We start from the raw sequence: 72,089 nt of genomic DNA, 5'->3' as shown, positions 1-72,089 counted from the left end.
AAGCCAACAAAGTTCTAGCTAAATTTTCAAAAATTAAATTCTCTGAGCCAACAGTACTGCCTCAGTGTTTAATCAGAAGGTTAGATGAGTAACTGAACAAAAAGGTCATGTCTAAAAGTCACCAGGAAATACCAACACAGTGGTTCTTCCCCTCAACCCCCACATGTCAAAACCAGAAGTTATTTGCAGAGCATGTCTACAACACACTGGCAGGACCAGATTCCTCACAAAAAAACAGTCCTGTTTCTTATAGAAATGCTGTTGGAAATGCTCTTTTTTATTGTAATTGCTGCGGACATAATTCCTTGTCAGAGAGATTTCCCACACCCTGGGAATAGGCTCATCACTGCTCTGTCTTATATAAGAAGGAGGCAACACCAAAACAGGTTTTTTAGTAAAAGGGTGAACACTTCTTGTGTTCTGAAAGAAAAGATACTTTCAAAAGAAGGTCCAAAAAGCATAGGGGCTCCAAGGTGCTTGCCCATCCCTATTACTTCAAAAACTAGAACTATGAAGGCAGTATGTAGACTGCATCTGAGACACAGAAGATATCTCATTAATGGTTAAGGGGCCTGGGAACCAAAGGACAAGTGATCAGAAAATTAGGCAGAAAAACTAGAAGTGAAAGTGGGTCCCTACCCATTTCAGGTTAGGGATTAGAGAGGCAGGGACAGCAAGTAGAGGTAGAGTTTAGGACTCAAACAACAAGCCCAGGATAGATGAAAAATCTGATGAACGAAGACCAAAAATGGCTTGGTAAGACAGTCCAGTGTGGAAAAATAGCTTCTGCTATGGGTCAGAATGGATTAAGTTTGCAGGCCATGGGCTGAAAGCATGTATTTGATGGAACATGTTCCCCTCAAAAGCCTAAAATGGAGCTCACATTTTCACTATCCCTCTACTTCTAGGTATCTTATATCTATTAAGACATATGGCTACAGGTAATAATGGTTTTAAGGTTAAAACATTAACATTTCTATTTTACAACTGTGCTGAAGCCATAGAAATGCACTTAGAACTTAAGAGTATATGTAGAGCTGAACTGACTCCAATCCAAGGCCCTTTTGTCCAGTTTCCAGTCTCTGTCAGTAACTAGTAGCTTGGTGAGGAATATCAGAAAAGGGCAAGCATGGGATAATCCATGCCTTTGTTCCTCAACATGTATTCCAAGCCTTGGCTGAAACATTGAGACTGTGCTTATAAAGTGATCTTGACCCACTCTCAAATTCTGAAAAGCAATCAGATGTGCTTTGGGGGCTCACATAAGGTCTCACAAAGGTCAACCAAACAAAAAACATGAAGAAAGAGATACTTTTCTTCTTTTTACAAGATTTGAAGGGGTTGAAGTAGCAAAAATACAATCCAGACACTTAATAAAAACAGGAGGGGGGAAATGCAGAAAAAGATAACATACCATTTTCCCATAGGATTACTTCTCACATAGTTAAAGATCACATCATCATATGTATCCACACAAAGACAAATAAAATTTCCACATACAAATTATTAGCCATCATTTTCTAGCTTTTACATGTTTGGCTATGTAAACTTAATGATGTTCCTTAATAACAACATTTAGTTTCTGACCTGAAGTTAATACAAAAAAGCATGAAATGGTACAAAAATAAAGAAATTTATAGGTTTAAGACAATATGTTCTTCTTTGGTAATTTGCAATGGTTGTATAATTAAAATAAATTTTAGCAGAATATTTAATAGCAGTTTAAAATGCAATCCTGATTCCAGTCTATTCATCAGTTGTAGTTTTGAAATGGACAGATAACAGAATTCACTTTGAATCACATGAGGAATAAAAAAATCTGATTCTTTCTCTAAATCTTTGTCTAGGTCCTGTAAGAGGATATAATGCAACATTTCTGCTGACTTCCACAAACCCCAGGTGAGTATTTGATCCATTTTCTCTATGTGACAATATACATATAACACATTTATTGAACCCTACTGTGATACAGAGGTCTGTGTCAGAGGTCTGATAAGTCTATAGTTCCATTTTTGTTGGTCTGCTTTCTTTTATTGTGAATCTAAGGCAGAGCCTTAACACTGAATGTTGTCTTTTTAATGATTTAATAACACATACAGATCTCCTTTTTAATACAGAGAAAAGATGCCTCCTTCATGTACAAAGGTCAACTATGCCTTGAAGGCTTGTAGAAATCAATGTAACAGCGATAATGAAAGGTTACGATTTAGATGAAGCCTAGCTATACGATAAGTTAAAATCCAATATGAAAACTTGAGATAAACCCAACAGTTATAACTCTAACTAATAAAAAAGTCTTTCCAAGTAGGTCCTTCAACATTAAAAAAATTAATATAAATTTTGCATTTGAGATAAATTCTTAAGTCTGCTCAGAGAGATAACCAAATTACAAACTTATTAAAAGGCCATCTGAGCCTCATACCCATGCATGACTGCATATTTTAACTGGAATTAAAAATGGTCACCTGATCTCCTTCTCAGTAAATAAGTTGAAAGTCATTTTCCTGGTTAAAGTGGTGCCCACTAATGTTACTACAGATAAGGGTCTGTCAGCATTTTCATTATGCAGTCCTATTTTTAGAGATTTAATGCAAGTTGGCTGTCAAATCCAGCTCATGGCTGAAATAAGAATCACAGTGACTCAGACCAGTGAATGTGCCTTAATATGAAAAAAGAACAGAAAAGAAAATTTGTGTTATGCAGCATTTAGGTTATAGAAATGAAAACTAAATGTTTTTCAAGCAAAGGTTAAGTAAGAGCAAACATTTAAACCTAAATAGCTTTACAGGACACTGAAGTCAAGTTATGCCCTAATTTAATAAGAACTATCTCTTATGGCAGCAGTTTTGTATGCTATTAGATCCCATTTAGTAAAGATCTAAAATGCATGAATACTCCTTGCATGCTTAAGGCAACTCATATGTATAAACAATTTGTTGGATCAGAACAAGAACCTACAAGACACTTTGGATCACAGATACCAAGGATGGTAAACATGGAAAAAAGATCCTTAAAACAGCTTGAAGAAGGATCTGCGTACACTTAAGGAGTGAGATGCTTGACTACAGTGTCTGACTCTCTTAACATCTTCTTCTAGTTGGGATCCTGAACGGTAGATTCTCCTCTTCCAAATATGTCCTCCAAAGACTGCAAGACAGAGAGTCCCTTCAGCAGTCAGCAAGCTCATGCACTTCCCTGGGAGTGTGTTCAAATCTTCTCTCTGAATCAAGTGGAGAGCTTGAGCTCAAATCTTTCTATTTGGAACTGTTCTGCTTGATATAATGATAACAATGTTCATTGGGCTACAGTCAGAGCTAAATATAGAAGGGAAGTTGGAGAGGCTTATTTACTTTCCATCCCCCTCTACATCACTTTGTTCACTTTTTGTCATGTACAAAGAGACTTTGCAAGCAGGATATGCACCAGGTCAAGTATAAAGAAGTATAAAGCAAAGAGGTAACTTATTGGTTAATACACATAAAAAATATCTAGGATTAATGAGCTCATCACCTCAAAGAGCCTTTGCTGGCCAGGCAGGCACAGGCCAGGTGGAGAAGACCTGACTTCCACTGGTCTCTGGGGCAGTTCCTCAATGTTACTAACTTGCTATCTTCCAACTCCCAATCTCTTTCCTTCAGGATTATATATCTTTCCATGTTGAAGTTTCTCCTCCTAAATCCTTGATCTCAACAATCTTACATCTCTCTGCAGTTTTACCTTTTTTTATCTTGCATGGCTCAGCCCTGTGGCTTTTCTTACAGTTATTTCTCACTTTGTGGTTTCCTCAGACTGCTGAGCCGAGGTTGTGCAGATCAACCATATCGGAGCTGGGCCTTGGATTCTTGGTCACAGCTGCATTCCAAGGTAAGAATAAGGCTACAGTCCCCCTAGGGCTGTGGGATAACCAAGTTCAGCTTCCTTGCTGATAAATATGTAATTTTTAAAGTGGAAGTGTTATAGCAAGAGAGGATGAGAAAGCACTGTCCTGGAATAAGGAATAACTGATGGCCTGATGGTTACGCATCCTCTTAGACTAGAAAAGCCAACAGTCTTAGAGCCAAAGCAGGCTGAATAAGGATGTGAACCACCATGCTGTGATTCCGATCCCCTTTGCTTTTGTCCTCTTGACTACCTGCTTTCATACTCATGAAAGGGGCATGGCCAATACTAGCTAATGTGGAGAGATTACCCTGTTTAGTGGCCATGTGTCTGCCCAAAAATAAGATTTAGACACATACAGAGGTATACAGGATGTACAGCAGAAGTTTTGCAGACATCGGTAACACTAACATATTGGTTTTAAGCAAGTAGGTATGCAAAGAGATGAGAGAATTAAACCAGACTTGTCCTGTCTCAGTGGTGAGGCTGGTGCTGCTCACGCTTCACAGAATAGCTGCTCCCTGTGAGGACTCTCTTTGAATCTGGGAGGTCTGAGTGCCTCATCAGTTGGCCCCTCAAATGCCTTAAACTGCTATGGGCTACCAGCAACCGTTGGGAAAAGAACTCCTCCACTCCTCCTCCCATTGAAATCATTCTATGGTGTGAAACATAATGAAAGATTTGTTAAGGGAGAAGGGACTGAGCATGATTCTGTTGATTGTGGCTGAGGGGCTTGAGGTCCACTCCCAGCCTTCCATAGTACCTCTACAGTCCCTGTTAAACAGTCTTCAGATAAAATGTATTAGAAGTTCTGGGACCTGGAAGAACACTTAAGTCTGAAAGTTTCTCACTTTTAGGGGAAGCGCCTTAAGCATGAGTTTATTACATAAAAGATATCCAGCACCATAATTCTCTTTCTTTTGTATGAGCTTGCTCCTGTACATATATTTATCTGTTAATTGTATTGAGAATGCCTGACAGAGACCTTTGGGAACTCTGGTGGAAGAAACCATTTTCTATGTCTTTGCCAGGTGCTAAGAGATTCAGTTTCAAAAAGGTGAGGTCAGTTTTGGGCCTGTCAAGAAGCTTAACTATAGTTCCTGGAATGTAATGAAATTAAAATGATAGTGTCTGTGGAGGCAGAGAGGTGACTGTAGGATCTGTAGAACTGTAGAATAAGGATTAAAGTTAGAAATGTAGACATATACACTATATCTTAAACTCCTCCTTAGATACCTATCACCAGCTCTTTTAGTATATCCAGTCCTTTCACAGAATCACAGAATCACTGAGGTTGGAAGGGACCTCTGGAGATCATCTAGTCCAACTCCCCTGCTCAAGAGTTTATCTACAGAGTTGTCAAGTGATAAAATCAATGCAGTGGATATAAACGGATCCTTCATTTTCAGTATTCATGTTGCATTCCTTGGTAATGATTTAGATCCAAATTCTATTTAAAGCTAATGAAAATATCCTTTATAAAGAAGTCATTGCAAATTTTGGCAATTTTTGCATCTAGGAATTATTCACAGTCCTTTATTAAGCCAGCTCTATAAATTGCTAAACAATATCATATGAATAACATTCATTGCAGATTTTTGCATTTTTTCAATGAAAAATTATCTATTTTGGCATTTTCCACTTGCTCAAACAGCCTTTATCTGCAGACATGTAGGTACACCACTGCTAATATTACATCTGGAATAAGCTGAAAGTCAAGTCATAAGTATCCAAGACTATATTTTCAAATGTAGTCATAGCAATATGTAGACATTATAGTGTGCACTTCCTATTAGGTTTAATAAAAACTGAGCTGTTGTTAAATCCACATATTTGAATGATCTCTCAGGGTATAGAAGAGAGAGGAATCCATTGTAGTGAATCCAGTGTTAATCTTCACTCTTGCTCTTTTTCACAGTGAAATCTCAGTAATTTCTCTTAGCTCCCTAATTTATAGGCTGGCTTGAATAGCTTGTGTTTAATGTCATCACCACATAGAGTCCCCATAAATCCTCCTACTGGACTAGATAGCTATGAAATGTGCTGTGGGCTATATTACATTCCCTGTTTTGAGAATTTAGGGGTGAATGCTTAAAGAATGCTGTGATTAAGTTGGGTATTTTGACTACCAATAAGCTGGAGCACACTAGTGCCATGATTTACAGTACTTCAAGGAGTGCTGAGACTGAACTGGATATTTCTAAAATGAAGAGAGATATGTTATAACATCAGCCAGTTTTTCATTTGCCAGGAGAGAAATGCAAGTCCCGGAAGCATTGTCCTTTACAGACTATTGCCAGGTACTTGGCATAATAATTAAAATGAGCACATATCTAAAAACAGGTGGTAAAGCTCAGTTTCCATAAAAAGCATTAATCACAACACTGTTAAGCATTAAGGAGTCATGTTTTTTTTTTTTTAATATGTAGGGCAGAAGCCTTTGCAGAATTTCCTTCTGCCTACTTTGTCTTTGCAAGAGCACTGGTATGTCCTTGTTTGCTGCTGCTGAAGGAGTAGTCAGTGTATGTGGGGCAGCAGTGATGGCCCATGAACTACCTTCCATTCTCCTTGAATAAAGCTGATCAGCAGCTCTGATCTTCCGGTGCCCTTCACCGAGAACCTCATCCCATTGTGCCATGCCTTCCCCGACCTGGCCTTGGATCATCATCTTTCAGACACCAAAATTCAGTTTTGCTCATTGTCCTCATAAGTCTTCAAAAGATTTTACTTAGAGGAGCCTTAAAATAGAAGGGAATCAAGCTTGACACATTTTTAGCTGTATAACTAAACAGTGTTGTATTCAGCAGAGAGAGGTTATTTTTACTGGATTCATAGATTGATTTCCACGGGAATTCTGTACCCAGGAGGTGAAGTTCTCCTCTTAGCAGAGATGCAGAATAAAGGCTGCATGCCGTTTATGCCACATCTTGCTGGTGGTGTTTTGTATCTGTTTAGATATATTTGTAAGCATTCGCAAACGGGTGAATTTCAGTCAAAGTTAGCTTAGGATCATGTTCTAAAAATAACAGAGATAGTTACTTGTTACAGGTCTGCAACAGAAGCAATAGCTTGGTATTTTAATGACCATGTTGCTCATAAACAAAATTAAATGTAAACCCTATTATGCTTAATTTGAATCAGAAATCTGACACAAGCTTACAGAATAGAAATGGGGGTGGGAGCAGACACAGGGAGTACACTTGAATACAACCCTTTTCTCTCATTTTATTTATCTTTAAAGTTTTCCTGCTTTAAACATTATAATTAAATCCACACAAGAACCTTAACGTGTACACAATTTCTGAGGCATAAAAAAGTTTCCATTTCAAGTATTCCAGTCTATTGGATTAGACTGCATTTGAGCAGTCTTAATCCTACGTCTTATGCATTGGAGATTGGCTAGGCCTCATGGCACTCAGCTGCGGGGGGCCATGGAGGAGGCCCTGTGTGGGTTGGTTATTTATATTCTTCTTAAAAATATATATATATGCACCTGGTGCCCAGTGCATTTGCACTTTGTGTAGCACTATCTATGCAAAATCAAGTCATTGCCAGGCTGTCTGGCCTTCTATTTTGTACACATTGAAGTGACTAGGCAGGCTGCAATAGAATAGAGAGTTATGATGATTTTTTTAATACGTGAAACTTAGAACTTCCCCTCTTTAATTAAGATGTTTGAAACAGGTCATAGGAATGCAAGGGAAATTCTAATTTCAAATTCTGTGGCCTCCCATGGAGTCATATTAAACAAAAAAAGATAGCGATGACTTTTCAGAACTTAGATACTAGATAAGACATAGCTTGCATACTATTTTTATACTTCACATATGTAATTACATTAAAAGTACTATTTTCAAAAATTTTTTTGAGGTGTTCTGCACTGTTTTAGAATCACCACAAAAAACTGGTGAAAACTGCCCCTTTCCTGAGACTTTCTATCCTTCATGTTAGTCTTCAGATATAAAAACAAACCATTCTGTTTGGGCTCAATAGCCAATAGCCATGTTTCACAGAGCACTGATTGATCAGATAACACTGATCTTCATTTTCTTGTCAGAAATACCATGTTTATATCAATTTCACAGTAAAATCAAAATGTCTGTCAAGCTCAGAAATAGGAGTAAAAACTGTTAAATGGTTCTTAAAATATGAGGGAGTACATTTTTACTAAAACTGCCACAAATTTAAAAGTTAAGATCCTCACCAACTGGCTAGAGGCTGACTTGACACAGGAGCTCTTGGCGTATGCAATGAACACTGAAATCAGCTTGTGACTGGAGTGCTAAAATATCCTGTGGGACCAACTCCTTCCCTTTGAGTGATCCATGCTCAGCAGTCTTCATGCCTGTGGCATCAGCCTACTAGTAACAGTCATTGTTTTTTTCCTGATATTTTGCATAGACTCTCATAATTACTGGTTTTGAAATCTAGCATGGGGATGTGAGGGTGTCAGTAATCCTCAATCGCCAGACAAAATTATCCCCCATCTACTTAACTGTGCTCTGTGATTTGTTTATTTGATGCAAATATCTCTTTGATTATTCTAGTTTTGTTATTCTCAATGTCTGAAATAAGTAATTTTCAAGAAGAAAAATTAGGAGATTCCCAAAACTATGTGACAAGTAGGAAGCTTGGACCATTTCATATGGATACAGTCTATTTGTTCTCTAGAACTTTACTTGCAGTGGTCAGAATATGGATCTTTGCAAAGGGACATTCAAGGAAGTGTTGTCCAGAACCTGAACACTTGAAACTTGGAGTGCCAAAATAGGTTAATTCAATCTGTTTTAATAAAGATCTTAGTGAAGTAACCATTTTTTAATATTATATTGCAACAAGGCTTTTATCTGTCGCTATGACATAGAAACTAGAGAAGGATTTTAAGAGATCATCTAGTCCTTCCACAATGCAGGATCAACCACAGCTATATAACTGTGTCCATTCACAAATTAGGAACCGAGGTTAGTATATTAAACGGTGTTAGTGCCCATACCATCAAACTGTTAGCACAGTTCCAGGAACGATTATGCCTCCCAAGCAATTTTTGACATGGTTTGGAGTCAAAACACGCCACAGACTAACAACAGACACTTTCAGGTTGGAGGCTGAGAGGCCACTAGCAGAAACATGTCTCTTCTGTGCCTGTTGGTCGTGGTGCCCCAGGGCATCCCACCATGCTCAGTTTGCCCACACAGTCATAGCCTAAGTGTTCCAGTGTCTCATCCCAAGGTCTTCCAGAACCATTCCCAACAGATGCAGTTCCTCTATTCTGTCCTGAACTTGTTTTATATCAAGAAACTAGGAAACATTAAGTCATTTTTCAACATGTCTACATATAAAGAGGGAAGTGTATAACATACCATCTTTATTGAAAAACATCTTTAATGTGAGGTGGTCAGACACTGAAACAGATTGCCTGGAGAGACTGTGGTGTCTGCAGCCTTGGAGATATTCAAAACTCGACTGGACATTGCCCTCAGCGATGCTGAGCAACCTCAGCTAGTCTGCAATGCTGTGATACAGTTAGAACTGTTCAGGAAGTAGTAACAGTGGTGTCATAGATATTAAAGATGTTGTCTTTCTTTTGACTAAGAATATTTTAAAATGTTTTACAGTAAAGTAACTCTGCCAGTGTTGCTGCTAGAAAGGAGCACAGAATACTCTGGGTAGATGGACTATAGCAGTCCATAAATAAATATATTATTATGTTATATATGTTTATGTTAATATGTTCTATTCAATAATTTATATTCTATTGATATGCCAATAACAATTCTATAATTTTAGAAAATTACAAAAGAGAAAACTATAAAGTCCTTTCTTATTCTATCATGGTTATAAATTAACTCATGGACTTCTGAACATAAATAAATATCTTCTTATGGTTAATAAGCCCCCTCCTTTTAATTATCAAAATAAGACAACTGCAGAAGTTCACAACCACTGGAAAGTAAATAACTCAGCAACTAACTGCATTAAAATTTCTTCTTTTTTTCATTATTAATTAATCTGTGGCTTACAGGTCAATTCAATTTAACCAGTGTCAAATATTGTTTAGGCCTAACTGATTTATGTCATATTTTATGAACTCATTTTACTGGGAAAACAGCTTTCACAGAGTGGCAATTTTGCTTTAAAAAGCACTGGAAATATTTAGGAAATATCAGTATCAGAAAAACGTTATTTAATAAAACTCTTATGTCAGGCACAGCCTATCTTTTCCTGCAGGAAAAGATATTTCACATATTAGTATAGTTGGTTTATATAACGTGGTGGTATAGGAGTAAAATTTGTGCTCTGAGAATGAAAATGTCATACTACCTGCCCATATCTAATTTATATAAAATTTTAAAAGCACACATAGAACAGTATTGTGATTTTCATTAAAGCCAAGAACTGCTAGTCACACAGCATTTTTTAATAACCAAGTTGCCTGCAACACTGACATGTCAGATTAATGTTCATCACTTAAAACATACTGGCCTTAAAGTGTTTGGGCTTGACCTTATTTTGCCAATATTCCCATCAATGTAAGCATTAAGTGTTAGACAACAAGATTAGACTCAAATAAGGAAACACAGCATTAGAAAGAATATGCACTTAATTTTTTTTTGCCTGGTTTCTGATGATGAATGTTCTTGATTTACTCAGAAAACCCCAGAGGCTGTTCTCCTGAAAATTCATTTCTAAAGCAGGTAAGCTAAATTGCTTATCAACAGGTTGTCTCTCATCATTTTGCTCCAAACTATTATTACCAGCTGGAATGCATCAAAAACGTTTATCAAATGGATTTGTTGGAAACAAACCTTGTTATAAAACTATTTCATTAGAAAACAAAAAGGAGAGAAACAATTTAAGGTAGAAGGGAATATAAAAGCTTTTAAGTCAGCATCTTGCTTAATTTTATATGTAGGTATTTAATTGTATTAATGCAAATTAATTGTATAAATTTTATATATATATATGTTTCAGAAATGTATGAAAATATAGTAAAATAATGTACAAATACAGATTACTTTTCAGACATTTTAATTACATTAAATGTAATTAAAATAAAAGTTTTTTTTTTAAACTACTGCATGGAAATCTGAAAATATTTTTGATGATTCATGAAAATGATTTCAAAATATCAAAACTTTTCACAAGTCATCATTGCAGAGTTATAACTACTTCTTCTTTCAGATTGATAGGCCCAACATGGAGAAAAAGGAGACCATTTATTAAATTCTTCAGTCAGCCAATGAAGATTAGAAAACGAAGCAAACGGTAAATGTGTAACTTATGTCTCTGTTCTTCATAGGCAAAGCAGCTGCAAGGAGAAATGAAAAGGTTTGCTGAGCTTCCTGTAACTTGCTATTGTTCTGTTAAAACTCCCATCAATGAATATTAGACATTTTCTCTTGGTTCTTGGTCCACACATTTTGCTGGGCAAGAGGGGGTGACTTGAGACTTGCTTTGCAATTAAACTATCCTATTTGTTTACAGTGAGAAAGAAAAGGGACAACATCTAACATTTTAGATCCAGACAGCCAGGAAGTTTTTCTGTCTGTAGCCTCTGCTCATTTTGTGAAAACTTTTCTTTAGGTATCGTTGAACACATGTGAAACACCCTTTCTCTGCCTCCATTTTCTCACTTTAATAGTCTATCCATGCAAATAAAGTTAAGCAGATAGTCATATGCTCTCCTGAACTCAAGTCTCAAATAAAAACCATCAAAAAATATATGGCTTAAGAATATTTATAGTTTTACTGCATCCATGGAAACATGATGGGTGGAGATAGTTCCAATACATTACTGATTCCCCAGATGTATTAGCACACGTTTTCTAGAAACATATCTCCTTTGGTCTTTTTTGCCAAGGTTTCTAATCATTGTACCTTCCAGGGCAGACACCTTCAACACAAAATGTGATCATAATTTTTTCTTCTGTGTTTATGGCACCTTCCATTTCAATATCATCTTCAGGCTACCTAAATGCAGTTGGTCATTTCTTTACATTAGTTATGGAATTATTAAATAAATTAGTATAAATGTCAACCTAACCAGCCCCCACCTTAACAACTTCCTTCATTTCAATCTGGTAGGAAAGAAAGTATTTATCATTATTATTTTTAAAAATTCAGATGAACAATATAAATGAGAAAAACACATTAGCAGGTAAGGGAATGCAGAAATTCATCTGTGCTCAGAGTCATATGCTTTCTACTCATTTACTCACTGTGTTATTAATAGATAGAGGTTCTATTTTTGTTAAATCTGCTCAAGTCATTTATTCTTTTCACTACAATGCTCAGGAGCATTATAAGATGTTCAGGAACAGGGTTAGAATAATAGGAAAACAACACAAAAGTGTATTCTACTGAGTCTTTATTTGTCATCATACAGTGCTAGAAAAGCAAAAAAAAAAAGGAAGGAATGTTTTTTAGAGAATTGTCTCCTGCCCCGAGACACTCTCACAGCACAAATATCGATCTCATACTATTTCCACACATGAAACATCTTATTAACAAGAACTACAAACACAGAGCTGGCAGCCATTAAAACATTTTCAAGTTATATCTTCAAAAGCAGTTAGATTTCTTGCCCTCAATATGCTTACTAGAAAACTGTTCTGACCACCCACCCTTCCTGTGATCAGAAACCATTTGGTAATTTCTGTCCAAAATATACTCATGGCAAACCAAATCCTACTCATTCTTGAGGCTACTTTGTCCTGTAAGTTAAAGAACCTTTCTTCACCTCTGGTGTCTACTTCCTTTGCATATATACAGACACAATCCTGTCTCTTTTCATCTTTTGCTTGGTCAGACAGAGCAAACTAGCTTATTTTAGGGCATGACTACTTGAACAAGAACTCATGCCTTTATATAGCTCATTATCAACTTCGTGGTAAGTGCCATAATCTTTTCCCCTGATAAGGTCCAGGCAGCTTGTCTTTTAACGAGAACAAACTAAAACTACCTTGCACTTACCATGAGGCAGGAGTAGGTAGGCAAGAACTTAGCAGAGACTACTTCATGATAAACTGTAAACCTACCCAAATCTGCAGTAACTCATTCACACATCCACATCCTGACACTCCTATTTCAAGGTAGCCCATCCCAGCATCTATTCAAATTTAAATTTTAGGTTTTTTTTCATGCACATACTTGAACATATTTAAAGAGTTCTTTCCTACTTTTTCAATAATGTTTTTGTCCATTTCTATCATTGCTGGAAATACTTTTCATATCCTTTTTTGACAGACATGTCCCGTAAGTGGCTCACAGGGATTCTGTGGTTGACTTAAACATGAAAACTTGCCCCTCTGTCATTTGCAACTGCTGAGTTCCCACTTTATGGCAGTCATTCTTCTTATTAGTCCCTAAGTGCATGACCTTACACTTGGTGCTACTGTTTTATTCTGTTTCTCTTACTCCCGTCCTCAAGGTCATCCAGTTCTTCCTGTGTGATGTTTTGGTGCTCCTCTTTATTGATTACTGCTCCCAGCTTCATGGCATCAGAAGATTTCATCAGCTACTGCTGCTGCTACTCTTTGTGCCAAGGTCACCAATAAAAACATTAAATATGATTGGCCTCAAGACCTAGCCTTGAGGAATTATACCAGCTATCTCCCTCTAGCAACATTGTCCCCTTTTTAGCAGTCTCCCTGTTAGCCAGTTTTTTTCCTGGTTTGCCATTCTTGTGTTGCGCTCCATCATCCCCATTTAGACTGTATTTAAGGCCAGATGGATCTATCCTTTAAGATTTGGCTCTTTTCCTTGCCCATAATGCTTGCTATGCTAACAAAGGCAGATATCAGATTGGTCTGGCATGATCTATCATAAATAATCCCCTGTTGCCTTTTATCTTGTTTTATATCTGCCTCTTTGTCTTTAGCATTTCCTTCAAATGTTGTTTTAAAGCTTTACAGACTATTCAAATCAGACTGTCTGGTATAGAGTAGAAGAGACATATTTGACTATGAGCCAGCTTGGAAATAATTATCAAAAGCAAACTCAAATTATTTCCACAGGACATAGCAGAAAACACATGCACAACCACCTAATGTTGTTATTAAAATAAGGCCCTAAGGTCAGGGCTTAGGTCTCTTACATCTTCTTAAATAATCTTGCTACCAGTCTAGTGGTTAAAAAGACATCAGGACTTGCTCTTCCAGTTGCCTGTTGAAAATAAATAACTTCATTTTGTTGTTGTGAAAGAGACGCCTGTCCCTGGCTGAGAGAGGCTAACTGTCTGTGATGGGCAGGATGAAAACACTTTCTGTTCTCCTTTGTATTTCTGCTTTAATGAAACCCATTTTAGGCTTCCAGCTTTCTCCAGTGTCTCACAAGACAGCATGAGTCCCTAAGTTGGGATTGCGAATTGCATTAGGTGCCAAGAAACCCGAAATTACATATAATTTCATATGTAAATATGTATATATATGTAAATACATATATTTCCCTTTAAGAATCCAGCCCAATGTAATCTAGTTTCTAGATCATATTAGTTTCTAGATCATATTATTCAAAATAGAACAGAGTGTTTAACAGAAAGAGTTTACTGTATCGTTATTTATTTTTTCCTACTTGTAATGAAAGAGAATTAGATAGGAAATATCTCCTCAAGGTTGCAAACCTTTCAGAGCAAGTGTAAAACTCTGTGTTTGACACAATCTCAGTTCCGATATACTTTACAAAGCTGATTTTCTGTTGTTTTTGCACAGAATACCAAGAGGTTCACCTCATCTGAATAGTATTTTACTCCATGTGTATTTTTAAGGGATTTCAAAGACACCTACTACAGTAAAACAGGCTTTAATGTTCACGGATCTTTTTCTCTGCTTTTCTGTTCTTGCATCATGTACTCAGGAACAGGCTAATCCCTTCCCCTAGAATTAGCTGTAAAGCAGTGTATGATACTAAGGTGGCATTACTATATGCATTATGGGCTTCCTCTAGTGCTTTTCTAAAGTTTGCTGGGTTATTTTGGTTGCTTGGCCCTTCAGGAAAGCTCTCACCCATTGATCAATTGCAGCATTATGATCTTTTTGCATGTTCTCAAAAGGAAAATCATTTTAAAACTTCAAACCTTCTTACTTCTAGACAGAGCAAAAAATAAAACTCATTAATCATGTCCTGCAGAATGTCACTATTATAAATGCTGTGGAGAGTTGCCACAGTGGCAGTAAAATATTCCTATTTTCAGAAAACCAATTACAAGGTACAGTAAATCACTTAAACATGTTATTGGTGATATTCAGAAAGCAGTGAGAATTTCTTCCTGTACACATAATTACCTGAGGCAACCACTTCTTTTCATGGTCAATGAGGGTAAAATGATAGCTGATGGTGAAAAGAGACACTTCTGTTTGCAGAGACACTTTCTGGCATAAAAAAGTCACCATTTTTCACCCTTGACTTCGATGGGACCTGAATGTACTCTTCACCTCAGTGGTTAGCAGAAAACAGAAGCTGTGAAGATCCTTTTTAAAATCTAGCCAATAGCCTTTTGAAAATAGAATTACTTACCCTGACAACTTCTGTAGTACCCCCGACTGTTTCATATGCACTTCCTGCAGAGAAGAACTAGACTAATGAGGTCTTTCCTAGTATTGTAAAAAGACTTCTTTATTTTGCTTTGTTTCTGATAATGGTCCATATGCTCACCAGTATTCCTCAACTTCCACCATGAATATAAGCTTTTGAAAAAAAGTCTAGGTCATCATTCCTCATGCTCTCGTCTTTACATGTTCTAAATCCCTCTCTTAAAGCTTTTTTACCAGGATGCTCTCTCAAAACTTTTTCCCACGATGCTGACAGGTCACTGGCATTGACTTGGGGGGTGCTGGATGTCATCTGTGACTTCTGTGACCACTATACATGTATGTGAACAAACCCCGGGTTACTGGCACCTTAGCCCCTCCCTTAGATCCTCCCTCCTCATGCATCTACACAGCCATTGCATCTTATTATAATTCCAGATGGCAAGTTCTCTGGTTTGGAGAACAGCCTTTTCCTACTGTTTCATATATTTTCTAGCTAGGAACTCTATCATGGTACAATGAAATAACAATAGGAAAGAAAAAAACACCGGCCTTGTATTTTTTAACTGATTTCTGCATGAAACTGAACAATACTGGGTGTGTGGCAGTGTAATTGTTGAGCAATGACTGCAGATATTTTCTTTGCCTGGATTGTGCTAATGGTTACTATGGAAATGTAAATTAAATAATTGGTGATGTGTTGGACTATAAATACACCTGTAGATGTCGGCTGCAGTGCCCACTTTTTAAAGCGGAAGAGGTTTGCATTAGATGTAAATACAAGAAATGTTTGTCTAACAGAGCAGAAGACCTCCTGTCAACATGACTGAACCGCTTTATCTAGGGACAGTGCTTCCAGGTTTGAGTAAGTGAGAAGATACGTTGATTTTGGCAGAAAAGACAAAATGTTTCTCTCTTTCCTTCCTAAACCTCCTCCTGTTTTATTTTTTTCCGTTCTTATTTCTCCTCCTTCATTTTTTTTCTTTTTTATCTTTTTTCTTTATTTTTCTGCTGGGTAGTTTCTTTTGTTCTCTTCATCCTCTTTTTTCTCAAATATCTTTCTTTTACTCCTGTCCCAGAAATTTTGTGGAGCTAACCTGCAAAGTTAGTAAGAGGGAGAATTATTTCTAAGCACACTTGCCTGAGTTTAATTGCTTTTGCTTGGCAGTTCTTCTAAATCAGCTTCCTATTCTAGACCTTCTTTTTTGCCATTATTGGCTTGATCTTCATAACTTTCTTCTCTTAGCCTGCCAGTTCCCCCAGAAAAAATGGATACTTCAAGGTACCACTGACCTTTGGCTAAGAACCGAGTATATTGTGCTTTCCAGAAGAACATGTGTCACCCAGGATGCCAACAGAAGGTAACCTTTAGTTAAAACCAGGGTGATTCTCTTGTATTTACACTGACATAAATTGTAAGTAATCCCACCGATGTTGGTGAGTCAACTCTGTGTGTTGGTGCATATCTGAAATGAGAATCAGACCCCATATATTTTTACCTCCATATATTCTTACAAGCTTCCAAAGGACCCACTGCAGTACAAATTCTACACACAGCAGATTTAATACTTTACGGTCACAGTACTTAAAAAAGTTAACAGGAGTTAAGTGGCTAAACAAGGGCAGGTTCTTTGAAGATCAGATACAGATTTCTTTTGCTCCACTTTTCTAATAACTATTACAAAGAAATACTGTGAATGCTATTGGTTGTAAAAAGGTACATGATTTTGCTTTTATAGATGAGGCACTCAAAACAGGGTTGATGTTTAGCAGCACTCTGACCATTTCAGTTTCCTACGGCAGAAGTTTGTGGTATATTTATAACACATTAACCCTCTACACACACAGAAATGTAACACATTCTGTTTGTATTCACACTATTCATATATACATATTCAGCTTTCCATATATACAGCATATATCAGCATACAGCTGACAGCGTTTTACATCAGCCTGCAAGACAAACTTTTCCTCTTCCCCTCAATATGGCAGAATTTTGTCAAGAGTCCAACACTCTCTGACCAGGTTCTTTTAGATATTCCATACATGGACAGTGTAGTGTTTAATATCAAAATTTACTTCTTTGAAGTTATTTGATGTTACGCAGGATTTTTGATTTAGCAGAGTGATACAGCAATATACTGAAATCCCAGTACAAGCGTAGGTTACACTTAGCAGAATATAGCAGTTGCAATATACAGTTCAGTCACAAAACCAATGTGATTCCCATCACTGGTCTCCATAATATGCTCACCTTCATGACACTGGGCATCCCCAGGCACCGGGAAGGAATACGTGGGTTGAAGCCAGCTCAGGCCGATTGCTCTCTTTGAAATTCTTCTGTTAGTTGCTCAGTTTTTACAGTCTATGTTGGACTGAACCACGTATACACTCCCCTCATGCTGGTCTGGCTAACTCAAGGAGACATTCACACTCTTTTTATGACCTCTCTTTTTATGTTTAAGAAACATGTACACCTGTTGATCCACTCAACTCATACGGCTGTTTATCTAAAAGCTTCAGACTATTACCCACTGCTGCTCTTTCATGTGGGTACTAATGACACCAAGGGCAAACTGGCGACCATCAAGCAGGATTTCAGAGCTCTGGGGATGGTGGTCAAGGGTCTGGGAGCCCAGGTCATCTTCTCCTCAATCCCGCCAGTGAGGGGGATGGAGGAGAGGAGGAGGAGACGGACTTTCCAAGTTAACGACTGGCTGCACCGCTGGTGTTGGCGACAGGGTTTTGGTTTCTACAACCATGGGACCCTGTCTGAAGATCGACAACTGATGGCAAGAGATGGGATCCACCTCACGAGGCGGGGCACGCAGGTCTTTGCCAACAGGTTGGCCAACCTGGTAAGGAGGGCTTTAAACTAGGAAAGACGGGGGAAGGGGAGACTTATAGTGCCAGGGTAGTTGGCAAAAGACAGCTCAAGTCAGGACGCCTCCAGCAGGTGAATGCAGCCAGGGAAGGATGCATGGGATGTGGCTATGGAGGATCCTCTTGTATCCCTCCTGGGAAACCTGCATGCTCGATCACCTCTCTGAAATGCCTGTACACCAATGCACGCAGCATGGGGAACAAACAGGAAGAACTAGAGATATGTGTGCGGTCGCAGGGCCATGATCTCATTGCCATTACAGAGACATGGTGGGATAGCTCGCATGACTGGAGTGCTGTCATGGATGGCCATGTGCTTTTTAGGAAAGACAGGCCAGGAAAGCGAGGTGGTGGAGTTGCTCTTTATGTGAGAGAGCAACTGGAATGTATTGAGCTGTGCCTAGGGGTGGATGAAGAGCGAGTCGAGAGCTTATGGGTAAGGATCAAAGGGCAGGCTAGCATGGGTGACACTGTTGTGGGTGTTTACTACAGGCCACCTGATCAGGAAGAGGAAGTCGATGAGGCCTTCTACAGACAGCTGGAAGTAGCCTCACGATCCCAGGCCCTGGTTCTCATGGGGGACTTCAACCACCCCTATATCTGCTGGAAAGACAACACAGCTAGGCACAAACAATCCCGGAGGGTCTTGCAGAGCATTGGTGACAACTTCTTGACACAGGTGGTGGAGGAGCCAACAAGGAGAGGTGTGCTGCTGGACCTCGTACTAACAAACAAAGAAGGACTGGTGGAAGATGTGAAGGTCGGGGGCAGCCTTGGCTGCAGTGACCATGAGATGGTGGAGTTCAGGATCCTGCGAGGAGGAGGCAGGGCACTAAGTAGGATCGCAACCCTGGACTTCAGGAGAGCAAACTTTGGCCTCTTCAGGGACCTACTTGGAGGAATCCCACGGGTTAGGGCCCTAGAAGGAAGGGGCGTTCAAGAGAGCTGGTTAATATTCAAACATCACTTCCTCCAGGCTCAAGAGCGTTGCGTCCCTATGAGTAGGAAGTCAAGCAAAGGAGGTAGGAGACCTGCATGGATGAGCAAGGAGCTTCTGGCAAAACTCAACCAGAAGAAGGAAGTCTACAGAAAGTGGAAAGGGGGACAGGCCACTTGGGAGGAATGTAGGAACGCTGTCAGAGTATGCAGGGATGCGACGAGGAAGGCTAAGGCCCGTTTGGAATTAAATCTGGCTAGAGATGTCAAGGACAGCAAGAAGGGCTTCTTCAAATACATCAGTAGCAAGAGGAAGACTAGGGAAAATGTGGGACCGCTGCTGAACGGGGTGGGTGCCCTGGTGACAAAGGATGCAGAGAAGGCAGAGTTACTGAATGCCTTCTTTGCTTCAGTCTTTACTGCTCAGGCCAGCCCTCAGGAACCCCAGACCCTGGAGGCAAGAGAGAAAGTCTGGAGAGAGGAAGACTTTCCCTTGGTGGAGGAGGATCGGGTTAGAGATCATTTAGGCAAACCTGACACCCACAAATCCATGGGCCCCGATGGGATGCACCCACGAGTGCTGAGGGAGCTGGCGGACGTTATTGCTAAGCCACTCTCCATCATCTTTGAAAGGTCATGGAGAACAGGAGAGGTGCCTGAAGACTGGAAGAAAGCCAGCATCACCCCAGTCTTCAAAAAGGGCAAGAAGGAGGACCCAGGGAACTACAGGCCAGTCAGCCTCACCTGCATCCCTGGAAAGGTGATGGAGCAGCTCATCCTGGAGGCCATCTCCAAGCATGTGGAGGACAAGAAGGTGATCAGGAGTAGTCAGCATGGCTTCACCAAGGGGAAATCATGCCTAACCAATCTGATAGCCTTCTGTGATGGAATGACTGGCTGGGTAGATGAGGGGAGAGCAGTGGATGTTGTCTACCTTGACTTCAGCAAGGCTTTTGACACTGTCTCCCAGAACATCCTCATAGGCAAGCTCAGGAAGTGTGGGTTAGACGAGTGGACAGTGAGGTGGATTGAGAACTGGCTGAATGGCAGAGCTCAGAGGGTTGTGATCAGTGGCACAGAGTCTAGTTGGAGGCCTGTAGCTAGCGGTGTCCCCCAGGGGTCAGTACTGGGTCCAGTCTTGTTCAACTTCTTCATCAGTGACCTGGATGAAGGGACAGAGTGCACCCTCAGCAAGTTTGCCAACGATACAAAACTGGGAGGAGTGGCGGATACACTGGAGGGCTGTGCTGCCATTCAGAGAGACCTGGCCAGGCTGGAGAGGTGGGCGGAGAGGAACCTCCTGAAGTTCAACAAAGGCAAGTGCAGGGTCCTGCACCTAGGCAGGAATAACCCCATGCACCAGTACAGGTTGGGGGTTGACCTGCTGGAAAGCAGCTCTGCGGAGAAGGACCTGGGAGTGCTGGTGGACACCAAGTTAAGCATGAGGCAGCAATGTGCCCTTGTGGCCAAGAAGGCCAATGGTATCCTGGGCTGCATCAGGAAGAGTGTTGCCAGCAGGTCGAGGGAGGTGATCCTCCCCCTCTACTCAGCCCTGGTGAGGCCACCTCTGGAGTACTGCGTCCAGTGCTGGGCTCCCCAGTACAAGAGGGATGTGGCACTACTGGAGCAAGTCCAGCGAAGGGCTACAAAGATGATTAGGGGACTGGAGCATCTCTCTTATGAGGAAAGGCTGAGAGAGCTGGGCCTGTTTAGCTTGGAGAAGAGAAGGCTGAGAGGAGATCTTATCAACGTGTACAAGTATCTGAAGGGAGGGTGTCAAGAGGATGGGACCAGACTCTTTTCAGTGGTGCCCAGCGACAGGACGCGAGGCAACGGGCACAAACTGAAACACAGACAGTTCCATCTGAACATGAGGAAAAACTTCTTCACTGTGAGGGTGACAGAGCACTGGATCAGGTTGCCCAGAGAGGTTGTGGAGTCTCCTTCTCTGGAGATATTCAAAACCCGCCTGGAGGCGATCCTGTGCAACATGTTCTAGGTGACCCTGCTTGAGCAGGGGGGTTGGACTAGATGATCTCCGGAGGTCCCTTCCAACCTCCACCATTCTGTGATTCTGTGATTCTGTAAAACAAGGACCAACCTCTGGTCCCCTTTGTGTCAGCTTTCGGTGCAACAGCTGTGGTCAGTCACAGCCTACCTTATTCCTGAGCTTCATGGGCACCTTGCCCTTGCCCATCTCCTCTGAGCCTTCTTCCTTTGTAAGGGCTTATTGGTCATTCACAAACTTCTACATCCAAATAACCGCATTACTGCTTAACATGCGTAATAACTTACTTTTATTCTACCTTCACCCCTATCAGCAGCTTTATTGCACTTGCTACCATGTAACTTTGTTTGAATCTTTGTGTTTAAAGGAGACAGAATAGTACATGAGATTGTATGTTATGTAGACATTGGTAACTATTTCATAGCTACGATGTGTGCTTCATAGCTTCAATTTGTGCTGAGATTTGCAAGATTAAAATGTCACTATTTTTCACTTCAAGGACTGGAGTTAGTGTCCAGACTTAACAGTCTAATTCTTCAGAGGACAATTAAATTGCTATACTTTTTTTGAATTTGATATTCACTGACTGCTGCAGCAGAAACAATTAAAATGAGCCTGTTGGAGCAATTAAACATCAACAAATGAACTGTAATACCTAAAATCTCCAAACATCAAACATGCATGTATTGTTAAAACATCTCACAGAATATTTATCAATGTTTCTACATAAATAAAAGCTACTTCCAAAATTTGTCATAAAATGTCATTTACAGTCAGAACCTTTCATAATCATATATAAATAGACATCCTTAAATCCTACCTTTTAATTTTAAGGTATTAAGAATTTTTTCTAGAGTTTAAAAATCAAAATCAGTCTGTCAGTAAAGTTTGTTAAGACTCCATGTAATCTGAATTATGGCTATAAAATGGATATGCTTGTTCTAGTTACACTATGGAGATGCAAGTAAATTCCTATGGAAGTGAGAAGCATGTGGGTACATTTGGGTATATTTCAGTACAAGCATTTACTGGACAGGAATTCATAGGGACAGTAATTGACCCGTGTAGCAACACTGTGATGCATAGCGCCATCTGCTAAAGGCAGTGAACACAGTTAGGAAATACCCTGAATTACAGTCTTAACTGTAAGTAGTCCTTAGTGTTCCAGGTGTTAATATACAGTGTTCCAAGTAATCCAAGAGCTTGCGTGTAAAATAGGAATCAGTTAAAGTCAATATTAAACTAACTGTACATTTTCAGTGACAAAAGAATGCAGTCTGTGGTAGAATGAACACTGGTAAATTTACCTGTCACTATTTGAGTTTTTTGAAAGAGTCAAAATGAAGTTATCACAATGACAGACTACAGCTTTTCTCTGAAATTCTGGTAATTGTGGGAAAATCTGTGGAACTGTGATATGAGGGGGAAATTCAAGTTACAGCTGTGGTGTAGCTGGATACAAGGGCTGTGCTGCGTGCATGCCCAGCCTGCTCAGCCCTCATTTGCCAGCGTGGTCCAGGAACCCTGCAGCTCGTCTCTGCATGGGTGAGACAAATCCCCCAACTGAGACAAAGGACCTATTTGAGGCAGGTGATCGACTGAACTCCTCCTTGTCCCCTGCACAACAAAGCATGTGACTAACTGTGACAGGACCTCTCCAGGTGGGAATTTTGGACAGTCCCTTAAATACCCCCAGGCAGCTCCTGCTGTGCTTAGATCAATTAATAGACACTATTTTATGGTTAAGATGTACTGACTGAGTCCCTGGGTGGAGAATCTGGCAATCCAGGGATTTCCCCAGGTAGTTTCTGTTGTAGAATTGACCAAACTGTATATAGATTATTTTAAATAGTCAGTAGCAGCTGTTTCTGTGGATGCAGAAGTGGTCACATAGGACAGTCTTTTGTACTTCGTTAAGATGGGGTATGTTTTATACATAATTCAATATACCAATGGCAATGGATCATGCACATGCTGGCGTAGTCACACAGGACTGTTAGCCAGCTAAATTATAAGAATTCACTGAAACAGTTCAAGGAGCTAAATTTGCCATTGCAAGGGACATTTGTAACAAAGACTCCTGTCACCTTCTGGACAATGATTGACCATTCTGTTATGAGAGATCTGATTGCACAAGTGAGCCTTATGCAAAAGATTTTAGGATTAGGATTTTTAAGAAATGCTCTGTCCATGAGTGTCTGTACAGCATAATATATGAATTAATCAGTACACTCTTTTCCATAAGCCCGGTAGATACTGCATATACTTTAAGGATTTTATTCTAAATTAAGGTGTGAACTAACCTACCATCTGAGCTGGTACTTGTAGTGCTTAAAATCACCTTTGCTTACCTTCAACATTGCATTTTGTGTGCTGTGTTTTCAGAAGATGCCACACAGAGTCAGATCTCAATGTATCTGCTTACAAATTCTGTAATAACTTTCCATGGCTAAGAATATATATGCATAAATAACTCTTGGCAAAAGGAAGGATGAGCAGCAGTCTTCAAAGGAGTTTAAAACTCCAGTAACATTAGAGCCTTGCAGATACACTTAAAATATCAGAAAGTGTTGTTTAAAATTAGCAAGGGGAAGCACTTTAAGAAAAAATAGTGACTATGGGGCTGCAGTGCCAGGAAGGCAAACAGCATGACATCTTGAAGTTTGCTGCAAACACCAGTAATGAAAAATTACTTTCTAAAACCTGTATTCTTTTCCATGACACGTATTTATCAGGATAGTAGGTGCAGAGTGTGGAAGAGCAGACTTTGGAATGGGAGTTGACAGAGATTACATGAGTTCCCATTTTTAAACAGAACAGAAGGGAATTCTGAGCCAAAGAAGAAATGACTTGGTTTAAGGAAGGGAGAGAAAACTCTTGTGGAGAAGTCTGAACCTGAGGTTCCAAAAGCATCATCATAATAGCCAAAGAGCACAACTCATACATCTATCAATACTGGGGAAATAACAGTAAAATTAAGGAAACTTTGCAATTATTTCAGTTCCAAAGTGCTGTGGACCTCCGGCTGGCAATAGTTTCTGTGTTCATTTTACTGCAGCCATAATGTTATTTTATTTACTTGAGACATTATTACTGACTTTGTGTTGCCATTTTACACACCAAGATCTCACAGAAGGTACAAATGATTAATCATAGAAATGCCTACAACTTCTGATTCCATATTTAATTTAAAAACAAACAATGATCTTCAAGAATATTTAAGTAAGGTTCTTGCCAACAGCAGAAATAAAAATATGAGAAAAGAAAGGGAAGAATATAATTTCATTAGAAAACAGCAAAGTAATTATTTGAGTGCATTCCATTATCTTCTTTCATTACCAGTGATTGTTCCATTCAACTGGTTCACCTAACTGTCTGTTTTAATCATTCATTTCATCAAATTTAATTTATTTAGACATAATCATGTAAATTATAAGCAGTAAATCAAGTAACAAGTAATAATGACAGATAATGCAGTTACTTTATTTTATTCTCTTTGCAATAAAATGACATGGCTTTATCAGAGAACAAAAACAGAAACATTACCTGATTTCTCAGTGTCTGGTTATACATGCAACAAAGCAAGAAACCTGGTTTTAGGTCACAGATTTGATTGCTCCTATACAGACCAGTGGCGTCTGGAAGAATTGACTTCAGAATCCTGAAATGTGAAACAGAGATTAGCCTTAACCAACATCTGTAATCAAGAATCGAGGCCTGTTTAGTTACCTGAGAGTCATTTGTTCTAGGGAACTACAATAACTGGTTACCCTGAACTCCTTCACCCTAGCAAGCAATAGGTGGTGCTCAGTCCATGGCTGCCCACCTGCAAAAGGTCAGGAGAATGACTGTAAGATTGCATTTCTGTGTGTGCGTGTGCATGCATGGGTACACACATATGTAACCAGAAAAAAAGTCCTGTGAGTGTTAAGATGTTACCTTAACTTGGTGTTTGTTTGTTTTACTATTTTGTCCTCGATCAGATAACCCAAAAGGATTTCATCTAGCTACTTTAGCAATCCCAGTGACTGGACTTTAGTAAGGGACCTGAGGATGATGTACTCCCACAATATTAGCCTGCATCCTGTTCTATATATATGTACCTCCCCACTTTCGAATACTCAGGCATGTGATGAAATGAACTCTTTCCAAGAGCATCCTATGCATTGAAACTCAAGAATTTTACTGAAAACAAATACAAAAGGAAGACAGGCAGGCCCAAAGCAAATGCATTTTTAGGTCTGAGGAACAACTGTGTAGGCAATATTTTTTAAAAAATTTGCAGAATTTGTGCATCTGTGATACCTACATTTTGTATTACACAGCGGAGTTGTACACAGTGATCCATTCACACCCATCTGTTTCTGTTTTACAGCCACGTGATGATATACAACAGTTGCATGAGGCATAAAAATGTCACTTCTGAATAAATGTTTTTAGAAAACAAGCAGTGAAAATAGTGAAAGAAAATTATTGTGACAGTGCAAAAGAAAACCTGTAGTACAATCTAGAAAACAATGCTGGTAATTATCCACTTTAAGAGAGCATTATATTTAACTGAAATAGCAGTCTCTTAGTCTTAGCATTACATTCAGTTCACACAGGCACAGTACGTAAGAGTATCTATTTGAACAATGAAAAAGGTTAGCTACAAGTTTTTAGAACAAAATGTTTTCACTTTTATTACACAGAATCTAGTCAAGCATATTTGAACTTTTTCAGTTAAACTGTTCACCAAACTTTATAAAAAAACCTTCAACCATGACTAATCCTGCTTTGTTTTGTGAATTAAATTTGTTTTGAATACATAGCACTTTAAAATTTACTTCTATATTTAGAATGCCATCCAAGAACAAATAAAATAATTTTAAGTTTCCAAAAATAAGCACAAGTTTGTAGTCACTTTTCATTTTTCTACACCCAGCCAGATATTATATTTTCCTCATTACTTCCTCAGTGTAATCTCATAGCATATTTTTCTAAACATAAATTTTCATGTCAATTCTGTAAAAATATCCACGTGAAGCCCCCAGTTTAAGAGCTTGAGACTATTTTGTCAAAACAGGCTAAAAAGCTTCTCTACCACAGAAGTCCTGATACACCTCAACAATGACAAGAAAATCAATCTGCTAGGGAGATTCCCGGAGACTTTACTGCACATAGCAGAGAGAGGTCTTTTGGGTCTGTAGGAAACATTCGCTTCAGCATAGTATTTCTGGCCTGTTCTTAAAATCATTTAATCTCTGTGATTCTCAGTCTCTGTTGCTGAGAAAAATCTGTAGCTGCCTTGGTAAGGCTTTAATAACACTACTCCTCTGATGGTGAAAAAGCGGAACGGGATTCCTGGGCCGATGCAGCCTTCCTGGCTGCTCACTCGCTGCAGGACTGGCAGTCCCTGTGCTCCTTTTTTGCAGCTGTTTCCATGAACGAAAGAGGTGTATTTCAAGGTCAGCTCCAGCAAGTAACTACAGAGTCCTCAGACAACACAGCTTTTGTTCCTACCGTCTGTTACTGCCTCAGGTGTGTAAATGCTAACTTAACTGTCAACATGTTTTTTTCTGGTCACTTCACTGAAGGCTTGTTCAATTAATACATCTTGTGCTAAGATGCCAGTGTGTGATGAAATTCAGGGAAGGCTGTTTAAACCAGTAATTCTTAAAAACAGTAAGTTGTCACAGTAATATCATGTATGTTGCTAAAAGCTGACTTAACTAGAAAGCAGCACATCTGAGTAAATACTCTATGTTTTCTTTGCACCACTCACTGAAGTAAATGCAAAGGTTTTTATTTATGTCAGTAGCCTTTGGACTAGGCCTCAGACCCCGACAAACTGTACGAGCCCTGGATGAACATTCACCATTGATCTCTCTCCAGTATGTTCCTTCTAAATCATTTTGGATAATCCCACCTTTTCATCTCCTACTCATAACCATAAAGAGAGCACTGTCCTTGACCCAGATGTTTCTTTGGGCCTCATGACAGGGCTACATCTAAATATTTCTTTCCACATAAAGACATTCAATGCAGACTGTCTCATTCAAACACCTAGTTGAAACTCTTGCCCAAGCTCTCATCATTCCATATTTCTGCCATTACAGCAGCTGTTTCTTTGATCTTGACAAACGCAGTTCTGTCTGCTCATGTTCACACAGATTAGCTGCAAAGATTGAATTTTAGCCTATTGTTTCCACCCTTTCACCCCTCTATTTCATCGTTGGTATGTTCTTCTCTTCAGGCTTAAGCATAAGTTAGTCATCTTCACTTTCAAGGTCATTCTCCACCTCACTCTCTCGACACTATTAAATCGCACTCACTGTGTTACTGGTGACTCATCACTAACCAGCCACTCAGTCACAGCTGCCTCTTAGCTTTTACATCCAGGATCTTTCTTCCTTATTGCTCCTCATACTTGAGAAGAGCTTCCAACAAATGTCTCCAAATCTACTTAATTATGGTCCCTCAAATCCCATTTAAATCCTCCTGCCCCATAACATTTAGAAGGACCTGACCAGTTAGGCCTGTTTAATACCTTCAAGTCATGCAAGCCACTACTGTCTCAGCATTTCATATATTCTCCTTTTCTCTGTATCGTATGTTGTCATTTGTTTTCACTTCAGACTGCAAACACTCTGGGACAGATCTATTTTTGTTCTGTGACTTCCCAGTTCTTAGGACAATGCCATCCTGTCCATGACTGTGAGCTACAGTAATACAGGTAAAAAAGTATGTTGAATACAGAATTGTCAGTTGCTGCATACAATACGTATTATATCTAAAGCATTGCATATAACTAAAAGCTTTCTTTTCACATTCCTAATTCATGTCTCTCCTTTCTGTACTTTCTGTAACTTCTCTCCATAGATTTTCTTTTTCATGTTTTTTTTCTCCTTTCATTTAGGTAGATCTCCTCTTTTTCTGTCTCTGCCACCATTATTTCCTTGTGCTTCTTTCCTCATCTATCTCAAACTATTCTTAATTTGTGTCTCTGTTTCATCCTTCTTTTTACTCTCCATACAATGCTCTCCTCTTGTCTTTCTTTTCCAGTTTTTTCTCTAAGAATCCACAGCTGCATTTGGATAAATGGAAATAAATGGAAGTCATCCTTAACTTTAATACAAACATGGACATTCCAGATATAATTAAGCTGTTTTTACAATGTCTGTTTCAGTAGTGCTCTGCAGTTTGGTACTGTCTTCTAGTTTCTGTGCCCACCTCACCAGATCAAAACGCAGACTGTCTCATCTTAGAGCTTTTGGTCTCCAAAGAGTCAAGTATGAAAAAACAGGAACAACTGCATGTTGGTAGGTAAGCAATAAAACAGACTTCTGAGGAGGGGACCAATTGCTCCAAGCCTATTTCTTTTTGCAGGTGTGAAGTGTGTTACAGTGGTATTACAAGAGGTTCAGAACTGTATTTTTATATGAGTTAGTGTATTTAGATGGCAGTAGTATACTTCCTGAAACCCATTCCTTTCCCTTCTATCTTCCTAGTTTTGTGTCAAGTGAAATCTATTTATTTCAGAAGAGGTAAACTGGGTAGAGCTAGTTAGAAAAGTTTCTATCTGGAAAAAATGTATTTTTTTCCATCAAAGAGAGATGGTTTTTTGTACAGTCTTTTTAACAATAAACTAGAAGCTTCCACTGTTTTGCCAAGATAGGGTTTAGATGATCATAGGATGCTTCTTTCCACTGAAAATGCTCAGAGCTGAATAGATTTCTGACACTTTAAATTTCATTTAATTAAAAACACCATTTCTGTGGAAAAAGCTGCTTCAACAGACTTTCTTTAAATCTAATAATGATGTCAAGCTATCAGGTCAGATAAAGAAGCAGGCTAAATGATGTTTTTCTTGCTCATGGATTTTTCTTTCAGTTTTATCCGAATTCTATGTCATAATTTGTAATCACAGTTATAATACGTGATCAGTAGGACGATTATAATGCATAATTTTGAAAGAAACAAACCTCATACATTAAACAGAGCTAGTTAAGCATGTTTTGTCTGTCAAAATTTCTGACTGACTTTGCCTCGTCAAGCATTTTTCTTGAGGAGGTAAAGTTTATGTGGTAGCCCATCTGCCATCAGTCATTTGCTAATCCCCTCCCCACAATAGCTTTTTAGCCCATTGATCAAATTCACAGAAGGGCAGAGGTCTCAAAGTTTTAGGTAGGAGATGGGTGGAGGATAGAGAATCAGGTGAATGCTTCCCTTGAGGGGAAGGTAATCATAACTCCATCTCCATTTTGAAAGGCAGAACCCGACTGACATATCCACATCTGTGTACTGCCCAGCCAAGTAGTGTGCATGCAGCTCTGAACTTATGTCACTTGTACAGCCAGTCTGGTAGGGGCCAGGAAGGACATAGGGGGTTGGGGTTGGATACTGAGGGTTGAGAGACTGGCGCTGGAGCATGGGAAGTAGCTAAGAGTGGTAGTGGCAGAGCATTTAATGGACACAACAAAATAAATCTGTAGAAAATCAAGCTTTTTTAGCTCTGCTGCTCACGGAAGAGCTTTTCTTTCTGTAATACCATCTACACTGGTCTGTAGATGGCTTGAGCCCTAAAAGATGACTGCTGGTAATTCTCGCATGGTGGTTTAAAATGTTGTCCACCTCAGCTGCTTGTTTCCTTGTTTCTGTTGAAAGCTATTGCTCCCATAGCAAAGTCTGTATAGAAAAACCTGTTCCTGCACCTCCGCTGCTCCAGGTCACAGGCCAGTCTAACAGCTTAAACTGCCTCTGAAAGGACACTGAAACACTGGATAGTAAACTGGCCAAATAAGGCAAGCTGGCTGCTTCCTGTCTGCCAATTCTGCCAGCGTGACAATAACATCCGGCAGAAGGCTATTCCCCTCCTCTGGGGGATCGTCATGTCCTGAACCACTACAATTCTTTGCTCAGTGAACATGAACCAGAGCCTTTAGACCATATCCATCACAACAAAAATTGTTCTGTGGTCAAGGTCTTTGTTACACCAGTTGCTGTATATTTTGTCACAGCTGCATTCTCACATAAAATAGTACGAAATAAAAAAAGAGAAGGGACATGAAATGTGCTAGACAAGATTCTCAGTGCACCTTTGCTGTGTAAATTGGGACTATGATTATAGTAGTAAAGGGAATCATGAGAACATAATCCAGTGTATGGTCACCGTGATAATCATGCTGCCTGTTCTTTAATTGCTCTGCTTGATGTTGATTCAGAAAGTGGTTTAACTGGATCCTTTAGCTTCATCATAAACTTTTGCAAAGTGATTTGAATTTCTATTAAATCAATTAATATAGCTGCAACACTATCTCCATGGAGAGAGTTCTAGTGCATACCCTAATATCTTACAGGGTGCCAGAGAGCTGTTAGTGCCACCAAGAGCCACTAGAAGACATCTCTGCTTTCTTTGACCCTTGTGGTGCCAGCTCTCTGTATTGCCTGTGCAGTTCCTTCTGGTATCCCCTGGATACAGCAGAAGATGTGCAGGGGAACTGGGCACCTGCGAAGATGTTCCAGATGAACCAGGGTCCTGGTTGACAGATTTGCCACACTTTTGGGTAAGCAATGTTTTGTCATTATGTAGCTACCTTAGAAACACCTGCCTCCAAGCAGGTTAAGGCAACCACAACTCCATATAATTTCCAAGGCAATTTACCTGAAGAAAAGAAACGACACCTCCTGCATTATTTGATCTGAACAGCACAAACATAAAAGCTCTTGAATGCTAAAAAGGCTTTCACAACATTTTAAAGAACTGCAGATCTGAAAAGCAAGTTTAGAAAACTTTTTCCTACAAAATAAAGACTTTCCATCCACAGCATGCTGACGGTGAGCTTCCTTTCATGGAAGTTTATTGTTAGTGGCCCTAATGACTGCTGATCAACCAACCCAAATGCACAACACATTTCTCATCCTAAGTAACAGCCACATGAAAGTTTGGCTCTTGTATGAATTTTTATGGTAAACAGAAAAAAAAAACAGAACTATTATGTCTGTTTTATATCCTGTTTCAGTAAAATCCAATATACCAAAAAATGTAAGCAATATCCAGTGATGGATATTAATTAATATCCAGAGCTAATTTAAAGGGAGTTAATTTTTTCCATGTTATTTTAAGTGAAATGACTATGAAGAAAATAGCTTACCGATCAAATAACACTTTCTGTCACTCCAATGAGAATTAAAAATTGTCTTAATCTCTACTCCATTTGTTGTGAAGATGAAAATACTTGCCCTTTAATCCACTAGGTTCTTTTGTAGCTTACGGGTGAATATCTGCATGACAACATACCTTATTTTTGAAGGAACATGACCGCTCCTTCTTTCAGCTCTGGGAATCCCATATTCCGTCATGTGTCCTCTGCTCTGCTACAAGTCCAAGACTGCAGTACACCTACCCTGCTGACACAGTGATAAGGTTGCAGCCATGGATGTCCATTCTCCTACCATGGTCCAACAGCCAATGCAGCAGCCCAGCTTGATCCTGCTGCACTCAAGATGTGCACACAGAAACCCTTGAGGGTCTTTCCAAAACCATATAACAAACGCAACGGGAAAGGGAAGGGAAGGGAAGGGAAGGGAAGGGAAGGGAAATGTCCATTATTTGTAGGTGCTCATTTTTCTTCTTTGATCATTACAGTAAGTAATACTGTAATATTTTGATTACACTCTTTGCATCACAGGACATCAAATCATTTAATGCATATGAATAGCTGATGAAGAAATGATGAAGAAAATATGTATTCAAAAAGGAACAGAACACACTTTTCCTAACTGAAAACCTGTATCACATGCTTCAGACACAAAAAATGTGTCACACTATCCCTACTTTTAGTTACTGTGTCAAAAAGCAGAAGCTTTGAATGTAATCTACCACTTATCAAGAAAAAAAAAAAAAATCAGTCACCCCAGATGACTGGGGGAGTAAAATTTTGAAAAGCAGGCTTTAATCTAGAGGCAATCCCTTTTTCTCTTTTGACTACTCCATGTTGTCCTAGTTTATGTTGCCCCAGGCCTCCAGTCCATCTGGCCTATAGGTGAATCTATCACTGCCATCTGTCATTTGTGACAATTTTTTAAAAGTTGTGGTATATATGGAAAAACAGATTTAAGTATATTCTAGCTCATCCTTTCTTACTGAGTCTGGAGAATCAAGAATAACTTTATTACTGACTCTCTTGCTTTCTGTAAAGAATAAAGGGAAAGAAATCAGAAAAATTAATTGTCTTGTTCTGCAGAGATACATCCTTGAGCATAGGAAATTAATTGTTAAAACACCAGCTTGGAACATGAAACAAAAGTAGCACTTGCAGTATTTAATTAATTATTTTCTTGGATTGACCTTGTCAGCAGCAGGAACTCTTGTTTGGTGTTTGTGCAATTTTACTTTTTCTCTTGTGTATTTTTCTGCTAGGAGTCTTTTCCAGACATCAATGAGGAGTGACTTAAAATGCATAAATCTAAAATAAAAAAGAAGAAAAGCTGCCACTTCAGTCCCCAGACTCCTCACTTGATATTCTCTAGCCCCCTCTAAGCTGGCCATCAATGCCACTAGCAGTGAAAGTGAGAAGCACAATGTTGCTGATGCTAGCACCTCTGTGTCAATTGTTGTAATACCAAGTGCCCTCGGGACCAGAAAATTTCTCCAAGCAGCAAACCATTAATGCCAGTGTTAAGTGTCCTCCTCCAAAAGCAATTGACAGAAAAAGGGAGAGCTCCTCTTATACCCAATAAAAATAAAATCTGGGATATGAAAAATCCAAGTAATCACAAGAATACAAAGATACTAGAACAATACAATTTTACCCTTTTGGCATAAAACTAATGTGCAGTACTTGTAAAGAAAAGCAGTAACTGGGATACCTCAGAAAAGTTCATCTGAGTTCGTGTAATTTCAAAGCGCTGGTCAAAAACATTGTACAGAAATGAGCACATCTGAGCTTCTGTTTAGATATACTCTCCAAAATATATAAATGCATAGTCTGAAAATTATATAGGAATGGATGTTCTAAGGAGATTTCTAAGTTTCATGGTCTTAACTGAGATGGCCACAGCTTCTCTTTTAGCATACTGGTAATGCAACCCAACATCTTGTTCAGAATCAAAAACAATATAAAAAATAGAAGAATGAGGAAACATCAACCATTTTTTTCTGAGATTAAAAAGTCACTTATTTTGGAACCAGAGCCCAGATCACTTTATTTTACCTGATACATGTATGATTCATCCTAGTTAGAGCTGGTTTAAAATCCTATAACATTTTAATATGTGAAATAAATGCAAGTTTAACACTCTGAAGCACAGTTAAAAATGTGGAAGTTTGGCTGTGAGAATTCCAAACAATAAGCTTGCCTCAAGCATTCATCTACAAAGTGAATACTTAAATGCTATACTGCCTAACATCCCAAAATACTGGTGCTGTAAACTGCTTCTTTGATAAGAACTAACCTATGATGTCTTCCTGTAATAATCCTCTTCATTTTCAAAATCACCACAACCTACCAAAATACCTTGGAAAAATTTGGCTTAAGGGCAGAATAGACATGCTGATATCTTTAGAATACCTGTAGATACTCTAAGGCTAGCATAGTCTCAGGTCATCTCCTTTCACAGGAAAAGCTTCAGGATCGAGTGGTGGAAGAGGTCTCGAAGAGAATCCTCACGTTGCAGGTGCGAAGCATTTGGAGTTTGCTTTACCCTTCTTCTCTGAGATTTAAGTGTACTTGTTGCATGCTAATGCACAGCAACTCCTTATGTCACACTACACTGACCATGGGAAAGTCTGAATTTGAAACTGCTTGTTTAAAAAAACTGCAAACTTGTATCTGTGTTCCCCTGGCAATGTAAGAAGCTTACTGGTGTGGTAAATTGCTCATGAGTCTGAGCCTTCTCTTAAATCAGTTAGTAGCCATTTCAGTTACTTTAAACATTGCTATAAATTTAACTGGCTTAGTTTTTAACTACAGCCAGTGCTACAGACAAAATGCTGATAAGCACATTACAAAATCTAGGTTGAATAACACTGATTCCTTGCTCCCGCTCTCAGTCTTCTTTCAGAAAAGAAGACTCAGCCTTGGTTACTGTACCAAAAATAGCATTTACAAAGAAGGTATATTAAGAAAGCCTTTGTAAGAATATAACTATGATTTATTAAAAAAGGTTTGCTTTGATCTTGAATACTGAATAATAATTTACAAACACAGGAATTTGTCATTAATGAAATGTACATATTAGAAATTAATGAAGAGTGTGATTATATAGTGTAATATGAAGTTACAAAAAGACATTACTTGAGGGATAAATATTAAATTAAATTGAGGGATAAATTGCATGATGAATTTTAAATTAAAGCACCTAAACAAAGGAAATTAAAATCCGTCATGAACTGAACACAGTTTTAAGCAAATTTCAAAAGAAGATTTATTCTGGACATTGAAGAAAAAATTTTTTGTGTTGTTGATTATGTTAATGAGAGATTCCTTGTAAAGAGCTTTCAGGAAAAAAAATTATGAAGCTAACATGGTAACTTGTGGATCCAGATTCTACTTTTGAAACAAAGCTACTGGAAATACGTTTTTCTCCTCCACAAACTGTCTTTAAACTATTCATTTTTATGAAAAAACTTTTGTTTGGATGTGCTGCAATTTTCTTCTTCAAGGTTGCTTGCACGTTCCTTTGAAGCAGTTAGAATAGCCCATTACTGGAGGCAAGAAACAAGTCTTGATAACCTCCTAGCCTGATCCTTTGCTGAAAGGTGATATTATCTGTACTTTATCAGTACCACCAGCATATAGGATAGCTTTAGGAAGTGTGGAATGAACGGAGGATGTATTTCTTACTGATGCTACATCCATATCCTACGACCAGTCAGCAAAACTGCCCCTGCAGCTGCCTGTAACACATACCTTGCTTCTGTATCTTTTGAAATCATGATTATGTATGGCTAATGGGATGTAGTCGAACTAAAACCTCATGGAAAAACCTCTCACAGCGAGTGGGAGAATGAAAACAAAATGCAGATATGAGTCTGAAATTTGTGGTTTGGGCCCATCTCTGGTTATCTTACATACTCAAGAATTTTTGGATGACTGGAAAGCAACAGATGTGTAAAATTCTATGATCAATAACAAATCAGGGAAAAAGACTCCTAAATGGGAATAATCACAGTACTGAAATCTATAAGAAAGAAAAGTTAACAATTAGACATACTTAAGATATGAATAAACTGTTGCAGTGTTGTTCAAGATAACTATTTACTTTTCCAGAATGTTACAAGCTGAAATTCTCCTCTTTTAAAATTAACTAAAACTTTCAAAATCAATTATTACCCACTTACTGGTTTGCAAGCCAGTTGCCTTGGGGAAACTGAAACATCCGTGCTGCTCTGATAAATCAGGCAATAAGTGCAGGAATGACAGATCTGATGGAAGCCATCATGATTAGCCTCATCTATATTTTTTTGTTTATTACAGCCATTTTCTATTTCAAGAAAATATTCCCATCTGCCTGCAGCATAGCTAAGAGCTAGAGTGAAAAAAAAAAAATCTGTTTTTCTCACTATATACAACCAAACTCAAGAATTTTTACACATAACATATACGGAGAAATGAAACTCAAAATGTTACATCAACAATGTCACATTCTCAGTTTCTAAAAGTCACTTTAAACCAAACTTCTGCACACATTAAAAATATCCATTGTATAGCATTTAGGGGGCTTATGTCACCCTTTTAAACTACGCCCTAGTAGTTGCTATTTATTTCTAACCTATCAATAACTGGATAGCTCAGTTATTGCAGTGCCAAGGTATGACAACAAACATTCACTGTGTTTTTCCATTTAGGTACCTCAGGCCAGACTACTAACAAAATTCATGGGCGGGAGGAAGAGGAGACTTCTGAAGATAACTTCTTAAGTCATCATCAGGAGGGTGTGTGGTAGGCGATGCTTCTTATCCGTTCAAGTCCTGTGCATCTTTGTGGATTTGCAAGCATCATGGGGAATCAGCAAGAGACCACAGTTAGCTTTGTAAGGACCCTGCCTCCTTGGCAGTGCCAGGACTTCTGACCTTCTTGCAGTCCACTTTTTCCTCCTCTACAGCTCACAGCAGCATGGCTCCAAGACAGGCCTGCTACTAAGGCACATTACCTCCCTCAAAGGCCCTGCTTTCCCTGCCTTCTGTGGTACATCCTCAGTCCTACAGCACTCCCATTTACTAACTCCTTCACCTCCTATGATCCACCAACAGTGACTGTATCTGTTCTGTATTTGCATTGAGCCATATCCAAACCCTTGACCTTCTGTTCTGATATCCAAAAGATACCTTCACACACATTTAATAATTCCCTTCCAATTATTTACATATAATTAGCTTTTCAACACCGCTAGCTAAGACTGATTTTTTGGTTATGTCTATAGCCATATATCTCTGTAGTCAAATTTTTGCCAGATGTACTTTATCATACTACTCCCTTCTATTCAAAATTTTTTTGGCTAAAATGATGTCCCTTTCTTACTGTTCTAAATATTTCAGCTACAGTTGAATTCAGTTTGTTAATTTAGGAACCAATATGCTTAGATGAACACTTTATACTTGTGCTTAGTCACACCTGTGTATTCTTTTTGATCAATTTCCAGCCTTACTGAGTCTAAGAAAACAGAGAAAAGGGGTAAAGAGAAAGGGTTAGATCTCCTTCCCTGAGCAAAAAGCTGAACACTCCTCCCCAGCCAAGCTCTACACCTGTATCTGCAACCTCAGCCCTCCAAAAACTCCTAGGCTCCTGCTCAATTCTTTTTTTCCATAAAACACCTTCTACTGGTTCCTAACTCTAGCTTTGGTTTCAAGATGTCATATTTTAAATGTTAGAAGATACTCCATTCATTGTTTTATTTAATTCAATAGCTGGAAGTAGCTAGCATTTTTATGACCAAATTTTCTATCTATTAATAATATTTCAAAAGAGCTTTTGCATAGATTTGTATTTTAGGAAGACTGAAAACTCCTAACCATTCACCAGAAATATATGAAGCATTTCCCTGAATATGAAAGATGACTCATTTTTAAACATTGTTTTGTTCTGTAACATGATTTGGGAAGTAATCAGCCAACACAAATGTATACTGACTGTCACAGTCTAGTGTCTGCTGGAGTGACTTTCAGTGATTTTGAATAACCCTGGTTCCTACTGAAGCCAAATGGAGCTTCAAAGTGTTCAAATCCTTGAAAAATCAGGCCACATCAAAGTACAGGGTATTCTTTTTTCTTTGCTTGATGCTTTAATTCATACAGGGTACAGCAACATCTTTAAACATATATGGTATCTTTTCTAGTGATTACTTCCCTGATCACAGTGTTTCCTCAACTTCTATGTCAACCACTGACTAGATCTGACATGACAGTACAAGGGTTGCAAGTAATAGGAGTACATGGCAATGTTTGACATCTGTGAAAAACAATTTAACATTAGTAGCTCGAAAGTGTGGAAAGATTTGTTAAATAACGTAAAGATTTCTCAGATATTAGGTACAGGACAGCCTTCCGCCAAAAAAGTTTAACCCCAGGACTGAACATTATAGTTGTTTATAATAAATACAAAGCCAGAAAGTGTTCGGGCAAGTCCAGGGCTTCTGGAATTGTCTTGCAATTCCACATGGGAAATGATAGAATAAATTAACTAATACTCATTTTTAATAAAATGTTACTGGAAATTTGCTATCCTGACTTCTTTTCTTGATGTATTGTACTGCTGTCATGGTATCATGTGGGGAAAAAAACTGTCCAATATACCTTCCAAACTTTTATTCAAAATTAGAGCAAAATACTACAACGTCTGAAGAGGCTGATATAAAACACACTTCAGCCTGTTTACTTTTCTAATGAACCAAACTTTCAAATGTTATTTACTTGAAGATGGAGATATCATGACTGATGTCAGTCATTCTCAGATTGGATGTAGAGCCTCAAATGTCTCCTGCTGCTACGGTTCAGCTTCTAATGACAGTGATGTTCAGTTGACAAATATGAACTCTGGACACCGCTGCAATATACAAAAAGCCTGTGGAAAGCCAAAGAAACTTGCTACCCCAAAAGTTGCATCTGTGCCTTCGTAAGGCCCGGAAAAGGAATTAGGAGAACTTAGTGCTGATGAGTACAGAAGAACTAAATATCAGCAATCATTATTTAAATTCAGAGTTTTGTTCTGTTCTCATTGGAAGCTGGATGACAGAAAAGTTATGATAGCAGGAAGAGAAGCTGTCAAAGGAGCACCAATGTGTAACAAGAGAAGGCATTTCAGAAAATAGAATATGGCTCCATTTCTGCTTGTCAGGATTCATTGAGGTTGAATCGCGCTAAATTTCACTGTTCGAAATGGACAGTGTACACTGATGACTAGTAGCAACCAGCAGTTCTCCCAACTACAAATCAGCATGTGAAAAGAATGCATATCCAAGCACTTACAGAGTATGAAGTGTCTAGTTGCATAAGCCTGCTTTCTCATGGTGATTAATGTGTTTGTCAAGCATTTACCTTTACTGGCACTTTGGCCCATTTGTGGTGGCAAATGTTGTTTATTATTGAAACCTGATTTCTTCCATTTGTATAGCATGTGCTGAAAAAGGAGTCAGTGCTTCCTTTCTTTGGTCTGCAAAATTGATGTGTCCCCTGGAGTAAATTTATTACTGGGCCAATGGGAAAACATGAAAAGGAATATATGGAATGCTTTTTAAACCTAAGCAGCTATAGATGACCACATATGTCAGAAAAGTGCCATTTCAGCTAAATATATTGTAAATACAATTTAGTTTTGCATTGTGTCTTTGAGGAAATCAAGAAAATACATGTTCTTTTTTCTCTACAATCCTTTGAAAGACCTGTCTCCAGTGGGATCAGAGGTAGAGATTCTTGGAACTCCAAACTGAATGTCGACAAGTAAGTGTTTAATACACTTTCTTCTGGAAGGAAACTTCTGAGACTAATTGCTTACATGATGCCAATGTGCTGAATGACTTTTTACAGACACAACACAATGTTCGTGCTCTAAATACACTGATACAAGACAGTTCCTTTCCCAAATCTAGCATACAGATCTGAAAAACCTGTTGCCTCACCTAGCCTCTGAATCATGCTACAAAACCTACTGAGAGATAAAGAGGAAAATTTGTGTTGATTTTGATGTTGATCAAGCTCTAAGATCAACTTTGTATCTTGTCTCCACTAGAAGTGAGCAGAAAGGAAGGCTGCAAAGAGTCTCTCCTCCTTTGACTTGTGTTATTACTGTACCTAGAGGCATATGTAACATACCAAAGTCAGCTTTAACCTAATTAGTTCAGTGCTGCCACAAAGCTTTTGAAAGGCCTCCACAAACCTACACAGGCACGTGGATTCAGCAGCTAAAGCTGGTTAAGTACCTCAACTTGATTAAAAGACATATTGCAATCTCATTGAATCCCAAGGTAGCCGTTTTCCACCCCATGGAGAGAAAAATGCAGAAGCAGCCCAAGCACTCACTCTGGGGAGTCCAAAGATTTTGTCTTTCTAACAAGAGATGAAGAAAAGGGTAGACTTGCAGATTGAAAAAGCTGGGTGAGTATTTGGCTAGCCATCTGCTGCTTTTCATCAGTGATACCTCAGCATAAGCCAAACAGCTGTTTAGTTTGGGGAAGGAATACATGTAAGAGTCTGCTTTGGATTTGGAATCAAGGAATAAGCAAGAGGGCCCAAGGAAGAGAGTTAGCAGTGAATAATAAGCCAGAAAGGATTGAAAGTTCAGAAAAGAATCTGTTGGTCAACACGTACCTTCTTACAAATCTACACCTGCCCAGAAAAATCTTCAAACCTTCATGGGCTAGGTCCTCAAACTCAAACTAGACACTCAAAGATGATAAAGATGTTGTGGTATGTGACTTCCACTTCTCCAACAGGCTGAGGTCTCTGTGATCCAAGGTCCAGCTCTGATGTAGCCCAGCTGTATAACCTTGGCTCAGGCTGCTGAGGAAACTGAAGCTGTGGGAAAACACTGAGACAGTATGTAGAGTAGAGCCAGGCAAGATAAGGGAGGTAAAATTGTATATGTAGGAATGTTAAGACAGTAGTTGTGAGAGCTCAAGGAAGAAAGTTCAGAAGGAAAAACATCAACACTGGAAAGTATAAAATCTTAAAGAGAAAAACAGGGAATCGGAAAGCAGCAACTCACCACCATTGAGGACACACTTGAGGGAGCAGTGAAGGCCAGCCCTTCCCTATGTGATTGATGACTACTGGCCAGGGAAGGCTCTGTGGTGAGCTCACTAATGCTTATCTGACTAGCTTGTTAATCACCACCATCTTTTATTTGTGTTAGCTGCTAAATAACTCCTTTATACTTTTAAACTGTGTATATCCTACTTGCAGAGTCCATTTGCATGTGGTAAAAGGTGCCTAAACAAAGTGACCTGGAAAATGACAACTGACACAAAGAAAATGAGCAATAAAAGAAAACTTAGGGTAAGGAATAGGCACAACTGAAAACAAAGTAAATAAAACATGCCCCTTAATAAGAGATGGATGCGTGCCCACAGTCTATTTAGCAAAAGCTACCAAGGGATATATTGTTGTGCCTCCCTGCTGTGCAAGTTCCCTGCAGTACATGGTAGTTATTTAAAAGTAAGTATGCACCATCAGGAGGAGGTTTTCCAATGAGCACCAATAATATCAAATACAATCAGCATTGTATTTCAGCTTTCCACATACATAAATTGTTAATCTGACATTAGCTATGTCTGCACTGCAGCTGCAACTGACAGCACTGTAGCTTAGAGTTTCCTAACTAATTAGCCTGAGTATTTCTAGCAGTATAACCAGAGCCAAAAAAAAGCCTTTTTTTCCTGCAAAGGTGGACAAATTCTGCCTGCTTCCAATGAACAAAGCATACTACTAAAAGAAACTAGGTAAGTAAGATGAAGAATAACTGGAGGTCAAAGAAGAGCTAGAAGAACTGTTGAAGCCATGTTGGTTAAAATTGGCACAGGATGATTTCCTTAAAAAACAAACAGAAAACCAGTATATCCTACTTCATCTGAAATGATTGTCCCATTTCCCCTTCACCTTTAAGCTAGCTGGATTGATACTGTAAAATGATGAGCCAAGCTGGGATGAGCTAAGCTCCTTCCCTGCTCTCTTTGACTAGTCAGCCTTCTCTGACTCTGCTTTGTCAAATGCCCTTGTTTTCATTTAGTCCTTTCTCAGATCTTGTATGTTACAACCTGCCGACATCTCTAGCTAGATAGACAGAATGATGAAATACTCTGGAAATAGTAAATATATTGTTGTAGTGATAAACTCTGTCTGACACTTTCTGCTAAGAAGAAAATGAATTAATAATAGCACTGTTTTCTCTGTACAACAAGCCTGCTTTCTGAGACAAGAGTTTAATTTTCCTTGACCAAGCAAGCAGAAAGAAATATATTCATTTAGACTTGGGGTCTCATGAAATAAGGAGAAGGTTTTGAGAGAGACCATATTTTATGTTTTCCTCTCTTCCACCACTCTTATTCCTCACTCACTCTTTCAATTCTTGTTAAGCTGTCACTTAGCATTTTTTCCCCTCTGGAGTGACAGCAGGGCATGCTGCTTGCACCAGCTAGACAGATGCCTACCCCAGAGAGTGAGCATATCAACTTCTGGACCATACAGCCTTTACCAACAGGCATGTGTCCTTGACATCAGATCTTTGACATTAAAACATGTAGGTGACAAGCTCATTAGCAAGTCAAATTGTGCAGAAGTTATGTGCAAGTAACAGCCAAATAGCTAATTTTACCCCTTGAGAAGAAAAAAATTAATTCTGGTTACTCTCTAAATAGGTATCTGATAACTAAAACCAAGTCAAGTTCTTCCATTCTGAAATTTAGATGGTAAAAATGTGCCTATAAACTCAGAAATACCCCCAAATACTTGTAGAAAAACATTTTGGGTCAAATTTTAAACTATATTAAGCAAGAGTTCAGCTATTGCCATTGAAGTGTCTAGAGCACTAGGATAAATGAAATTTTTACTGTGGGAGGAGATATTATGTCTTTATAAGGCCTCATTGTTCCAGAACAGCCTTGGAGGAACATTTTGCAGGGCTGAAGAATTAAAGATATGCAGCTAACCTTTCTGCACCAGCATACAAGGCACTAAGAAGCAAGAACAAGGCCTCTTCCCTGCCACATTCCTGCTGTGGACCAAACTGCAAGGGTAATTGCATAAATTCCATCCCAACTTGTCTGCCCACAAGTCCAGACAACTACATTAGGCCAGTGTGGGTCCTCATTCCCCACTCTTTCACTCCTCTGCTAGGTCTGTCCACAGCTAGCCTGGCAATACCTTAACCAAGTCTTAACATTTCTCAAGAGAAAGAAGAGAAAATCATCCCAAGCTCTTCTGAGGGTTTGTTTTGAGACAGTGCAAGTGATGATACGAGTTACAGAAGGATGTAAAGCAAAGAGTTCAAATTTATGCTCAGAGAAAGCTTAGATCAGGAGAAATTCCACTGTCTCCAGTGACTTTACCTTAGATTAATACAGTTTGAACACAGAGATTTCAGGTAAGCTGCCAGCAGTTCAGCTGAAGACCCTGCACTTACATAATTGCCTCAAGGGATTATATTCATCTGATTCATCATTTTAAGTATTTACAGTATAGACATCTCCAGTTGTGTTGGACTTGTAAATTTTAGAGTCTATAGTGGGGAAATAGGTTCTTCTGCAGTACAACTCCTCCCATTATAAACTATGCATCTAAAATAGATCAGCTGACTCATGCCTTACAAGTACATGTATTTCTCTCCAATGACTATTATGAGACTCAAGGGTGACTAGTTCAGATGTAGTTGTCTGCATTACTGATGTCTAAAATTAGGTGTGATGAATCCCATCCTGGTGTCTATAGAACATTTGTGGGACATTCATGTTCAGGATATTCCTGCTGCTGGGATGTAATAAGCACCCAGAGGAAAAGAAATATAATTCAAAAACTTAAAGTATCTGTAAAGGGAGAATTAGAGAAGTGGATTTGTGTACTCATTTTTGTATTTCCACTTAGAGAGGGAATTTGGGCTGCTTGGGTTTTTGTCTTGGCTATGCCATGGCCATCAAGCACTATGGGACTTCTGTGTGCCATGATAAAACATAGCTTACCACCAGTTGTAAAACTTGTGAATGGAACATTTTCAGCCTTCAGAGAAAGTACAGTTCAGATTTCAAGGAGCAAAGGTTTGGCACAGTTCTGATTTTTTCCCAGCTGATTCCCTCCTCCCAAGGCTCAGGTATGTTGTCAACCTTCAAGCAGGATGAGATCCATTTAAAGACTGTGACATTGCAGGTGTCAGAAAAATCACAGAATCTACTTGAAACCAACATTTTTAATTACATTTGGCATTCCCATGCATATTGCTGTCACTTCTCTACCACTGATAGCAATAGTCTGGGGAATGCCCAGCATAATTAAAAACTTTCATTTCTAATACATTCCATGATTTTTATGCACCTCAGAACCTTATTATTGCTGTACTGAGCAAAATGGAATGGAAGCTACTGGCATCTAACACTTCAAATACCATGGATAAGGTAAGATCCTGCCCAGATACTTCCAAGAAGTGACTGCCAAAACAAAGCATGAGGAATAAGCTTACTTCATACTCCCATACCCTCTGTGGAGCCTAAGTCAGGGCTGCACATTAAGTGCTTCCATGCACTTGCAATTCTGAGTTTCTTCTAGGAGCACCTGCTTAATTGACCAAGATTACTTTTGAAACCAGGACTGGAGGAGAGGTAATGGCATTGCTGCTGCTCACTACCTTTTCCATAATAGCACCATGGTTAGATAGCTCACTCAGAAAGTGGAAAACCTCTCTGCAGGATGAGAGGTTTCAAACTCCCCCAAAAGAAGACAGACGTAATAACAGGTTACGAGCTCGTAAGGATGAAGTTGCTCATCACCCCTCCTGTCAAAGCAGAGTCAGTATACAAGCAAGGCAGCAAGAGTCATGGGATCAAAAGTTGAGCAAATAGGGAAGATGTCAGCCCTCTGAGCTCATGACTAAGGCACTCATCTAGGAAAGGGCAGGACTGCACGATTCTGATCTCTACTCCCAGCAGAGATTGTGCAGTTGATAGTAATCAGGTGAAAAGCTGGCATGCCTCCGAGTGCAGAGCCTCAAAGCCTTTCTCCTCCCTTTTGAATGTTCTCACCAGAGCAGCAAAGGTTCTCCATGCTCTCCTTCTAGACTAGCTTCAGTGACCCTCTTCCAAACATACATTGAAGCATTCAATTCCTCCACCATCTTAAAAAGAGCATGCTGACAATCTTCTAATATTTCTTTTTGAGAAACGCTTCAAATCCTAAGGAGATAAGTGGTAATGTGGTATCAGACACAAATTCTTTTGGAGTTCCTGCTCCGCAGGACACCTAAAGAGGAATTTGCTTAGTGTTGCCAGAAGTGAGTTGTAGCATAAGCACTACATCTGATCCCTTACTGAATTAATTTATCAGAGAGATGGTCAGATGATGTGAGGTCATGTTGCCCTGTGGTATCACTCACAAGTTCTTCTTACAATCAGTCATGGAAAAGAACAGATTAGAATGACAATGCAACACATGACCACTGTCCCATAATGTGACCTTCAAGCAGCAAAATTTTAGAGCAGCCTTAACTTTAATATCGAGTCCAGACCAACAATATAGCTAAAGATTTTGCCTATAACTTTTCTAAGACAGTGAGTCAAAGAACATCTGATATCACACATCCATCTTGTGAGGGAAACTCATTGCTTTATATGACAAAGTGTACTAAAGATTAATCAAGGCATTTGGGAACATTTAGCCACTGCATTTTCAGGAGTTCCTGTAGTTTCTCTTAAATCAATATGGTAAAGAAATGAATCTGAATTGTACTGTTGTATGCATACTTGTAATTAATGCAAGAGTTTCTTCAACGCCATCGACCTATAAGTCTGGGGACATCACATTTTCACTTCGCGGTGTGTATTCAAGGTCCTGAGAAACCTGCTGGAGTTGACCCTGCTTTGAGCAGGGGGGGAGGTTGGACTAGCAATCTCCAAAGGCCCCTTCCAACTTCAACTATTCTGTGACTCTGTGATTTTATGTCGTCTATAAATGACCATAATCTTAACGATCATCTGGTAATTTTCATTATCATTTGCTGGTCCTTTTGTTAACAGTGTTATCAAAGTGATCTGCACATAGTTTTTATTTATGACCCTACAGGTAAATTCTATATTTTTAGGTACATGAGCAAATAATTATTTTTGTTTTCTCTCTACTTGCATCATTTTTTAAGTGCATGGAGTACTAATATAAATCTATCCAGTACATATAAAACCAAGCAGTGTGGTGTAACAAATGTTGCTAGGTCTCTGTTGTCCCAGCAACTTAATGGTTCACATGCTGAAGCTTAAAAGCAAAAACAAGCAAACAAATCTTGTTCCAGAAAGTTCTAGAAAGACTTGTTTTATATGTCTAAGTGACAGGTTGTCAGTCACCCTAGGTCCGTTTCCACAAAACTTGACACGTACCTCTAGTTCTTTTTCTCATCTATTGCTGTCACTGAGCACTCTAGGATCTCAGATATTTGTTCGTTGATGCTGTACTGGGCTGGTTTAATCTTTTACAGTAAAACATTTCTAACGAAGACCATTAAGTGGTGGGGTTCCTGTCAGTCAGATGTCATATTTGATTGGATTTTATTTTAGCAAAAAATCCCTTTTGTGAAGTAAAGTGGTTGCTTATACTGTAAAAGCAGACACTGGAATCCTCTTTGGGGAAGCTGAAGACATTCAGTGTCCACTAAGTACCAAACTAGCTGGTGCGATCCAGGAGCTTCTGCCCAGGTTGGCAGTATGGCTATGCACACTACTGAGTAGGCACAGAGTATGTATCAAAAGTAAGATCCACCTGCAGACAACCAAACTCAGGCATTTGGTTCCTCGGTTCAGGAAGCAGAAAACTTCTAAAGCATTGTAAGTAAATTGGGGTAGTACAGAAACTGCTGATCCAGTGTCTAGCATTAACTCGATAGCCTGAGGCTAGTTTCCTGATGTAGCAGAAACATTAGCAATACATAGTATTGCATCTGCAAGGTATTTCATACAGCTTCTATCCATGTTCAGAACACCAGCATCCGGCAAAGCAATTTCATTTATTTGTTGATTAGACTGAAAACTATGATATGTCTTCGCAAAATGTCCAGCCGCTCTGCATGCCTGTAGTGCCTACTTTCTACAGAACATCTAGTGAAATGTGTAGTCTGTTGCGCATGTTCACAGTAGCAAGATGAGTTTGCTTTGTGTATTTTGAAACTATGTAATTTCTCTTAGACTTTGCTTTCAACCACATTTTTTATGTATATGGGATATGATCAGGGTTTGCAATCCCTTTACTTATTGCTTTTATGTCTGCCATTGCCCATTTGGCTAGTAAAGGACTTCGCTTCCTGGAGTGTCAGGTGCAAGTAGTGATGCAAGTAGTAACCGTTCTCTGATATGAAATATAATTATTTCCATTAACTGAAATGCAATAATTTCATCACTGAGTTTTCACTCTCATAAACAACAATTAGGTGCCTTAAATAAAGGCTTCACAGTTCTATGGAGTCTTCCTTTTTTTTCCTTCTTGAATTAAATTAATAGTGTTCAGCCATAATTCAGTTTAAGGGCCAAAAAACTTCTTTAATGCCATGAATTCTGTAATATATTTATCTTCCAAAAGAAAGAGTGTAAAATATATGCTGATCTCTTCTACCGAGATGGTGCATAAACAACACACCTCACATACTGCAGAGCTTTTTGACATTCATATTGAATTTTTATTTTCAAAGACTTGCATCCAAAGATGAAAAATAATTGAAGGCTTACCTAGACTTTACAGAGGAAGCATAGGCAGATTCAGGGATGAGAGTTCCATCCTTGCAGATAATTTGCTGTACAACCAGAACAAAAAAGCAAACCAAGTTTATTAAAGCAAAGCAAAGTGAACGCCTGACCAGCGCTATGGCAGGATCAAAGGCAAGATTGCCCTCTGGCTCTGTGGGCAGTCCTGATTCCTTCCTCTCTCCCTTAGGATGCAAGGTTCCTCTTCCATCAGCTGAGGCACTGACGTTTTCACCACCTGCAGCAATCCTTGCCCTCCCTTTTGCAGCGTAGCCTCTCTCGTCTTCTAAATCAACTGCAGAAGTTATCATGTCTTCTTGTTTTAGACATGGGATTCGTGAAGCACCTCATGGAGTCAGTGCTATACAACAACATAGTATGTGCCCCAGCTGATTCTCCCTCTAAAGCAAGGGCCTTAGCTGAATTTATTCCCATCTATTAACACACAGGTTAATCTCCAGGCTATTATCACATTAATTTTGAAGTTGGCTCAGAAATTTATCCTCATACAAAGAAAGGTACAGAAGATAGGACGGTGCAAGAGCATCTAGCAGAAGACTAATCAAGTATCTTAATGAAGGCCACCATCTGCTGTAATTTATGCCTTCTTGCACAGCCTCTGGCTTCTTGAAGTGAATGCTACTTGCAGCTATAGGCATCTATAAGGCCAGTACGGGTCATTAGACCTGTGAATCTAGGGCTTTCTCTGACTTGTCAGTTCCATGTGTTTCAGAGGAAGGTACAGAAGAAGCAAGTATTTCTGCCCACTCCCACTCTCAAGCCGCTGGGTAAGCATCTGAACTGCTCAGCAGTTGGGGTTTATATTCCTTGGTTACTCCTCATGCACGGGTGTTCTCATTGTCACTTCATAAATTGGCATAAGTGGTTACAAAGATGTGTGATTTTAAATCACCTCTTCATCACCTCTCACTTTGGCTCTCAACCTTTTTTAAAAAAAAATATCTTCCATTATCAGTAATAGGAGGAAGACAAACCCACAAAAAAGGGAGATTATCCTTTTAATATATTTAACTCAGAGCTTTACTCAGTGATTTACTCCTGTGCAACTTTGATATAATCTGCCACTATAGTCTGCCACTGTAAAGCAATATATCTGTGCCCATCTTGGATTGCAGATGAGCTAGTACAAGATGATTCCAGCATTTCACAGACCTATCCCAGAATTCATTCTGATAGGGCCTTTCATTTTGAGATTGATCCCAAAAACAAGATCATGTTTTGTTTCAAGACTTAAACACCAGTTGCCTGAACATGTCTGAATGCCATTTGAGATACCTTTGGGTACAGTCCCTCACTTCCCATTGCTATTCTAGGAGGGCACCAGTGCTATCTGAGGTACAAGCCTCACCCAGATGTCTTGGAAACACAAAGGTGTCTTGAATGGTCATAAATGACCACGTTTAAGCAACCAAATGCAACCTTTCACTTAAGAAGATTCAGTTTGAGACTGACACCTAAATTCAGGTGTCTATGTGTGTAGGCACATGTCTGAACTTCTTCTACAGCCAGAAGGGAACTACCCAATAGTTCGGGGAGCTTATAGTTCAGTTCATTTAACCTGCCTCTAAGGGAAGAGATGCAGCTCCCTAAATACAGTCATCTAATGACATCTGCAAGGGACTGCCACTATGCCACTGGATTTAACAGTGATAAACACTGTTCTTTGGAGGGGGGGAGCTGGAGGCTACGCAGAATGCCACACAGGGCCTATCTCCTTTTCAGTTAGATGCCTAATGGGAAAATGTCCTTTCATATGTTTATGTCACAGTTTATAAACCAAATTTATTCCCTTTTTTTGCTCCTCCATGCTTTCTCCAGAACTTTGCCTTCACTTGCAGGAAACTGCCTGAGACTAAGGAAAGCTTCAATGCCTGTAGAAGAAATTAAAAGCAACGAGGGGAAAAAAAATGAATGCCCTGTTCTACAATTGTCATACACACAAACACACACACACACACACACACAATCTGAGAAGTTAAATGAATCTTTCCCTGAGACTATGCTAAAAAATATATATTTTTTTTTTCAGGAAATTATTATGCTGTCATTTCTACAGTGACAATACATTTCCTCTGACATCTGACAGTGCTCAGAGCCTGTAGTGATGTTATAATATAAGACTCTAACTAGATTGATAGATATTTTGTAATTTTTTTTATTTAGCAGAGCAGACTGCTGATTTCTACAGAACATCCTCTCTTTCTCTGGTGTGGAAAACAGGCATATAGCCCTCATTTCACCCATTAGGGGGACTGTGTCTTGCCCTGCATTGCATCTTCATGCTGACTTGGTCTGATTGCTTCATCCTGGCGCGACAGAAAGATTGACTGAATACCGGCATCACCAGTGAGTTCTTCTCTCAGGGCCCACTTTGAAACAATCAGCAAAAATCAGCCTGAGACAACAGCAATTGGGGAGGATAGATTTTGTTTCAAGTTAAATATACCTTTAGGCCTGAGTGAAAAACTGCGGCAAAGCTAAAATAAATACTGCAAGAATTGCAAAGGGTGTCTTTTTTTAAAAATGTTAAGATGTATACTAACATTGTTTAAAAGAGCGATAGTATTAAAGCACTCTGACGTAACGTGTGTAGAGTGAAGACACAAATCACAGTTTGGAATGGCAATGAGATCATGTAGGTAGGACACCTGAAAAAAGTAATAGCACACTTTTACTGAAAAACTCTTTGCATCCTCCATTTAAGGAACAGAACCTTACAACATTAATGAAATGAGGTATTATCACCCCCATTTTAATAGTGAAGCTGAAGCAAATGGAATTAAGGGCCTGACTGTTTTCTTCTAGAGCCTTACTCACTTAGCATTTCCGAAAGACAAGTGCCAATTATGAGATCCACCAAAGGTGCTCTTTAGCGTTAGCTAACTGTTCAAAATTTCAGAAATCTAAACACAACACACAAAGTCTGTACCTAACCACACTGGGTTCTAGCAACCATGGATATCCTCAATTTTTACCTGATAATTACTAGCAAAAGCATTTCCCTCATTTCTATGCACTATTGCTGTTCTCCGGACTGTCTAAGGCTTTATCAATCCTGTTTTAAGTTTTATGTATTTCCGCTTGTGGTTAAGCCCTAATCCTCAGATGTATTTAAGTGCTCAAAACCTTTAGCATATTTAAAATGAATGGCAGTTACACAGACTTCATTTAGGAATTTGATCTCAGAAAGGGTATTGTCAAAGCACACTCAAAAGGGCAGCTGCAGTCCCCAAAGTATGATAATGCCTAAAGTCTTTAGAATAATTCCATATGTAGCAGAAGTGGTTTCCTGCTGCACCAGACACCCCTGCTGTAATCACAGTTTGCTATCCATGCATGGTCCCACTTCCCACAAAACCCTCAGCTTTCCCCACACCATGCCAGCTGCTCGCCCTGTAGTGCCCTCAGGTCCATCCCAGTCCCTGGGCACCGTCCTCACTGTGCTGCACATTTAGGGCATCTCCCCCCAACAGCTCCCCGTCCTGCCCCAGGAACAGCCCTTCTTCCCCAGCTACACTGTGTTGCAGCGATGCAGACCTGTGCACGTGGTGCCTGGCCAGCAACAGCCCAAAATGAACAAATAACTGTTCGGATTATGTATCAGCCTGTGCAGGCATTTAAATGGGCATTTCTTAAGGTGGGCTTTTATTTGGGTGCCTCTCCTCAACTCAACCACTGCTTTTTATGATATTTTTAAGAGCATAATGTCTTTGAAGTTAAATTTTGGGGAAATTGGCCAGTGACTCCAAATTGTATTTGTGGTGGGGGAAATGACGGACAGAGAGACAGTGTGCTAACAAGTAAGGAAACCAGGCTAACAGTCTATTGAGCTACGAGTCCTTTCATCTTTAACGCAGAGGAAAAGCCTGCAAAGATTTCAGAGACTACAGGTGCCGTCACATATCATTTCGTCTTAATCTAAACAGCATGAAATTGTAAATTTGTATATTTGTACCTGTGACTCCTGCCATCTGCCCCTGAGATCAGGCTGGAGCATTGTATGCTGGGACTGCATATCAGATTATGAAACATTACATTCAACGACCTTCAGTCTCCAGGGAGCACGCTTCAGTTATTAAAGATGAAAGAGGCAGCAGTCTTCTCCATTTCTTTCTTGGCTAAGATCCTCTCTCTATGCAAGGCATTAATACTATTTTTTAAATTATTTTCTATAGCTGTTATGTGTATATTATGTCAGCTTAGTGGAATCATTTTCTTAAAAAGGAACTGAACCGTGCATCCGAAACATGTCGGAAGAGCAAGTTTGAAAGTTACTTTAATATGAATGTAACAGTCTTTTATGCTAGGGTGAGTGAATAATAACCTTGCCACTAAGGCTTCCTTGGGAATCTATTAAAATATGCAACTGTCATCATAGTGCTTCTTCCTCTGCATATGAGCCAAGAAATTATCTAAGTCCCTTAGCCAACTCATCATGCCATCTCTAAGAAAGTACCTCTCCTGCTTCTGAAGTGGGAAAATGAGATTACGAATAATAACACCTTGTATTCTTATTGGCACTCCATTTCCCTTAAAGGCTGCCTGCAAATATTAGGAGAGGAAGGGTTTTTCCACTGGTAAGGCCAGCAGGGAATTGGACATTTGAGATCCTCGCTCTGCCCAGCAAGGAATTCCTTAAATTCCTTTGGGCATATCTATATTGTGTAGCTCAATACTGTGAAAAGATAGCTGAGTAAGCTTGCATACAAGTGACAAGATTAAGTATTAAATTGTACGGTATTGTGCATGGGCTACTTAAAGCTCATTAAAAACAGGATGTATCTGCTTTGGAGGAGCACAAGAGTAACACAGCTGCACACTTCTGCTATGGGGGCTAGCAGAGATGGCTCCAGGAGGCTTACTTTGCGCTGCGTGGCTGTACCCTGAGAACCCTAGGCAGCAGAACAGGGGAAAACTGCATTTCCCTAACTCTTTGGTGGTTGGTGGTGAACAAGAGAAGCTGCAGGACAGAAGACAAATCTACTGGAGACTGAGAGTTAAATACTCACCATGTTGCAAGGTAGCCTAGCAAAAAGTCCCTCAGGATCTGGCCTGATCCAGGCCGGGTGTAGGGTCCACACCTGGTAAGCAAATTGAAGGAGGTAAAACAAAATGCACATAAAAGTCTCAGCTCCACCTTCACCCACTTATTTTGTAGTCAGAATAAATGGCCACTCCGAGCAAGGCAGAAAACTATTATTGTTGAAGACATGCTGTAAATTTTCTTCCTGCCTCCTGTTCTCTCCTCCCCACCGCACTTGCCCCACGTATGAGCAGAGGAGGAGCATCCTTGAGGCAAAGTGCCCCCAAGGGCTGCTTTTGTGGTGCTTCAGCCTCTGCAGCTCATGCTTTGGGCTGTGCCTAAAGACATGGTCTAGCTTGGAAGGCTAGCAGCAAACATGTCAGCATTGTAATCAGGCATAAGAACATTAAACCACGTGAAAGACCCTTGCTGGCTTCACTGTCTGGGCTGAGAGAAATACAAAGTATGCACAAAAGTGAATTTGGTTTGCAAAAATTCTTTTAATACCACAAGATATTGTTAGGCGCTGCATGGTGTTGGTAGTTGCACAGGGAAAGTATTTTTAAAATGACTTTCATCTTTATGATGTCCTTTTAAACCCTCATATTTGGACTGAGCTTGGTCCTCAGAAAAAAATCTTCAAAAAAGATATGACTGTAAATAAGGTCTGGGAAAAAGTAATTCCCAACAGGCATAAAATTATTTTGCTCTGTCCCCTCCACCCCAAATCCCTTCAGATTAAGTCTAACACAAATGGAATGCATAATGTCTTGCGACATGACTTCTGATCTGATTTAAAATGCTAACACCTGTACATTTGCAGCAATAAAAAAAAATAAAGCAAAAAGCTGTTTTTATGTGACATGTAGTGCTTGCTAAGATAAATATAAACTTGTCTTATCCTGAGGCCGTAAATGCCTATGCTTACAGATGTGGTCATTGTTGACTATAGTTACCTGAGGATCACTTACATGTATTGTTACCTGAATGTGTGCTTGCTTGCAGGACTGTTCCCAACAAATCTTGAAGAGGGGCAAAACTGTGGGAAGAATCTCAGTGCAAAACATATCACAGCATTAAAACACTGCACTGAATAGCACTTGATCATAATTTTCCTGATATGGTTCAATAGGTAAATTCTGTACATTTTAGACAATTTACCTCATCCCTGGGTTTTTTTTAGGGAAGAAATGAAAAGAGAGGTTTATCAGGGAGATTTTTTATTTACACTTCCTGTGACCGCTATAGGCTCTCATATAACTGGAATGTCACTGAAATGTTGATATAGGATGTAACATGCCACATAATGACGACTCTTCTTTTTTGTTGAAGGTTATCAAATCTTTTCAGAATACCATGAGACAGGTGCATTTCCAGTGCATGTGCAGGCTGTGTAGTACTCCAGTGAACTACTTCTGTACAGTGTGGGTTTTCATCATCGAACCATTTATTTCGGTTTCCATTTTGAAATGTGTTTAACTCTCAGTCTATGTCAGTCACCATCACAGCTGATAGGTATGTGTGGCATATGCCAGCTTTGTGCTTCGCCTAAAGTCGCTCTCGGTAAGCTCTCTACTTTTGCCGAAGTATGTTATTCCTTAGCTCACCTTCCTGGGACAGGTGCACAGTCTCCAACTGGATATGTGTGAGCACAAATTAAGGCTTATAGAGTCCTTGAACTACAGATACAATGAAGAAACTGAAATATAAGAGGACTAGAGGTGAAATGAAGAGGTAAAAAGGCTACAGTAGACATGAATGGTGTCTGACAGGCTGGGCCCTTTGAAGGTTCAAATGGGAGAAAGGGGAATGTGCTCTCTATAAATTTAAGATAAGTAATTCAACACTTGCCTACCTACTTTAGCTTCTGCTGCATATAAATGACTATATATAATTCATAATATTTCTTTCATTATGATTTGATCTTCCCACTCGACTCTTAATAAGTCTTGGTTTTAATTAGGCCACCTGCATCTTGTAATGTAATGGAGGCACAACTTTAAAAATATGAATTCAAAACAGTAAGTGCAGTCTCACATGAAGAAACTTATCATGAAAAATAATTTGACATTATTGTTTGAAGCTTTGCATTTCCATAATGTGATAAGTGAGAATAATTTCTTCTTGCTGTAATTCTTACAGGACACAGTGTTCATTTTATACAGAATTTAATAGAACAGAAATTGCTTATGCAATGGGAAAAGATTAGAAAAAGAGGTATGCAGCATGCATTTCAATGCAACCTTTCCCACACCTCTATTTCAGTTGTTGCAGGCCACCTGTTAAGTAAATGTCCTGTGTGAGCAGACACAGGGATCATGTACCAGTTGTGTGGATGTGTCACTTTGGAAACAAAGGAAGAATGACACTTGTCAATCACATCCTTGGCTTGACAGAAGATAGCAATCCTGTTTTCTGATAGTTGGTATATATCACTGAGAGAGAATACACTGCTGAATTGTCATTTGTTATTTGAAGGCAGGGGAGTTATTATATTTCTTGTTAAAATATTAAAGGGGTATCCCAATGCTATGCAAGTAAAACCTAAACAGTATATTGGGATTCATAATGATTCATCATAAACAAGCATATTTCAAAAAGTGGGATTTTTTGCAAAAACATGTAAACTAAGACTAGTGAGTTCAGTCCATATTTTGAAATAATATTATTGCAGTTGAATAAATACAAGGCTCTGGACATGAAAAAAAAGAATTCATGAATAATAACAATTCATGAACAGTATTAATTAGGCAGTCAACCACAGGTTGATAAAATGTAGCTAGATCTCTAAACTGAGAATAATATTCCTGAAAATACCAAATTTGGCAAAAATATGTAATGAGCCACTGAAATTTACATTTTAAATAGTCTTTTTCTAAAGGGCAAATTCTTTATAATTCCATGGTTTACTCACAAAAGAGCTGTTTTACAAAAGTAATGAGAACACACTAGGTAATAAATGCATTTGTAATTGTTTATTTAATAATAATTTACTTTATATAAGAACTAAATTTAGGAGCCTGCAAACATGAAACAGAAAGGACTATGTGAAAATACCAATTTTGTGTGGTTGTGCTAAATGGATTGGATAAACAGAAATCTGAATTGTCTGAAATAAGTGTTCTTCAGAAGCAAGTTCCATTGCCAACAGATTTTATCTGTTTTCCAAAACTAAATTTTCTACTTTCAATATATCCCACCATTACATGAAACTATGACAATTAATTTTGAAATTCTGTCTTTTTTAATTACATGAAACAAAACCATCTATATGTTCATTATCACTCAAAAATTAGAACCGCTTGTGTTTTTTCAGTTTGCTTGTGAAATTACTGCGTGATTGCTTCTCACTTCTAATTCAAGCACATGCACAATAATGCATGTGTGAGAATGCAAATATATTCTATTGTGAGTCTGCAGCAAGCCAGAAATTTTGACATAACATTGTGCAGCTATTGCAAGGCTTGAAAAATATATGAAACCATTTTCTTTACCTCTGTGCCTGAAAACTGTTTCTGCAGTTAAGATTCAGGCTGAACATTGCATGATTTCCCTCCTACTCATGCCTTTCCCCGGTCCAGAAACACTGCATTTCCTGAGTGTTCCTCCTTTAAATCTGTTACAAGTTCAATAAAAGTCTGTGAGACATTGCTTCAAGCCCTTCAAATATGCTTCAAGATGCGCCAAAGTTTGCCTAGACTTGGCAATTCAGAGCATCCTTACTGCCTCATGAATTGAAAAACCCTGCTTCAAAGTCCCCCAGAGACCTATTATCTGTGGATCACTGACACAATAAACCGGAATAGCTTTCAAGGAACCATTTGGGTCAGTGGTGTTTGGTACACGGTACCTGGGGAATCTTTAATCCGTCACTCATTGACACAATTCAAAACTGTTCCAGACTACTCAGGCTTTGCTTAGGGAACTTTGAGGCAATAAATCTGTACAATCTCCTAAACTCAGCCTCCTAAAAATCCTTATTGAAGTTTCTGGCTAAAATTATTGATGAATCTGTGGATGACTGGTTTTCTGTGTGAAGTAATTTGTTATTTTAAAATGTGTATCTGCTGTGCTATAACCCTGGACACCTTTCTGGCACCACCCAGAGACTAAGGACTGCATAATCTCCCACAAGTTTGATGCCAAGTGTAACAAAAGGTTGCAGAGGTTTTGGTGGCCCATATTCCTCATCCGCATGAGCACTAACAACACTCAGAAATAATCCACCAGGTCCCTGATTGCACCAACAGCTTGTGACCGCCCAGACCAGCTTATAACCATCTTTCTCTGCCCATGCTCAAAGTCTGCCCTGATATGGTGCAGCCACATAACCTGGGATCCGACCTCAGTGAAAAGAGCCCAGTTGTGAGAAAAAGTTGGGAGATGCCTTGCCTGGGGCCTCCCCCATGATGGGAGCTGCATTTCAGCCCAGGCCCTTGGTCTGGTCTTTGCATGAGGTACCTGCTGCTATGCCTCTGCCTGGCCTTGTGCCTTGATGGTCCTCCCCCTGCCCTTGCAGGGATCTGAGGATCTGTTCCTGCTAAAGCTCAAGCAGTGCAAATAGGTGCAAAGCTGTGCAGAGCTGTCAGGAGTGATTTGGCTTCTTCTATAGTCATTTTCCCTGTGATGTCGGGCAAAGGTGGTGTCTACCTCAGGTAACATGCCACTCTGTTGTGAAGGGGTTGTGAACAAAACAAGAGTAGCAACCTCAGCCTGGAAAGAGGTCTGAAAACGGGAAGAAAAAGCTAACTCTATTCATAATACCATATAGGAGAGAGAGACGATGATGACTTGATCTGCTAAATAACTTAAATGTCTGTGTATCATTGGAAGTGTGAAGTTAAATAAGAAGAGCTGGAAATCTTACTACATGATTAAGAAAGTGACTAAGCTGACATAGCATATATTTTGTGGAAAAGCTCACATAATTCGCTTAGCATTAAAGGGTAGAGCTTTTTCAAGCAGATAAAGAGATGTTGCCCTGTATACTCAGCAGCCAGATGGCAGCTTGGAGGCCCAGAATGCAAAAAAAGTTGAATGAACTGAAGGCTTGATCAAGGTTAAGAAGAAAAGACCATGAGGTGAGCAGTTTATTACAGACAAGGAAGATGTGGCCAAGGGAGTTTTTTGTCTGCAAGAACCAGAATGATGTACAGGACCCTGAGGTAATAGGAAGTCTCAGCTGGCTGGATGTCTAGGGAAAGCAATCCCACAGAACTCATCCTGTGCAGGTTAGGGAAACATGGTCTTGCTGCAGCTACTACCACATGATGCAAAACTGGTTGGGTAACTGGAGGCAAGTTCAGTAGGTAGTTATCAAAAATAGAAGAATGTATTAGTTGAAGTCCCACTGGAGTTTGTCTTGGCTCTAGCGCTAATCAATATTTTCATTAGAGTCTGAAGATTAAATAGAAAGGCTTCTTATGCTTTTTATATTGCCTTATTATGATTATTACATTTGCAAAAAACACAGAACTAGAAGGGATTGCAAGTGTCTTGACTAGCACAATTAGAGTTGAAAATATTCTTAACAAATAAGAAGTGGTCTACAGAAGGACAGGAAACAATTCACTATGGATAAATACTGGTTTCTATTCTTAGCAATAATTGACTGCACAAATGCAGGATGAACAGCTGATTTAGGTAGCAGCTCTTCAAAAAAGGATCTTTGGGATTTCAGTGGATCACAAACGGAACATGAGTGAATGTCGCGTGAAAGGGAGGGACGGAAGGCCCTTCCTTATCTTTATAATTTATGTTTGCCTGCCAGAGCCCCCCGTTTGAGGACTTTCCCTGGGTCAGTTTCACAAAGTAAAAAGAATCTTTGTAATTTACATTTGCCTGCCAGAGCCCCCTGTTTGAGGACTTTCCCTGAGACAGTTTCGCAAAGTAAAAAGAATAAGATTTTATTAAAGCGACAGATACAACAGGTTCGGAATTGCCGTTGATAAATGCACTTGCTGCTACAAATTTTCTTTCTATGAGCTCAAACTAACAATTAAGCGCTTTCAATAATAATATATTTTCCTGGGTAACATCCAACGTTTGTCGGAGGTGCAAGTCTTACCAAAGAGGCGTCCCTGTTTGGGGGAGGGAGAAGGAAGCTCGCTCGTCAGCAATCTCCAGTGAACAGGTCAGCGGTTCAACTTTCTTCCCTTCCAAAAACTTTAGTGAGCTATCCTCTGCTTTATAGTTGCTGAAGGTGGGATGTGGAAGTGTGGCAGACATACGTCATTGGCCAGATTGCCATTTGCGCAGTTGTTGGGGGTATGCCCCCTTTATTTACATATCATTATGCAGCAAAGGGCGTGATTTTTAATATGGTAAGCAGGGATAATGAGGCTAGGGGTACTATAGGTCAACAGTTAGTCTGTGAGCAGCAATTATTTTTTTGGGATGCAGCCCTTTGTGGTCAGGGGCGGACCATGATACCTCCATATCGCTCCCTCCTCCGCCATGCAGCTGGAACAAACTGTCTGGCCTTCACCAGCTAGTTCGTTACTCATATTGCAAAAGGGTGGTGTGCTTTGGCTGCCACGTACTGTTTTTCCCGTGTGCCCCCTTATCCTTCTCCCTGAATTCTCTCTTGTTCCCACAGTGAACAATATCTTATTTCCAAGAAAAAGACAACCGACCACATTAGGATTTATAATTAGGAATTTTGAAGGCATTTGAAATAATCCCTTTGCTCTGTCTAGCATGGATAAGGTTTCAGCTAGAATGTGGGAGCCAGTTTTGGGCACAGAATTTCAAGAAAGTTGTAGCAAGCTGAGCATCAAACTTAAGGTATCAGGAAAAATGGAAAGAACTGTGGTTATTTAACCAAAGAAGATACGACTAATTTGGAAACATGATAACAGTCTTTATGTACATTGACAGATGCTGAAGAAAGGAATGAAATAATCTGTTCTCCGTCTATGATGCATAGGACAAAAAATAAAGGGCTTAAGCTGCAGAAACAAATATTCATGGTAGATACTGGGAAAATCTTCCTAACGGTAGAGAAACAAAGCACTTGAATAGGTTGCATACAAAGGTTCTGAAGTCTTCAGTACTGGAGGAATTTCAGAAAAGGCTGTATACAAGTTTCTTTCAGGAAAGATATAGGTTTGATATATGATACAGATCCCATTTTGGGAGTGGCAGTTTCTTCCAGTCTTTTCCTACAGTTATAAATAAAGTACCACAAAGCTGCAGGGAAAAATTAATTTTTTATTCTTTTTCTCACTGTTGTAGCTCTTTATTTGGGTTAGCAAAGCAGCATTCATCATGATGATGTTTGTTCACTTTTCACCCATTTATGATCTGACTTTTTTCCAAAGTCTATTTCTTCCCTTGATGAAATAAGAACTTCTAAAAATCATTACACAGCCTAAAGATTATCAGACAGATAGCATATCCAATAGTTAAATAAGCTATATTTTTACATGCAACAGCAACAACATTTTCAAAAAGAAATGAATAAGCATTTATCACATTCAATATTTAACCCCCTAACAAGAACACAAGAATATTTTGTATCATTGTGCTCTTAAAGCTGTACATCAACATTATTAGGTTATATATTGTGTATATTCTCAGTATGGTTTCCTCAGCAACTGTATTTTGGATAGCTTTGCTATGGCAACCAAAGATGATTGCTTATTTTACTGCTTCAATTAATAATCCATGGCCAGAACCATAAAAGCAATAGTTAGATAATACAGCTACAACAGGCAGAATAAACGTATGCTACACAAGTGCAAGCATTCTGTAAGAGTTATTTCTCTGCTGTAGGAATAATACACAAGTACATCACTAATTAGACTCTGTATTTCAGTGCTTAAAATAGAAACACTGGGCTCAATTCTTGCCTTATATAGAAGAGGGCACAATAGTGGGTTTTGCAACATATGTGACAATCATCTATTATGTGAGAATCACATTATGTCAGACTCAACTCCGTATTTATGAAGGCAGGAGAATGCATTTCACAGTACGCCCTTCTGCCCCGGTTCTGCCCTCAATTACATGGGCACAAATCCATTAAGTCAAAGGAGTTGTTTCTGTACAGCTGAAAAAGAATTGGGCCTTTGTCAGTGTTGCTTACAAAGTTTCTAATCACACTTAGCTGATCCATTGCTTTGTTATATAACTGGCACTGTATGTTGACTTCTGAAAACCGGTGACAAAATATTCTGAATCCAAAGCATTTCAGATTTCGGGATGGTAAGCGTGAAAGCTGAACACATCTCTAAGCTAACACTATTTTCTGTCTTTAGTTTGGACACATTTAAAACTTATCCAGACGATCTTACAGTTATATAAAAATTATTTCTTTCCACTTATATAAAAATTATTATTTTTTTGCAGCTCACTTTCTCTTTCAGCACTTTGTCATCTGACTATGAAGTGGCTCCTAGATTTAATTATAAATGCAAGTCTAGAAGTCTGGTTTATGTTACCAGTCTGGATCTGAACATTGCTTTCACAAGCCATATCTATACAATTTTTTCCTCACATCAGCAATGCACTTACATTGCATGTAGGTCAAATCACCCACTCTTTGAAAGTGCATGGTTAACCTTTGCAACTTAACCTATGCATGGTCTGAAAATTCAAATATGCTGAAGTCTGGGACCTGAACTTCTGGTCTTTCTGTACCAATTCTAGCATTCTTTGATATATATTCTGTTATGTCATAACTGTGTAATGATTCCCCCTATTGGTGAACAACTAGAAAATGCAATGCAATGCCATGCATAATGTAATAGCACGTAGGAATACCTGACTCAGGTAGGTCCTGAAGGCAGTACATCACAGTAGACTGTGGAAACCCAAGGGAAAAACACCGGAAACTAAGCAGCTATATGTATATATGTAGATGCATATTTTTCTTATCTGGGCCCCATTGTCTTGTGCCTCTGTGCATCCATAGGAGCAGCTTTCCTACCTCAATAGATTTAAGATTGTGAGCTACACATGTGGCACTAATATCTGAAGGAGTACTGTGGTCACATAGGTAGCTATATTAAACTCCATGTCATTCAGTATTTGCCTGTTAAGCTCTCACCAGCTCAGTTAGATGGCAATATCTAATCAAGAAAACCACCTCGAATCCCTCTTCATGTAAACCAGGGTTCCATAGTTTTAGTGGTCTTTGATCCTTAGGTCTTTTAGCTAATGGAAATACTTCAGTCACTTTCTAATACAGCAGGTCTTGCCTAATCTTTTCTTACTTACAACCAGTTTGTTAGCTGATGCACTTTTCTACAGTCAGCCTATCTCTTTCTAAATAAAAAGGTCAAATCAGAGGCATCATTTTCTGAAGTTAACATGTGGCTTTTTGAAGAGAATACAGGGATTTCTGAATCATTACCTCCTGACTAATCTAAGTGAAGGTAGAAATGCAAATCAAAATCCTCCTGTGCAGGTGCAGAAATACCTATAGAATTTTTCAAAATACAAAACCTGCCTACGCATTCCATGAATGAATTCAGAAGCATACCCTGGCTGATAACACCATCACACTCAATGTAAAGATAACCTTATTGTCTGTCATCAGATTTTTCCAAGTGCTCTAAAATCCATATGTTGACCTAGATTGCCTTGAAAATCTCCAGACCTTAAAACATTCAGACAAGGATTATTCCAAAATCCAGGACTGACTGATCAAGGCATAATGGAGATAAATACCACACTAAAAAAAAAAAAAAAAAAATCCACAGTTGCAGGGAGCGGGGGGGTCTCCATACCCCAAGAAACTATGGCTCTAATATACCCGAAGCTGGTATTTCAAGCTCTGGGTCAATTCTGTGTGGTGTCCTGCACAACTCTTTTGTGAAAACAGTCCTTACAGGTTTTTTTATGGTGAAAGTTTGTTTATCTGTGATGTTCAAGTAAAACTGATAAACAAGAAAGTCTTTTATTAGTGAAGCCCTGTTTTACGGGTAACCTGGTGGTGCTAGAGGAGTGTGGCTCCAGTTAATGTGTCCTAATCACTGAGTAGCTGTGATATCCCATAAGTTTGTATCCCTAAAAGCATGTATGCTCAGAGCATGTTATTCTCTATCTGTACTTTGCAGCAAGTCTTTTTGGAAAATTTCTCCCAAGAGTAAAGCTTTTGATTTAAGAGGTGATAGGTAAGATTAATTTGCAATAAGTTAGGCATTTAAAAATTTAGACATCAAAGTTTGAGTTATTCACCCAATGACCAGTGGAGAGAAAAAGACATCTATAAAAGGTGTTTCATCTTATTTCAAGACAGGTGTCTAAAATAGGTCAAATAACTTCTAGAGATGCCCATTTCCCTCACTTCCACAGCAGAAACCTAGGGTTTCAGACCTAGACATCTAGCTTTTAGATATCTAAAACTGAGACAAACATATCCCATTTGTTATCTCAGAATGTGCTAAAACGTTAATGGCATTGGAAATTGTTTCACTCCATCAGAATCAGGAACAGTGCTACTGGCCTCACTTGGTCAGGGTTTCACTTGCATTCAGAGATACAGCCTCCCTGCTCAGGGGCTGCTTTTACCATTCAAACTGTTTGGAAACACAGACTGTCTTGAAAGCAGGCAACTGCAATGGGAACTGTGGCACCACTTGAAACGTGAATTTAGAGTAATTTACCTTAGCCGTTCCGACCCTGACCTCCCCTAGTTAGGATAATCTTCTTCTAATAGTAGTGAGGAATGAGTATGTTACAGGTGAGGCAGGGTGGAATAACAAAGTAATTAAGCTTCCTAAAAATAGGGAGAGGGGTGTAGAAGTGTGAGTAATTGATGACAGAGTCAAGCAGATGCATTAGGGTGGCACTGCTGGGGCCGAAGGAAGAGGAGAGGCAGGCAGAGGAAGGGTGGGGGAAATCAGAAGTGGGAGCAGCCCTCGTGCGAGGAGCCATGCCCAGCGGGATGAAACCCATGTGCTCTCGAGAGAGGCACAGCTACAAAACTGGAGATTCCTGCTTTAAAGAAAAAATACCAGCCAGTGAATTTCCATGTCCAAATACTGTTTTCTCTAAAACACTGTTCCAGGATTAGAACTGCTCCTGGATAACAAAGTTGTGTCCTGCTTCTGCTGACATCAGCACCATAGTAGATGCTGTTTATATTTAAATTGTTGTTTATTTTTGTTTTCATGGCATTTTCCTTTGGATTTTACCATGGAAAGTTTCTTTCTATTTCAAAAGGAAAATGCTTCAATTTATACTTTGCAAATGCATTTCATCTTCCCTAATAAAAAATCCTTACCAAATTGTAAATGGTTGGTTTCACTGAAGTTTCTGGGCAGAATTACGATTAAATCACTGAAGACACAAACAACTAATATAGTGTAATCTAAAGAGAAAAAAGAAGGAATAGGAAGCATCTTAACAACAAATGTAGCTGAGGAAGATCTCTTCCACATGTTTGCTACCTTATTTTGAAATTAATTTTAAATACTTTTACATATTTCAACAGTAAATATTACTAAAAAAAAAATCTGATCTTATTTTTCAAGTTAAGTAGCATAACTCTGGCTTCTAGAATCACCTCCAAGAGGAACACATAACAGTTAATATGGCTTGAGACTGAGTTTCCTGTACAGTACATGTATTTGTGTTGTTTTTCACATTCCAGTGATTATCAAGCAGCTTCCCAATATTAAGCTTAATTTTTGCTAAAAGGCCTGTTCTTGTAGTAATCAATTAACACTCACTCAACAGTAGTTAAAGTTCCACAGAAATATTCAGAATAAGCCACAAAATATAGTTGCAGTGTCAGTAAATACTGAATAAATACTGGTGAAAATATTGCTTTGAATTCTGCATTTATCAAAAGAGGATATATTAAAGTGTAATAGGTTGTAAGCAGATGGTTATGCCTTTGAAATTAATTCCTTCAGAGTAAGAAGGGAAAAATAAGCAGGAAAACAGCAAATAATTTCCAGGTGAGGAAAGAAATGTTGCCAGCCAAACAATGACCTCTTGAGGGCTACAGAGATTTGGACCTGTTAAAGGTAAAAGATCTGGCCTAGAGAGAAAGTGCTGTGGAAAAAGCTATTAAAAAAAGATGTCAGTAGCTTCCCAAATAATTGTAGGACAAAGAAACACTAAGTTGAAAGTTAAGGAGTATAGTTTCAAATAGAGATCCTACAGTGAGGAGCCTGGACTAAGACATTTATGGCCTTGACAAAAAATGCCAGTGCATGTTGTCTGTTGAGAATTAGGGAAAAGGATAAGAATTTGAGGTTGGCTTATGAACAGTGGGAATTTCTTCTTGATGATACAGAAATTAGTAAAACCCACCAATGAAATTTTGGTATGTCAACAGATAGGTCAGGGGTCTGAAAAAAAGAACTAGAGTGATAAATAGGATCTAGGAGATTACTTTTCCTTGTCATCTCATTGTCAGCCCATGAGCCACCAGTAAAAGATTCAGAAAAGCTGAAGTAACTTTTAGAGCTCACTTAAATTTGGTGATGATTTCTAGGTTATGCAGAGAAGTGAGAGCTTGCTAGTATTCAGAACTGAATGTTGTTTAATAAACAAAAAAACTAAGCAAGAAAAAGGTAGTTTCTATGTAAATAACTTGGCAACATACAACATGAGAAGTACAATGGATAAGTTCTCAAACAAATGCTAAAAATTAGGGTAAGTATTCAAAAGCATATGTAAACAAAATTCAGAGAATGAAGAAGGAAAGGAAATGCAGAAAGTCCCAGTAAGTTCAAGAGTTATCCCAAACTGGTTTGAGTTGGACACAGTTCTTCCAAAGTGTGAAGGCCCTAGGAGAAAATAAACAAACTTTCAAACTTTTTCTGCTTCTATCAAAGCACACTGATAGTGTTGCTTATGTCAGAATTGCAGATCTGGGCCCACCCCTTCAGCAATTGTAAGTTACTCTGAAAAATAGCCCTATTATTCCTGCTTCATGTGTTCTGAATTTAACAGCAACAGTGAATAAGACTGAAAGAAGATCTCTATAATGTTGTGATTGTTGAAATAAAGTCTATTTCTCAAGCTCTGTCTTGAGTTATTACAAGCATAGTGGGAGGAAATCAAGCTGTTTCATTGAGAAAAATTGGTGTCGAAGATCTGTGATCCATTTCAGTAGGTACAATGAGTCCTGTTACAGAATGAGGTGGCTACTGTCCATGATGCTTCTCAACTTCAGCTGCCAAAACTTGTTAAGAGGATGTTATCACTCTTACAGTTTGCAGCTAACGTGTGTAAGGCCCACGCAGGCATATAAGACACCTGTAGTTTGTGACTTCTTGGTGGGGTTTTCAACACATGGGTGCCTACAGCCATGTCCACACCCACCAGCATGATGCTCTTGATGTGCATTGCTGCTGCAACTGTTTCTTCCAGCTGCAGCCCCACTGACATGCAGCAGTCCCTTATGCCGCATAACATATGAACTCATATCATTTTATACGAAACTCCTAGCAAAGCCAGTGCTGCATACGGGTGCAAGCAACTGTGCCAGAATTTCACACAGCTTTAGGGTCCTTTGGAAATACAGAAAATTTTTCTCTCTCACAGAAGACATTCCAGGAGATAAAATATTCTTCTATCTTACTGCAACTCTGTCAGTCAGAAAGTTAAAAAAAAGTATGATATCTTAAGCCACATTGGATGAGGAGGAAGACGATCTTGTCTTTGGATATTTTTTTAAGCCAGACACTTTCCTGATACCTCTCCAATGCATCCTCCGTGCAGTTAGCTACAATCATTAGCATGCTTCATAGTAAATTGGCCCAGAGATGGTATCTGGAAAACAGGAACACCAAGTTTTATGGTACAACTGTCTTTGCGGGTCATGTGGAATGTCTTCTAATTGCTCTTACTTTGCTATACCACCACTGTACAATATTTATTGTGACTTACATAAAAAGTGCCTGCACAGCTTTTCTCTGGGCAATATGTCTTCATTCACACTCAGCAACACACTGTAGTGAAGACTAATATTTCTTGGAAAAACCCAGAGAGAACTTTCCACCTCCCCTTACCTAATGCTGAGGCTTACACCCCGGGACTCTGCCTGGACGCTCCCAGCCTGTATCTGTCCAAACCCATGCCAGTCCTCACTGGCGTGATGCAGGATGGACACGGGTACGGCTCTACAGAAGTCAATTCATCATCCCTGACTTTCACCAGACAGGAGAATAAAGTCTCTTTTGCTTTCCTGAAATTAACAAATTTACAAGGGCAAAGCCAACACAAGAAGTGAATCAGGCCTATACTTATCAATTTGTTTAAAGACATACATTATAAAATGGTTTTATGGCACTTTGAGAACCGCAAAGACAAACTGCTACAGAAGTTACAAAGTATTATTATATCATTATTACTGTGTTCTTTGAAAAGTAACATGAAAAATGTCATTTCTAATATCCTCCAGAGGCCTTTCTTCTTAGATAAATTTCTTATTTAAAAGTCTAAAAGTAAGAATAGCATCAATGAAAACATGCTCACAGCATTTCACCAGCAACAGAGCTTCTAATGGACATACAGAAGAGGTGATGTTGCCATAGCAGGGGGATAGCCATGACGGATCAGCTTCAGGAGGCATCTCTGCAGTGGCTAATTTAAGCCAAGAGACCTACCTGCAACCCTTCTCATACGGAAGTATACAGGAAGTGCAAATCCAAATTATTTAGTGTGTCCATTTGCTGGAACCAAGCTACAACAGAGGTACAGGCAGCCAACATCACAGAGCTATTTAGTGCGCAGCGATACCTTTGGCATGTGCTTTGTCTTTCAAGAGGGGGGCAAGCTACTGTCTGCATTTTACAACTGTTTAAATGAATATCTAGGCTGGCATACCTTTGTGTTTCTTCTCTGATTTGAGGTAGCAAAGGCAACAGTAATGTTGCTTGGTGTCATGATCAGGCTGCAATCATCAAGCTGCTCACTTCCAGAGAGGTGAAAATTCACCGTGTTGACATATTCTTACCGGCAGCGTAGCTGTTTCATCTCATGTAGAAGGAACATACTGTTGTGTTAGGTTTTGACAGGTCTCCAGAAAAAAATGCACTTAGCTGGCAACTTCTATGCAGAGACATGGAGATATCTAACCCACTTTCATGAAGACCAACAGAAACATTTTCTTTATTATTGACAATGCAATAAGCATGATATGGATTTTTATTATATCATTTTCTTGTTAGGAGACTTTTAGAGAAGTTTTGAGACAAAAAATACTGTTTTACCAGCATATAAACTCTACCAAGAAATGAAGGACATCATTGATTTCAAGATCTAAAGAATAACATCTTCTTACAATCATTAGTTCCTTTCCTTATGCCAGTAGTTGACTGAAAGAAGTTTTGATGTTAACTCTGTGGAAGACATTTGCTATTAGAAACCTGAAGCCTAAGGTGTTGTGCTTTATGACCTCTTGGTTACCTGAGAGAAGCTAAGGAAATTCAATCCCCTTGGTTTTCAGTCTGGCACCTTCTCAGAATTGCTACACTGTTAAAAAGCAATGATCTTTCATTGTTAATGCAAACCTATTCTGTCATGGAAAATAAATGCATCCTAGTTCAGTATGGCTTTTATAGAGTCACCAATCTGAACAGTGTGCTGATATAATTGGGGGATAAATATTCTGCTCTGCTGCATGCCCTTTTCTCAATTTGTTGCTTTTCATGATGCTTTTCTCTGGCTCCTGCGCCAATTGTTTGTCCTGAGTTTTCCTTGGTGTGATCTCTAACAGCGTTTGCTTCGTGCTTTACTGTGCTGCCTGTGTTCTGCTTTTGGTTACTGAACAAGTCTGACTCTTGGGGGTTGTAGCTGAAAGAACATATTAGTTAAAAGAATGATCATAATACATGGACTACATTAAAACTTGTGAACAAACATTGCTAATTAATTATCTAAAGCAATGTGAAGGGCTTAAAGATAAATATTTAGGATAGCAGCTAGGCATAATTATCATCACTTTTTGGTGGAGGGGCAGGAAATATACTGGGTACATAGTGAGCTGCCCCAGCCTACCTAACAACTTGGTAGCAGTGGCAGGAACAGAATTGCCCCAGCGGCAGCAACCAAGGCAAGAATGAGGTGTACATTTGCAGTGACTGTGGAGTATTGGAGTACTCAAAGATCTCACCCTAGTGGAGTGAGATAGGACCCACCAAAATAATCCTGTTAAGCTGGTAGAACCCACATACCCATCTTTCTAACAGTAAAACTTCTCACCTGCTCAGATAGTGGTAGATGAACTTCTTCATCCCTGATGTTTTCAACCGGATGCCATTCCTGCCATGCCAGCTTGGAAATCCAGCAGGGTAGGACCGAATTCTGCAGTCTCTTTGGAAGACTCTATACGTAGGTAACCTTCATTTTTAAAAACAGCCATGCAGAGGGGAAAAATTACTTCTACGTTACATTGCCAGCCAGACCACTAGACTTTGGTATCCTTCAGACCAGTTAAAGAATCTGGAATGGGTTTGTCATGCCTCAGAATGGGAGCAAAAGGGCCTGTGGTAGGACAGAGATGAGAGTACTTTGGTTTGCTGGATTTCCAGCACAGAGGAACTGAGACCAAACCACGAGAAAAGAGGTACATATCATCTGTCCTGTATTTCTTGCATTTACTAATCTTTACAGAATCACAGAATCGCTGAGGTTGGAAGGGACCTCTGGAGATCATCTAGTCCAACCCCCCTGCTCAAGCAGGCTCACCTAGAGCACATTGCACAGGATTGCATCCAGGCACGTTTTGAATATCTCCAGAGAAGGAGACTCCACCACCTCTCTGGGCAACCTGTTCCAGTGCTCTGTCACCCTCACAGTGAAAAAGTTTTTCCTCATGTTCAGATGGAACTGTCTGTGTTTCAGTTTGTGCCCATTGCCTCGCGTCCTGTCGCTCGGCACCACTGAAAAGAGTCTGGCCCCATCCTCTCGACACCCTCCCTTCAGATACTTGTACACGTTGATAAGATCTCCTCTCAGCCTTCTCTTCTCCAGGCTAAACAGGCCCAGCTCTCTCAGTCTTTCCTCATAAGAGAGATGCTCCAGTCCCCTAATCATCTTTGTAGCCCTTCCCTGGACTTGCTCCAGTAGTGCCACATCCCTCTTGTACTGGGGAGCCCAGAACTGGACGCAGTACTCCAGAGGTGGCCTCACCAGGGCTGAGTAGAGGGGGAGGATCACCTCCCTCGACCTGCTGGCAACACTCTTCCTGATGCAGCCCAGGATACCATTGGCCTTCTTGGCCACAAGGGCACATTGCTGCCTCATGCTTAACTTGGTGTCCACCAGCACTCCCAGGTCCTTCTCCGCAGAGCTGCTTTCCAGCAGGTCAACCCCCAACCTGTACTGGTGCATGGGGTTATTCCTGCCTAGGTGCAGGACCCTGCACTTGCCTTTGTTGAACTTCAGGAGGTTCCTCTCCGCCCACCTCTCCAGCCTGGCCAGGTCTCTCTGAATGGCAGCACAGCCCTCCAGTGTATCCGCCACTCCTCCCAGTTTTGTATCGTTGGCAAACTTGCTGAGGGTGCACTCTGTCCCTTCATCCAGGTCATTAATGAAGAAGTTGAACAAGACTGGACCCAGTACTGACCCCTGGGGGACACCGCTAGCTACAGGCGGCCAGCTAGACTCTGTGCCGCTGATCACAACCCTCTGAGCTCTGCCATTCAGCCAGTTCTCAATCCACCTCACTGTCCACTCGTCTAAACCACACTTCCTGAGCTTGCCTATGAGGATGTTCTGGGAGACAGTGTCAAAAGCCTTGCTGAAGTCAAGGTAGACAACATCCACTGCTCTCCCCTCATCTACCCAGCCAGTCATTCCATCACAGAAGGCTATCAGATTGGTTAGGCATGATTTCCCCTTGGTGAAGCCATGCTGACTACACCTGATCACCTTCTTGTCCTCCACATGCTTGGAGATGGCCTCCAGGATGGGCTGCTCCATCACCTTTCCAGGGATGCAGGTGAGGCTGACTGGCCTGTAGTTCCCTGGGTCCTCCTTCTTGCCCTTTTTGAAGACTGGGGTGATGCTGGCTTTCTTCCAGTCTTCAGGCACCTCTCCTGTTCTCCATGACCTTTCAAAGATGATGGAGAGTGGCTTAGCAATAACGTCCGCCAGCTCCCTCAGCACTCGTGGGTGCATCCCATCGGGGCCCATGGATTTGTGGGTGTCAGGTTTGCCTAAATGATCTCTAACCCGATCCTCCTCCACCAAGGGAAAGTCTTCCTCTCTCCAGACTTTCTCTCTTGCCTCCAGGGTCTGGGGTTCCTGAGGGCTGGCCTGAGCAGTAAAGACTGAAGCAAAGAAGGCATTCAGTAACTCTGCCTTCTCTGCATCCTTCGTCACCAGGGCACCCACCCCGTTCAGCAGCGGTCCCACATTTTCCCTAGTCTTCCTCTTGCTACTGATGTATTTGAAGAAGCCCTTCTTGCTGTCCTTGACATCTCTAGCCAGATTTAATTCCAAACGGGCCTTAGCCTTCCTCGTCACATCCCTGCATACTCTGACAGCGTTCCTACATTCCTCCCAAGTGGCCTGTCCCCCTTTCCACTTTCTGTAGACTTCCTTCTGGTTGAGTTTTGCCAGGAGCTCCTTGCTCATCCATGCAGGTCTCCTACCTCCTTTGCTTGACTTCCTACTCATAGGGACGCAACGCTCTTGAGCCTGGAGGAAGTGATGTTTGAATATTAACCAGCTCTCTTGAACGCCCCTTCCTTCTAGGGCCCTAACCCGTGGGATTCCTCCAAGTAGGTCCCTGAAGAGGCCAAAGTTTGCTCTCCTGAAGTCCAGGGTTGCGATCCTACTTAGTGCCCTGCCTCCTCCTCGCAGGATCCTGAACTCCACCATCTCATGGTCACTGCAGCCAAGGCTGCCCCCGACCTTCACATCTTCCACCAGTCCTTCTTTGTTTGTTAGTACGAGGTCCAGCAGCACACCTCTCCTTGTTGGCTCCTCCACCACCTGTGTCAAGAAGTTGTCACCAATGCTCTGCAGGACCCTCCGGGATTGTTTGTGCCTAGCTGTGTTGTCTTTCCAGCAGATATCAGGGTGGTTGAAGTCCCCCACGAGAACCAGGGCCTGGGATCGTGAGGCTACTTCCAGCTGTCTGTAGAAGGCCTCATCGACTTCCTCTTCCTGATCAGGTAGCCTGTAGTAAACACCCACAACAGTGTCACCCATGCTAGCCTGCCCTTTGATCCTTACCCATAAGCTCTCAACTCGCTCTTCATCCACCCCTAGGCACAGCTCAATACATTCCAGTTGCTCTCTCACATAAAGAGCAACTCCACCACCTCGCTTTCCTGGCCTGTCTTTCCTAAAAAGCACATGGCCATCCATGACAGCACTCCAGTCATGCGAGCTATCCCACCATGTCTCTGTAATGGCAATGAGATCATGGCCCTGCGACCGCACACATATCTCTAGTTCTTCCTGTTTGTTCCCCATGCTGCGTGCATTGGTGTACAGGCATTTCAGGGAGGTGATCAAGCATGCAGGTTTCCCAGGAGGGGTACAAAAGGATCCTCCATAGCCACATCCCATGCGCACTTCCCTGGCTGCATTCACCTGTTGGAGGCATCCTGACTTGAGCTGTCTTTTGCCAACTACCCTGGCACTATAACTCTCCCCTTCCCCCATCTTTCCTAGTTTAAAGCCCTCCTTACCAGGTTGGCCAACCTGTTGGCAAAGACCTGCGTGCCCCGCCTCATGAGGTGGATCCCATCTCTCCCCAGCAGCTGTCGATCTTCAAACAGGGTCCCATGGTCGTAGAAACCAAAACCCTGTTGCCAACACCAGCGGCGCAGCCAGTCGTTAACCTGGAAAGTCCGTCTCCTCCTCCTCTCCTCCATCCCCCTCACTGGCAGGATTGAGGAGAAGATGACCTGGGCTCCCAGACCCTTGACCACCATCCCCAGAGCTCTGAAATCCTGCTTGATGGTCTCCAGTTTGCCCTTGGTGTCATTGG

The sequence above is a fragment of the Apteryx mantelli genome, chromosome 1 (genome assembly GCF_036417845.1).
Source record: "Apteryx mantelli isolate bAptMan1 chromosome 1, bAptMan1.hap1, whole genome shotgun sequence".
In the NCBI taxonomy this organism is placed as follows: Eukaryota; Metazoa; Chordata; class Aves; order Apterygiformes; family Apterygidae; genus Apteryx; species Apteryx mantelli.
The sequence above is the reverse complement of the archived record's forward strand: the minus strand, read 5'-3'. Positions refer to the sequence as shown.